The following is a 72,089-nucleotide window of genomic DNA, read 5'->3' on the forward strand; positions in this document are numbered from 1 at the left end:
TAGGGCTGGAGGAACTGTGTGCAGAAAGTCATTGAAAGATAATCTCTATAGGATGCTGACAATTACTGCCAAGGATCATCTCTGAAGGTTAGACTGTCTCTCCCAGTACTTCCAGTAGAAAACACTTAAGTGACACGTATTTATCCATGATATCTGCCTTCTTTTATTATGGCATGTCATAATACTTACAGAAGCACAGGTAGGACAAATGCATGTGTAGAGTTTATCCATAATCAGAAATTAAAGAAACTGTCTTAACCCCTTTAGAGTCATTGCTGCTGGTCAACTAGAACAGTCAGACTTCCCCTAGTAGTGCTACGAAGGAGTTAAATCACAAGAGCATCAGATGAACGGAATTCAAATGTGGCTCAAAGCAATGGATTTTAGGAACAGACATCCCTATCTTGGCAACAGTTGCTTGAAGCCCAAGTACTCCCAGAATCAGGCCGTGGATGCCTTGGAGAGATGGATGCTCAGAAGGCAGCCCAAATCTCCTGTAGGATAAACTCAGAATCACAGCTCCTGGCCCCCTTCAAGAACATTCCCTTAAAGGCATCATGTAAGGAAAGAAATATAATTTACTTTATGTAACATTGAGTGCTGCATGCTGATTGTCATGCCCCAGAGAAAGAAAAGCAGAAACCTCTGGAGAATCAAGCAGGAGGAGAAAATGGGCCTTTCTTAAGCTAATCAGAATCTGACAATGGCTATGGGGATGTTTTAAGAATAGCTGGTGATTGGCATTAGTTTTTTGTTATTTGTGGGCTCCTGGGGTGTGGTGAACTGTCTTTATATTTGAAATAGGATTTAAGTATATGTCCTTAAGGGAATATGGGGTCCTATACTACCTCCCCAGTGAATAGAAGGCTCTGGAAAGTCCTGCAGGTAAATTGCTCTATTGTCTTAACCTTTTCTAAATACTGGTGAACTAGGGCTCCTTAGCTCCTAGCCTCTCTATGAATGAGTAAGTTGATTAATGTTTGCACAGGACTACGAAATGCCTGTTCTGAATGGATTGTGCACGTACGGGGGGCTACGGAGTGTTGACTCAGGACATGATACGTACTTCCTTGTTTAAATAATTAGCAGAAGAAATTACATTTTAAAAACAATTTGAAAAGATATAAACGAGAAGGAATGTGGACAATGAGCGAGCGCCTCAGATCTTTCTTTCTTTTGCTGTGCCTTCTTTCTGTATTTCTGTAACGCAGCAGGCATCGAGGGCCTTGGTTGGGTGATGTGAAACAGCCAATACTGTGAGGTCCTTCCATAGGCATTCTGCAGTTCTCTCCCCCTTTCCTGTCTTTCAGGACATGACAATATGCCCTCCAGAGCCACAGAGGACAGACATTCTTCTCTGGGTCCTCGAGCCCGCTTCTCTGCCCACAGGACAGTCCTGCGGGGTCGGCAGAGAATCAGTTACTGTGCAGGAGCTGGCGGCCGATGCAGATGCCTGCGCACACAGGGTTCTAAGTGGTGCTGAAAGCTGCTTTATGAGCCTTGCAGAATCCATGTGCAGGTCTGCAGCTGCGCCTCTGCAGAATACTGGTGGGTTCAGGCTTCGCCGGCCCCTACCTTCCTCAGGCCTTCTGTGTGGGAGCTATAGGAGGCTTTTGTGCTCTTACTTTTCATTGCAAATGGGGCAGCAGCCAAAAGGCATATAGTGGGGGTGACTGGAGGGGGGCTCTGATAGAGGCACTGAATAAAAAGATAGCAGTGGGCTGAGGGAGAGGCAAAAGGCAGGGAATGCCTCCCTCTGTGGCATGGTGAAAGGGTACTTAGCCTACACCAGGAAATGTGATTGGCATTCAAGGACTGGTCCTGACTGGCTGAGTTCCCTTTCCTACTGTGTAAAATGGTGGCCTGGTAGGTGCCTATAAGGTGAGGTGATCTTAAGGCAGATGATGCCTATCAAGTCATCTGTCGTCAAGCTCCACAGGCCTCTCCCTTTGCAAGCCCTCTCTCCTCCCATTTGGCTGAGCTGAATATCTTCCCTCTAGGCTGAAAGAGTAAAACTGTTTGCTCAGACGTTTTATTTCTCTTTACTAATCTTTCAGATTGGGTTTATCTTAGACTATCATTTTTCAGGGCAGGATTCATGTTATGCTCTGCATGTCCTGCCTTTCCGCTAAAGGAGGCTCTGTGGGGTTAAGCTAGACTCCTAATACCAAATTTATCCCCATTTTTACAATGGGATCCTTTCTATTTCTGAACACAAGTGTAAGGCATGTTCATTGTGGATAATCTGGGAAGAGTTACAGTGAAGGGGTAAAATAGCCAGCAGTTGAAGTCTCAGCAAAGAAAGAGAGAGAGAGAGAGAGAGAGAATGAATAAGGGTGTTTTATTATATTTTATTATATGTTATATTTAATGTAATATTTAGGGTTCTTGGTGTTGAAAGATAGTTTTTAGTGAATGAAGATGGATGCATTTTGTTTTCTTCATATTCAGCTAAATCTAAATCATAAGATTCTTGGTAAGGAGAGAGATATAGCTATAAAGTTTCTTCCTGGAACTGCTTGATGTCTTGGGAAAAGAAAGATGAGTGGTTACTTGTTTTTTTTCTCATTCTTTTTGTTTGTTTGTTTGTTTATTTTATGTGTGTTCTTCAGGTGTAGCAGTGCTTCATCTTTGCTTCTGTTAATGATAACAATAACAAGTAGTTTGACATATTTACCTCCTTGTCATTGGATCTGCATGCATGTAATTAATGTATGGATATGTTTTATTAAACCATATAATATATAGTCTATAATATATAATGCATGGACACATGCATATGTTATATGTTCACAGATGCATATACATATCAAGCATATTCTTACAAAAGGCTATGGTATGCAATTAAGTTGTCCACATTTTGCAGATGAGGAGCATGAGCCACAGAGAGGCTAAGTTATCCATAACACTCAACCAGTAAGCACTGGCCCCAGGGTTCAATCCCAGGGGTGGTATCACTTGAGCTTCATCTACTCTGCATACTATAGCCACAGTGCTGGAAAGTTTCACCTGTGCAAGATGATCAAGTTCTAGAGATCTGTTATAGGAACCTATATATATGCCTGTATTTAAAAATATCTTGTTGGAAACTTAAGGAATTATCATGCTGAGCATAATTATGACAATAAAACAAAATTTCAAAAAATAATACTTAAAATACGTGTGTCATAATCCTGTATAGTTCTATAATATTTTACATAGTTTAGGAATAGAAAATACTGTATTTTGGTATATGCAAGCAATTATGTCTAATTATATATAAACGGGTATAAACAGATATGTATATATGTGGAGACAGAGCACACATAGGTATATATGGTGAAAAGGAAAAATATAAAAATTAAAAAGCCTCTCTAGGTCTACCTTGTTTTATATCATTTGAAGTTTTAACATCAGTCAGGCAATTCTCATGGGCACAGTGGACATGAAATCAGTTTAGTCATGATCCTGTCTTTGTACAACATGGCTGTGACATTTCTCAAAGTAATAAGAAAGAGAGTTCACATCCAAAAGGTTGATACATAAGATAAGCTGCTTCTCAAAGAGCTATAGCAGGACAAGGGAATTACGAGAGAGCATGTTGTTGACAATAGAAGATTTCTTTGTATATTTATTTTAGTTGACTTTCCTTGGTCAATATCTCTTGGTTTTGCTGCAGGGAAATCTACATTATTATTATTTATAACCCATATCTAGTTTGATATTTGCCCTTTGCCTGTATCTTGCACAAAGGTACTGTGATTGCCTATTTTGCCATCAAAGGAGTACACTCAGTTTTGGAGATGTCAAAAATGATACTTGAAAATGGCACATGAGAACAAGCACACACATGCACACTACACAACACACACACACACGCACACATGCGTCTGCGCACGCACACACACATATACACACTTTACACACACACACACTCACACTCTTTCTCTCTCTCACACACAGCGTTTCAGGAAATGGGCCTGAGTAGATTTCAGACTTGAAATTGCTTCGTCATCCAGTTTCTCGCTGGCCAAAAAATGAAAATAACAAAACAATCGAAAAAGAGCAGAGCTGATCTCAGTCTTTGTAATGGCACTGACAGCAAGCAGATACCAATGTGCCAGTGGTTCCGAAGAATTCCTGTGGAAGAGCTGTCCGAGATCTTCCCAACTTGTTTATTTTGTGCATTTGATGTAGAATCTGTGGTTTCTGGCTCTCTTCACCACCTAAAGCAGAAAACCAGACTGGATTCTTAGGTTGTTTTAACCGGAACTTGCTCTTCAAATGCCAACTATTTCTACAAATTAAAGGACTTGCCCATGGAATTTTTTTTTCTTCCAAGTGAACACTTCACTGTTATTCAGACCCTACCACAAGTTCAGCAGAAAAATGCAAACTGCCTCTTTAGATGTGGTCACAGTCCACAGTTCAAAGGAACCAACTCAAAACCCTTCAGACTCTCAAAACTCAGCCCTGAAATACGAGCTCACACTTCAAAGGTGATATTAATATGATAATGATTTTAACATCCTTTTTAGGCCCTATTGTTTTAATCACCCCGTTAGTAGAATTCTGGCAGGGCAAATGGAGAGGGATTGTTCTTCTGGGAGATTGCTTTTATTTAGCTTTCTTTCTCAGTGGCAGCAATGAGATTGGATTAAAATATGCTAAAATGAATCAAATCTATTTGAGTACTGAATATTGTTTTTTCAATGTTATAATCAACTTAAAATGAGTGCTTATGTTTTTGGCCTCTACACATGTATAATTAAGTGAAAGACATATGACTATTGTTATTATTAAGATTAATAAAAATGAAGCCTATATGAGAAGCTTTCTAGTAACTGCATGAAATGCATAGCTTTTTTATCTCTTATATTACCTTTACCTCCCTTTCAGGTAGGTATTGCTCTTTATTAGTAGTGTTATACAGATAGGGAGGCACGTGCTTCCAGAAATTTAATAATGTGGTCAAAGTAATAATCAGGCCTCCTTAACTACAGTACTACTGACCTTTTAAAGTCTTTAATTTGGGGTGTTGTGCTGTGCATAGTAGAACATTAGCAGCCTCCTAGATCACTGTCCACCAAGTGCTATTATGCACCAGGTCATCTTTATAAAAAATGTCTTGGATGTGGCCCAGCCCTGGGATTACAAGTTTGCACCACCACGCCCGATATAATGATGTTGGTGGCTTGCAGGTAAAACTACCCCCACTGAGAGCCACTGTACACACAGGTTCTTTCATGAAGCCTAAGAATGTCCTAATTCCCTTCCTCTTAACTCAGGTGTGGTGTCACCTTTCCCTGTTTAACCTATATGTAGCAATAACTAATCTCTCTTGTACTTGTCTTGCTTCTGAGATTTACCCCTCACAAAACAAATCACCAGTGTCTCCTGGTTCATCTCGATGCTTAGTTAAGTGCATTAAAAAAAACACCTTCCTATTTGCTTTGTGGGCATATTCAATTAAAAATAGTGTAGAGGTCTGCATATGTTAAAGCCATGGGTTTGCAGAGCTACACATGAAGTCACACAGTAAGCATTTTTTTAAATTACTTCTCTCCCTCTCTCTCTTCTCTCTCTCTCTCTCTCTCTCTCTCTCTCTCTCTCTCTCTCTCTCTCTTCTCTGATGTTTGTTAGATGATCAGAGTCAGACTTCTAATCACTCTTTCCTCTGCATTGCCCTATGGCCTTGAGCAGTCACTGAATCATTTCTACTTACTTTTTGAGAAAAAGTGAGAGCTACCCTTCTACATGTGCCTCAGACCTTGACCTTTGACTTTGAAGCATGGTGGTGATGATGCTTAGGGCAAAATACTTTGAAAGACATCCAAGCCATCAAAATGTAAATAACATGTTGTTTTGGGGAGAGGAAGCATGGTTCATCGAAATTAATTCTGAGATGAAATAGTGCTTTTTTTTAATGTCAACCCTCAGCTTTAAAAATACTCTAAGAAGAAAGGCTGAAGGTGCCAACAAAAGGCCTTTCCAAGCTGGTTCCAGGGTATTTTCTGATTTCTTAGTGGTAGACACTTTCTCAGGACTGGAGTAGCTGAGGATTGGTCAATTAAAGATCACTGTAGAAAAACTGGATGGAAGCACACATCGGTAGTGTCTTGATTTTGGTGATTTCCATTAATTTCAGAAGCTGAGGGCTGAGGAAAACTCATTCTCCTGATTGGAAGGTCTGCATTGGAAGGAGGTCTGACTTTTGAGATGCACTGACTGGGCAGAGAGCACAGTCCACAGTTTGCCACTGGCTTGAGTAGTTCCAGAGCCAGTTGTCAACCTGTAGTTGTAAGGTAACCTAGCAGAATGCTTAGGTACTCAGTAATCCCATTGCCTCAAGCCTGGAAAAAAGCTATCAAATTGTTTTTGTCAATTAGTACATAAAATTAGCTGAGAATGAAGCAAATCTTCATATATCTAGGGTTATAGACAACTCAGTGTTTCTTCTTAATTGCTCTTGATTTATTGAGTGACAGGTGTACATGGCTACATAATTTGTAAATGACATGGAGTTTTGTCTGGTGAATATATAACATTTTTATTGCTTAATAAATATTTCATGAGCTGAAAACCCTGACTCTTATGGATATGAGAAATAAAGGGGCATTATATTTACAAAGAATGCCATATAATTTTCATATATATTTATTTTATTGTTTTAAACACAGCATAAGAGCCAAGAAATGAATAAATCACTCCACTAAATTAAAAATAACAAAATAAAATACTGCTTGATTTTTATAGAGTGTCAAATTAGGAATTTCTTTACATAATAATTGATTTCACCACTTCTGAAATGGGTCTTAAAATAGATGTGCCATAAAGCAAAAAAATGTTTTTTGTAAGAATTATTTTAAGAAACAAGCAAAAAGATAAAGTTTTTTTTCTTAATGATCATCAGTGTATCTAATGGTTATAGAAAAGGAAGAAAGAGACCGGAGAAGGAAAGACATAGCTTCTCCCTTTTGGCTCATAGTATCCCAATAACCACATCCCTGAATTTCTCCAAGTCTGGGAGCAACTGGGCTGCAAAATATGAGACATGCTCTAAGGGGAGACACCTCTGCCATCCCTTATATTTTTTATCAGAAAAGTAAGTGGATGGTTCTGTTGATAAAAGTACATCAACTCTAACAGTGAGTATTTTCTGGTGTATTCAAAGAGATATAGGTATTACCCACTCTGTTGAAAGCTTCTACCACACGTAATCTGTATCTGTTCCTGCAGGATTCATACAGAGTGTTTTGGGGGATTCTGCGGTGAAATACATACCACCTTGTTAGTTCTGTGAACACAGGACTTTCTTTATGGTATTTCATAACATTTCTGAATTGCATCTATATTTTAGGTAATATTTTTAAATCAGTGGTTGGATTGGAAATATACATTAGTACATCTTCATCTACTACACAGCAAAATTTAGTTCCTACCTGGAAGTGGGAAACATTTCGTTTTCTTCTTAGGATAAACATTTGCCACTGGGTTATACTCTGTATCTTTAAGAGCATTGAGGTTTAGTACAGAAGAAAATAGAAAACAGATACTTTCTAGATATCAATATGATAACCTTAGATTATTCATTTTTGAGCATGGATAGCTTTCAGATGGTTAGTCAATGAGTTTTTTTATTTTTCTAATATTTTCAGATTTGTCTGCATTGTATATGTGCTCTGTTATACCTTGCTTTTGTAGTTCTATGAGGCTAACGCTACTTCGTGTCCATAATGTTCAAACTCTTTCCCTTATCTGGCTGAATGAATAGGGTTGATTTAAGGTTCTACATACTTTTCATATGGCCCATCTTTAAGTACAGTTGGAAGCCTGTTGGTTTGATAAGACAGAAAAAGTGTTGAGCTGAAGTCAGTGCCAGTAGGACTTTAAATATGTCATGTACTTTCTGTAGATAAGAACCAGGGGATATTGTTAGGTATTTATAGTCTACTGGGGAACCAATGAATAACGTTTTATTGCTTCTGAACTCTATTTCATTGTCATCTTAAGCATTTCTTCTGGTTATTTAGCACTGTTAATGGCTCGAAGTTACCTGAGTAATTTTCCCCTTCTCTTGAAATAATTTTATAAATTTATATGTTGCTCTTGTTACTATCTATTTTTTAAATTCATCTGTAGTATTATTATTATTTTACTGAATATTGAATCCAAGGATATTATTATGGCACTAAAGATTGAATCCAAGGACAAGTCATTCTACCTCCAAACTATATCCCCAGCCCTTTTAATTTTTTCTTTTGAAACAGGGTTTCACAAAGTTGTTGAGGGTCTTGCTAAGTAGTTGAGACTGGTCTAGAACCTGGGATCCTCCTGTCTCAGCCTCCTAAGTCCTGGGATTACAGATACATACTATCGATTCTGGCTTAAAAACCAAGTTGTAGCTTTAAAATTTCTAGTCACCTTTTATCCTGTGGATCCTATAATGATAGGATCTGCTTTTTATATTCAGGTCCCTAGTTTGCACATTTATTAAAAATGTTATTACTCAATAATATTTTGCATATGTTAAGCAAATAAATTTAAAAATTCTTCCTTCAATAATATTAGACATATCAAGTCATGTAACTTTAAGCTGACAGTGAATGAACATAATTAGCTTTTTACTTAAGCTAAAATTTAGTTTCAACAATAATGTTTTTATTTATTTATTTATTTATTTATTTTTAATTTATTGGTGGTACTGGGGTGGAACTCAGGGGCTTTTCTACCTACAGGCTATACTCCGAGACCTATTTTATGTTTTATTTGGAAACAGGGCCTCACTAAGTAGCTGAGTCTGGCTTCGAATCTGTATGATTCTCCTGTCTCAGCCCCTGAATTGTTGGGATTACAAGCGTGTGCCACCACGCCCAGCATAATGATGTTTTTAAACCAAATCAGATCATGTTCTTCTGGATATTTTCATGAGTTAACTCTGAACTTAAGCTTCTCAGTCTAATCTCTACAGAAAACTCAAAAGGGAGTTGGTAAACTAGGCAATCCAGCAGCCACGTGACAAAACAAAGACGAGTCTCTGTCTCGACATGATGGAGGTGCACAGTTTTCTGTGGTTGAGAACACCATGCTATACAAAGGATCCCTCTGTGCCCTCCTGTTCTTGGAGGCACATAGATTGAGCATCCTGGTCCAAACATAGTCCCACTTCTTATTACTCACCAACATAGCCACCTTCTGTTGGATTTCCCAGCTTTTCTGTAATTAAAAAATAATTTATCAAGTTGGGCCTGGTGGCGCACACTTGTAATCCCTCATTTGGTAGACTGATACAGGAGGAGCACAGCTTGATGACAGTTTTAGCTACTTAGTAAGGCCCTTTGCAAATCAGTGCAACCCTGTTTCAAAATAAATAATAAAAAAACAGGGCTGGGGGTATAATTCAGAGGTAGAATGCCCCTAGGTTCTATCCCTAGTACCACAAAAAAATAATAATTATTATTCATTATTTTTTGCTAATATAAGTGAGCCCTTAAAATCAGGCACTGGGGACTACTAACTCAACCAGATTAGGCCCAAGAAAAGTGTCTGCAGAAGGGAAAAGTGATGGAATGGACCAGCTGACTCAGAGTGGGTACACTCTGGAATAAGAGAAGAAATTCAACAGATACCCTCTGCTTGTCAAGATATAGGGCTTTGACCTTCAGAAACGTCTATACCAGAGGGCAGCTTTTGAGCGGGAGTTTGGCATTGTGGGTCCCAGTGGTGGAGGTGTTGGGATGAAGAGCAAGGTGCCAGGGTCATGCTCAGGGCCTATTTGAATTTCACATTTAAACTAAGCGAAGGGAGAGAAGGACAAATAGAGTTCTTCATTCCCAAAGCTGGGGAAGTCTGGGGCTCTGTGTTCTGTGAGGGATGTGTGTGCATGTGCTCTTGGACTCTGGTTTTATGCCAGTGAGCAGTTTCATTTAACAGCTGTCCCCAGATGTCTGTGTGTCCTATACCCTTGGGTGTGCAGTACTCAGCTCAAACGTCTCAACTGAGTCCTGAATGAGTCCTGTTTAGGACTATTCTCACTCAGCCCTTTACTGTACACCAGAAGTTCCCCTTACTCAGGTTCTCAGCAAGCTTTCCAGAACTTTCTCCTGCACTCCTGGAAAGAACTAAATTTTCTTAATAGTTCTATACTCATCCATAGTAATTAGGTAATAGGAGATGCATGCTGTACATTAGAAAGAGCATGGGTTTGGGGAGTCACATAACCCTGGAATCAAGCTGATGCCTGCAAATGATAACAAGTTATGAAAACAGTTTTACTCGTTTTTATTTAAAAATCTCAAAAATGGGTTAGTAATAACCTGCATGAATGTTGTAAGGGTTAGTGATAAGATTTCAAAAGTAAAATTGCCTGACAAGGTAGCTGGCATGGAGAGGGTGCTCAGGTAGTTGACATGCACACATTTCAAATACATTTTTGTGTGCTTGTTTATTTATAGTTTATGTATATGCACATAGCCATAATAAATCGTGGATTCCTTTCAAAGATATGGAAGAAAGAACCTTTTGAAGTATGTATGAAAAGAGCTTAGGAATTAATGTCCTGCTTTTATCCAAGGTATAAGTGCCTAGCATGTTCAAAGGGCATCAATAGGATTAATATTAAAAATTTTCTTTGAAGTCCTAATACAGAAGGCCTGGAAGTAAAATCCATAGCTCTTTCTATAGGGAATAAGTTCTCAAAAACAAGAAACAGGCCTGGTGGGGAAACTAGGCCATATCTGGTTTCTGTGTTTCCTTGTCTTCACCTGTGTATTTATGTATTTTCTTGGTTCCATGAAGATTCGGGATGGTTCAGTTGACTGACAAGAGGTGATCCAGTTCTTTGGCTTGTTACTTGGAGTCTAAAGCCCTACATGTCCCTGGGTACAGGTCTGCAGGTCAGTGAGATTCTGTGGTTAGTGTTGGACTCGTTTTCATTTATATTCAGAAAGACTTGTGGCTGCATCTTTCAGGAAATTACACTTCTTTTTTTTTTCTTGACTGTCCAGGAAGAGCCTTTTAAAATACTGGTGCCAAAAAAACAAACAGCATCTCCCAGCCCAAGGTAAGGCGGCCGTGTCTCACCCAGGAGCCAGGAAGCAGGCACCTCCGAACCATGGCTCCTGTTTGTTTTCACTTACTATCAGCTCTTCCAGATCTGGAGAGGACATACAAACTATCCTCACGGACTTAGGTGGGGAAGTGAAACACCCACCAGCCCTCAGCTTCACAAGAAACTTGAAATGACTCAAGTGTGTCTATAAATATGAGCACTGCGGGATTTGTACTTTTTATGTAGCTTTTGTTTTTTTATTTTGTTTGTTTGTTTTAGAAGCTGTGGCACATTTGTTCACTATTCCTCATGTTATGACTTTTAGATTAGACTCCTGAAACAAACCCCAGATTAGATAATAATACAAGACAGACTGGCTTTGAATGAGCTTTTTTTTTTTTCAGTGTGAAAAAATGAATTAATGTGAAAATTTATTTCCTGGATTTGTCCATTATACAAATCAAAGAATTCTGGGTTTAGAAAATCTAATGTAACTAAACTCTCATCTTTCCGGAGACATTTTTAAACATTTTCACTGTTTAAACTTCTGCCTATCATCATGGCACCTGGGAAAATGCAGATGTTTTATAGGCAAGCAGTTCCCTTGCAGCAGCACAAATTAGAACAGGCTAGCTGTGACTTGTTATGTGGTGTGTTAACTTCCAGTTGGTTTTAAGCACAAATTAAATGATAACGAGGACATGCAGTTGGGAAATAGCATGTGGCTTTATGAATTTTATTTTCAGAAAGCAGGCAAACATGTAGAAATGCTAGAGTGTCATAATAGTGAAATTCAAGGTGTAATCAGGGTGTTTGAATGGCAGAAACTATTTCTTCTTCCTTTTTTTTTTTTTTTTTGCTATGCCTTTATTACATTTTTTGTATTGATACAAAGAAGTAACAAGCAAAACCAGAATTTGCTATCCAAGTTTTGATCAGATTGAATGTGACATAAAGGACTGCTCTAAAGGAATGACTATTAGAACTCAAAATCATTCTTTCAGGCAAAATTTAATATGGAAAAGGTCAATTAAATTATTATTAGGAAAATTGCTGATCAAAGAGCTGGAAAATGAGAGATTAATAAGAGAAAAATACAGATAAATATTAAGAATTTAGGAATGAAGTACATTTACCTATGTGTGTATGTATAGACACATATATGCCGTTCAGTCTATCTTCTCTTATGAACTGAGAGAAACAGGTGACCAAGTGAGATGAGCGAGTTTATGGAGGCCAAGTTTGACATGACTGCAGCCATCTTAGTCTTTCCATCATTCTACCTGCCAAGTGACCCTGGCACACATCCTAAACCCCACAGAAAAGTCACTGATAGTGCAGCATTTTGTAATGGCCAGTGATCCCAAACTGTTTCTTAACTGACATTCGAACATATTCATAGTTAGTGAGAAAGGCCAAGTACAATCTGGTTAGCCATGTCTCACTTTCTTCAGTTTGCAATATAAATCTCCTTGTCCTTCCTTGAGCTGCAGGGATCTACTTTATCTGCTGCCACCTGAGAAACACTTATATTCATAAGTCCTTTATAAATTGCACTTGTACACTTTCAGATCGGTCTCTCTTTAGTCTCATGACATCTTCCATCTGTGGTGGCCAGTTCGCATACATTGGGGATGGGTTTTATTGAAATGCACCCATTTAGAAATATTGGATTTCATTATGAAACAGGATATAGCTAGGTACCATTGTAAGTGTGTTCTCTTTATTTGTTCTACTAGAGTTTTCAGACTACCATTCCCAGCTAAACAGTAAGTGTGCCAGCTTCTTTTCTTAAACCACACTATTTTCTTAGTTAAGAGCTTGAGATTGGAAGTAACAAAATGCAGTTAATTTAAAGATATTTAGTGGGTTTAAATGACTTGGGAGAAGTCCAGTCTGTTCATAGAGACAGCAGGCTTCTTTTCATTGATTTTTTTTTCTACTTCTGCAGAAATCGAAAGACACTGGTGAATTATGCAGTAATGTGTGGCTTAAAATTATATGCCAATAGACGTTACAGCTGAGTGGGGCTGCAGAAATGATATATTCTGGTGGCAGTTTTTATACCAGCAAAATTGACTTATTTATAGCCATAAACATAATTGTCTGCAGTTGGGAACTCAACTGAGTCGATCTTGTCAGCTGTGAACTCTCTTTAGTAGTTTGTCTGCTCGTCACTGTTTTATTTCAGTTTGTTCACTCAAAACTGTTAAACTAGTCACTTCATATAGATGCCGCCTAAGTGTAATGATGAATATAATGATTATCTTTTATTGAGTACTTACTCCATTCAGGCCATTTACTAAGTAAAAGGTTTGCATAAGTGGCCTCATTTAATCTTTATAACCACACTGTAGGAAAAATTTGCATTAGAGAAGTCAAATGATTTGCTAAATATTTGCCCAGAGTGCATTAATGGCAGAAGTGTTTGGACCTCTGAGCCGGTTTGACTACATTTCATTCTTCCTGGAATTAAGCAAATTTCTTAACTGAGTAAGGCACTATACTGGAATTCTAAACTTTCTTAGATTTTGAGTAGTTTTTCTTTTTTCTTGCATGAGGAATAGTAGATAGTAGATGCAGATTCAGGAAACGAGATTCTCTCTGTTATTCTCATAAATACTTCCTATCCAATTGATTTATCGCTAGGATGTGACTTCTGATGGTCACATTGAGATCTTCTGAGAGGTTCTGCAGGTCATATAGGTACTTCTCATTTGACCCGATAGTATAGACAGTATACTGAGCCATCGATCCCTGAGAATCACAGGAAACTCAAGCTGAAGGAGACTGGAGACAAACCCGGAGAGCCAAAGTGACCACAGGTTCTCAGGTCGTATAGGTACTTGTCATTTGTCTTGATAATATAGATAGTATACTGAGACATCGATCCCTGAGAATCACAGGAAACTTTAGCTGAAGTAGACTATAGACAAACCCGGAAAGCCAAAGTGACCACACATCTAGTTAGTGACAGAATAAGGCAGAGATTCGTGGCTCTGGAATCTATTTTATATCTGTTTGCTGTTCATGTTAAATGATAGGTTTAATCATAAACATAGATTCTGTGTAGCTATTCATGAGGACAAAATAAGAGAAATGGCTTTTTTATATTAAATGTACATTTTGTGACGAATGCAAACAGTTTTTGGTCTTGTGAAATGCTGTTAACTTATTATACTCAAAGGATTTTTCCGAGGTCAGAAATGGCCATGTGTTGACCGCTACTTCACTATACAGTTCTTGGGAATAGTCTTAATAAGGACCCGGGAGTAGGTGGCTACCAAAACTACGTGCTGCTGTTCTCGGCTCTTAAAGTGACTGAAAGACTGGTATTGTCATTGCTCTTTCTGAGGAGAGGAAACTGCCTCAGTGAAGTTAAATGGGTTCTGAGTGTCACATAGCCACTTATTAGAATACTAAGGAATTCAGTGCTGGTTTTCTAACTGTAAAGCTTATGCATTTCCCTCCAAACCTATTAGTTGCAAACAAAACAAGTTGCAGGAGTTGGGGGTTGTTAGATAGGAGAGACTGGAAACCAGGAGGTATGGGGTAGGTATATTTCAGCTAATTTACATGGTAGTTGTAAACTCTGGAATTGGGAAATACATAGGAGAGATGCTTAACAGGGCAAATTGACCTCTTAGAGGATTCTTTGGGTGATAAGTTAAGAAGTAAGAGAAAGTAGGAGTCAGTGATGGTGTGTTTCTTTATTTCCTTATTTTTTTTTAACTATGGGTAGCCCGGTAGATGCCAATGCCATTGGTTAAAATGGAGAAGCTAGAAGAAGAGCCTCAGAGACTCGGTTTGAAGTTCCAGATGGATGAATTACTGTCAATATCCTTAGGGTTAGAAATGGAGGGCTGTGTTGCTGGTCAAATGTTATAATTGGATTCAGCTTTATAAGGTTAAATTTGTAGCATTTATTGAAGAAAAAGTGCCTAGGGAATAAAACCATGAGAAGTGTGATACGTTTAATGATTGGAAAGCAGATGAGTATGATTAGAAAGTTAACAGGGATACTAATAGGGAGGGTTCAGGGAAAGGGGGAAAAGTGGTCGGGAGTGCCAGTCCTTGGAGAGAGGCCAAGGTAGAGGAAAACTGAAAGAGGCCATGAGATTTTGTATTGTGAAAATATATTGTAGAGCATTTGGTGAGTTGTTTCAAGGATTTGTCAGAATTATATAAACTGGATTATACAGGGCCAGAGAATAAGAACTAGAGGCATGATAAATTTACATGAAAGCAAAGTGAAAGTGGAGTGGGATCTTGGTGAACTTTCAGTGCTGGAAAAGGTTTTTGAGATAGCAAAGGCCTAATCATCTTTATCATCTGAGAAGAGCTGCTCGGAGGTCAAGTTTTTAAGTGCATCATGCTGTGTGGAATGTCTTATCCACTTTTAAGGGCTTAGTAGATGCTTGTTGAATGACTAATTTAGCTTTTTATCAAGCTAGAAAGATAGATAGGACTCTCAGTTTATATTTAGAAAATGTTGAGTCATAGAATCTAAGAACCTGATGAAAGTTATGTTCTAGCGTAGGCAAGGAAGTAGGAGAGGGGTTGGATGAGGGACACAAGTTTAAGCTGCAAAAAGGAGAAGGCCTTGCTAATGACAGGCAGGGACAAAGGCACAGGAAACCAGCAGTGATGTGGGGACAGGAGTTGAAGTGTGGAAAAGGTGTAGGGCAGGATTAAAAAAGGCATGAGGAGAAAGAGCCCTACAGGCACAATATGGGCCTGAGCAGTCCACACACACACCCATCAGGACCAGAATGGTCTAGCCCTGGGCTGAGACCATTGCTGAGCCTTACTTGTCAGCATTTCCTACAAGCCCCCTTTGAACTTTAAAGGACACAGCATGATTCTGATAGAGAGTTCTGGAACAAAGCCAGACTTCCAGGACTAAAATTATGCTCAACCTCACCAATTCCCTGAGGAGACTACAGGCTCCTGAATAAGGCAACAGTGGGCTGTCCTGACAGCTGGTGAATGGCAGGCTGTGGATTAGTGCCTGGGTGAAAAACTCTCAGGACCTCTCTGATCCATAGAAAAGTATACCACAGCTCCGGAGTTAGAAAGCTGGGGGGAAGTTTACACTCCACCTCTGCTACCTGTAGTCTAGACAAACTTGAAAAAATCCCTTGAACTCCCCAACCTCAGCTTTTTTTTTTTTTTTTTTTTTTTACTGATGACACTTGGCCCATAGAGGTATTCTGATATAGCAAATGAGATATATCAGAGAATATTGCAAATTTTAAATTCTATGCAAAAATTAGCTTTTTAGTAGTTATCATTATTATCGATAAAGCCAGAGAGATATGGGAGGCTAAGAAAGAGTACTAGCAAAAAGATTGCCCTGTGTCTGGAATAAAGTACTCAAAAATGGGAGATTGCCCTCTGAGCTCACAGTGGGATATTATGAATACTGACCAAACAGTTGTTCCTGGAGGCCATATGTAGTAGAATTCCTTCTCTATAATGAACAATGCTGTGAACAATGCTGCTCCATTTGTGTGGAGAAAAGACCCTTGTCGTAAGAGATAATTGCCTTTGTAACCCTATCTGAAAATAAAATTTGCCATTTAATACTTATAACAAAGAGTAGTAAAGTGTCTGTTCAAATATATTATGGTAATAAACACACTTGCATGTATATTTATATACACGTACTCTGGAAATGCATGTGTAAGTATACATGTATTTTACACAGAAAGACATAAATAATTCTTTTCTTAGCTCTCTCCTGACAAGCTGAATTTTCAAGGAGTGATATATTTATTCCAGAGTCTCACAGTAAGCATCTCACTCACATAGCCATAAAATAATCCTTCTCTTGTGACTGGAGCTAGCATTGCAGATGATCTCCCTGTGTGTGTCTGGCTCTTCTCTCTGCCCAGCCTCTGCTCTGGAAAGTGAAATGTTTTTTTTTTTGTTTTTGTTTTTTTTTTTTTTTCCAATTTCATTAAAGCACCCTGTAGCTTGAAGAACAGATTGGAGAATTGGGACTGATTGGATTCTCTTTCTTTGTCTTTGTCAAGGTTTGTTCAAAGCCAGCTTAAGAGTTTTAGAGCGAGAGAAGCTTCATGGAGCTCTACACTCAGTATGGAGAAGGGTGATTTTGCAAAAATTCAAATTATTATGAAGAGGGAGCAGTTTTTCTTGAGCATCTGTCCCCCCACACCAGTGACTCTTGCCCTCTGAAAGGAATGGCTCTGGCATCTTTATAGGAAACAAGTGTCTCAGAATGTCACCAGTAGATGCTGTGTCCTCTCATGCATATGAATTTGGTGTGGGAACCCTTCACTTTTGTTTAAAATGAAACTAACAACCATTTGGAAGGTGTGTGGCACAGAAATCTGCCATAACCTCAGATAAGTGATCATCTCTGTTTTAAGGTTATGTTATTGGGATGACGGTGGTGTCTAGGGTTAATTCTATTTTTTTTTTAATGACTTGTTGGGAAGTGTGAACATTGCAGATAATACTGACCTTAAATGCTACTTTCTCTCCAAATCTTTCAGATATCTGTGATCAAATGTTACTTTGTTTTGTGCTTGGACAAAATTTTGCTCATGCCTCTATTTATGACATTTATGATCTTTCAGCTTCTTCTATCCATTGATTCATCATCCTTGTCTTCTTCATTGCCTAAGTCATATCAAGATAGGACTTGGGTAAAGCTGAGCATGTTGGCGCACGCTTGTAATCCTAGCCTTCAGGAGGCTGAGACAGAAGGATCATGGTTCGTGGACAACCTCAGCTACTTAGTGAGGCCCTTTGAAGATTCAGAGAGACCCTGTTTCAAAATAAAGAATAAAAAATAGGGCTGGGGATGTAGCTCAGAGGTAGAATGTCCTTGGGTTCCACCCCCTAGTACTGGGAAAAAAAATAGAACTTGAACGGATTTATTTCTCAATTTCCTGAAGGTATTTAGCATGAGCACTCACTGTACTTGGTATGAATACTCATTCCACTTAGTATGAGTTCACCTAGTAACTGATGCAATTGTTCCACTGAAGTAAATGACAGAGAACAGTAGATATGAGCCCCTTTCTATTAGGAGAAGGAAAGTTAAGGCTCTGGACATAGATTTTTAAGGGAAAATAAATTTTATAAAAAATATGTATCAACAATACTTTTTAGCATAATGAGACTGATTAAATAACTGATACCCCCCGAAACCATCATCCAAAGAATGACCCTGTCTTATTGCTCACTGCTCAGTGAAGTTTTCTGAGGACAAGATAAGGACCTGGTAAGCAACTTCTGATAGAAGGTGATGCAATTTCCTCTTTAGTCTTTTCTGTTTTATTAATGCAGGTAATTAAGACCTGGCTCAAGAATAGGGAAGGGGTCAGATATTAAAATTATATATATATATATATATATTGCTGAATTAAAAAATATTTTTGTGTGTTACTAAGGATGGAACCCAGGGACATTGTACTTCTGAGCTACACCACAAGCCCTATTTTATTTTATTGTTTTAGTCTCTTTATTTTTTGAAACAAGGTCTCACTGAGTTGCAAAGGGCCTTGCTAAGTAGCCGAGGCTGTCCACAAACCGCAATCCTCCCCCCGTCTCAGCCTCCCGAATGCTGGGATTACAAGCATGCACCACCATGCCCGACAAAACATAGTTTTTATTGTTTCCTGATGGGGTCATTTCAACTGTATTAAAATGTGCAGCTGTCTGCCAAGCATGGTGGCACGCTTTTCCTTTCTCCACTTGGGAGGCTGAGATTGGAGGATTACAGAGGTGGGCAAACAGACTCAGCAACCTAGCAAGACCCTCTTTCAAAAAAAAAAAAAACTCAGTAAAATCTGGCAAGGAATGTAACTCAGAGGTATAACGTCCCTAAATTCAATCCCAGTAACACACACACACACACACACACACACACACACACACACACAAAAAAAAAAAAAAAAAAAGTTTGCTTTTCATAGAAGCCCATGTCTGTTACCTTCTTCATTATTTTGAAGCCATCCTACATAAACTAATTCTATCCTGTCTTAATAGATTTTAAAAACATTTTTGTGGAGTGTTTTGTTATTTTGGGTAGTGGGATGTGTTGGAAAATTGCCACATTTTAAAATTGGAAAGGACCATAGATATAGTAAGCCCATCTCCATTCTTATAGATAAATGGCACGGTGCCCAGAGAAGTTAAGTAACAAGTCTGCCTTAGTGGAACATTCAATAGTAAAATTATGATTTCCTAATTTTTTTTCAGATCTTCTTTTATTTATGCCACATTTTTCATTTCCATATATTTATGTGTTGCTCATAATCCTCTCTAATGTGCAAATATTATTTACTAAAAGAGACTAAAATTTTCAAGGACTCTTGAAATTTCTCAAGAACACAGCTCCCACGTCTCTTGACCTATCACCATGTAGCGCCAGTCTCGAACATTATTATTCACAGCAGGCCACACTTTAAGGATAAATGATTGCCACAGGCCATATTTGTTTTCGCAAATTGGTGTGGGTGAAGAAATTGTGAGATGGTTGGAAAACTCCATCAAGAAAGAAAGAAAGAAAAAAAAAATAGGAGTAAGATAAATAAGCCTAGGGATTGTTTTTAAAAATGAGAAGAGATTTTTTCTCATTCTTACTGTTTTTGAAATTGGACTAACGGTAGTGGCAATAAAAGGATGCAGATAAACTAAATTGTTCTAAATAGCAGAAGCTCAGAGCAGTGCTAAAGAAATACCTTCAAAAAGGGCTGAGTAAAAGAGGAGAGAATAATCTTTCTCAATGTGTGTGTGTGCAGAGGACTGGAATAGGAAGATTTGGAAGGAAACCCAGAAGACGATAGTGTCCCTTCCAGGCTCATCTGGCTGTTATTGCCCTCAGCACTGAAGTGACAATTTGGCATAGAGTTCAGAACCATCACAGGTCATAGAGAAGACCCTACTAATAATTCATAGCCCTTTTGGGGGGCTTAACTAAGATGAACTTGATAAATAATTCAGGCAGTCTCACATGTGTGGGCATGGAGACCAGTCTGTTTATCATCTTTTCTGTTAATATTATCCCAGATCTTTCCTTTTGATTCAGCTAAAACTACCCCCCCACAAACACAAACACACATTCTTTGGCCCCAAAAAGATCTTTTAGGGAGCCTAGATTTCCATTTTCCCTCAGCTACTTTTAAATTTGGATAACAAATATTGTTGGAAATTGAGAGCCTAATTTTTTTTTTATCAGTAATGGTAACTCTTTCCACTGGATACTGTTTATCAGTTTTGCTTTTGTTTTCTTATTAAATCACAGATTTTTCAGGCTTAAGAACCATAAAATGCATTTGAAAATTTCTTCAGCATATTGTTTATCTAATACCACACATAATACCTAATATCAGACATAATTGGGAGCTACTGTAAGAAATCTTAAGTAATCACTAACAAAAAACTTACTGAATTAGACATTGATTGCCAGTTATGTGGATGTAGAGCCCAGAGTTCGGCTTGCATATGGAACCATTGGTTGATTTCGCATTTAATTTTCTCCTAAATGATTCTACTCTGATTTCCAATTTTCATTTTTACATTGGAATTAAATATATATATATATATATATATATATATATATATACATATACATATTCTACATTGTCCTCCCTCTAATCCCCATTTTGCCAGGAACTTTCCCTGACATGCCATTAATGGACTTTTCTGTAAACTATTCAACTAAAGTTTCATCCACAAGTAACTCTTTTGTGTACACATATTTCCACGATTTTTATCCACACTGTTTAATACAGTAAGAACATGCACAGAACTGCTAACAGAATGCCCCGGCAGCCACTAAAACCCACTGGGTTGCAGTCAGCATATTTCACTTAAGACATCAGAGCATAGTGTTCTCTGGTATAATGATTACGTAGAATATGAGCAGAAAACTTTTTGCTATGTTTGTCTTAGCTACTAGTTATAATCTGTAGTATATATAGAAAGGTTACTTAAACCTCACTTTCTACTTTGCTAAATGGCAGTATAGTCATACTAATTTCCGAGGGTTGCCAAGAGAATGAAATGAGGGAGCAGATCTCAGGCCCGTAGTGTGATGCACCTCACAGTCTCCTCTGACTCTTGGTACATATGAGCTATTATTATTCTTACGTTCATGCTTGGTAGTCTGTGGCATCATCTCAAACTTTTTTCATTACACACACACACACACACACACACACACACACACCCCTATATATTTTTTTCATATATGTTCAGATACTGTGGAAGATCATGAACAGTACCATAAGTCTAAGGGTTTTGCTCCTTTCCCCAACAACCCATTTTCTTGCTTTGGGGACCCATATCTCCCTCATTGCAAATGCATGATCTCTCATATTTTCCACAACCACGTTCTCCCCAACGCAGGCATCAGAGGTTGCCTCTTTAGAGATTGAGCAAGTGTCAGCTTGGGAGTCAGGCTGCCTCCTGCCAGGCATGTTTTCCTCCTGACTTAGATTCTTAGATTTGGGAGCTCTTTATGCTGAGGGCACAATAAAGGATTGAAGCACATTGATGACTTTTAGTTTTTGAGAAAGCAATTAGACATGGGCGATGTTAGTTATTGTAATGACCACTTAGCAGCAGTTTTCATTTTTATTAATGGATTTGCAGTAAGATATGAAGCTATTCTTTATTGGTCAGAAAAGTAAGAGTCAGGTAGACTCAGGGAACTGCTAAGGTTTGTAGGTAGGGGGAACCACAGCAACTAGGAAAGGAAGGTTTTTGGTTCCAAGAATGAAAAATGCTCTTAGGGAGGTCTGGAAGCTGAAATTAATAGGTTCAAAGTAGATATCTAGAAAAAAAGAAGCTCGCTCTCAGTTTACAAATGAATTTGCCTTGCAGTCCTTCTATAAGAGCTGGGTGTAAGGGGGGCTGTTTCTTACGCACTTCCTTTTATGGTGCAGCATGGCATGCCTTTCTTATGTGTTAAGCGTTTTATGTAGTTTTCACTGTATTATGAAGCCAGGTGTATCTCTGTATTTATTAGCTCATACTTACATAACAAAGTACCACAGATTGGGTGACTTGGATGACAGACATGTACTTTCTCACAGTGCTGGAGGTTAAAAGTCCGGAATAAAGGTTTCAACAAGGTTGATTTCTTTTGAGGACTCTTTTTGCATCCTTAATGGATATCTTCTCTTTTTGCATCCTTAATGGTCTTTCTCTTCGTGAATGTATGTTCTGTTTTTTTATAAGGACACTGGTACTAGTGGATCAGGACCAACTCAAATTACTTCATTTTAACTTAATTACCTATAGGAAGACTCTGCCCCAAATATAATTTCATTCTGAGTAATAGAGGTTAGACTTCAACAAAATTGGGGTAAGACATGCTTCAGTCCACAACAGGCCACATTCTGTCACATACTGGTTATTTGGTAAGTGATTACTGAATGAATGGATGGACAGATGGATTTTTACCTAATTTTGATGAGTCCTGGAGTTAGCAATTCTATCAATACTTATGAGTTAAATAATGTTAATGTTTCTTAAAATTTCTTATAACTTTGTACAACTTCTTTTTAACTATGGACAACGATTCTCTGTATGTAGGCAGGCCCCTTTAACATGTGAAGAGCCAGCACCATCAGGAAGCCTGCCTGAAACATTTGCAGGGCCTTGAGCAAGTACATTAGAAAGGTCCACTGTAGGCCTAATTATTTAAGAGTTATACATTTTATTAACAAATTATTTTAGGAGTAAGTACAGTTCATCTACTGTGACTCATCTTCCTCTTAGAATATTTTGGAAGGACAAAAGTGGCCAAGCTGAGAGAATAGTCCCAAGCCTCTTTCTTTCCCATTGGGAGTTCTTTCTGAACCCCAGTGGGCTCTGGAAACTCACCTTGGGTCTATGTTTAAGCAAACCTGGAAGTTTCATAGTCTCAGAAGGACAGACCTAGTAGAGAGGCCTACCCAGACCCTGGAGATTCTTTGGGGCATGAAACTTTGGCATCTGGGCACCTAGATGTAGCCTGGAAGAGGCAGCACAGGCTTTGGGTGTCCTGTCCCCTACACCCTGTATATTCCTTGCCCTTACAGATAGGAATGTCAATTATAAATCTAAAGTTGGCCCTTTGGTCATTTCTAGCTTCCTTAGCATGTCTCACTAGTGTTGAGACTGCTTCCATCCTCAGAATTCCCTGAGAGACAAGCAGAATGGTCAAGAGAGTTGAAGAGGCTGAACATTCTGAGGAAACACCAGGGAGCAGCCCTGAGCCACAGGAAAGAATTAACACAGGTGGTCATTTCACACTTGGAGTCCCCACCAAGACCAACTAACTGCTTATAAAAGGACTCGGTTCCATGAGCAGGAGGGAAGATTTCAGGTAGAAGCAGAGCATGAGTGGGCTCCTGCACCCTTCAAAATGGACCCCCCCCACCCTGCAGTGAGCTGGGGCACAGCCCTGTACCCTCTAGTCAGGTGAGGCAGCTCAGCCTCTCAGGAAGGATGCAGTGCCAGAAGCTTTGCATTTGACCCTGGACTATGCAAAGTCTTGATCATTAAGGTCAATAAAAGCTCTTTCTTCAAGTGATCTTTGTTTTCTTTTTTTAACTCTTAATTTTTTTAAAAATCAGAGTATGAATAGAGCTTCTAAGGAAGAAAAAAGGGCAGTATTTTTATTCACCACATAGAATAATTTATAAATAGGGACCAATTTGCTCTGAAGGCACAGTGGGTGGCCTTTGCCTTCCTCAGTAGAGGGGACTTTATGCTGAGCAGGTTGGCAGGCTTCAATGATCATGACAGAAGGGGGAAGACTCTTCTAATTAATTACCTGGCTGTTTTTACCCAGTATGGCTAAAGTCTGTCATCAAAGTCCATTTTTTACTCAAAGCTATATTTCTTATATTCATTAATTATTTATACTTCATTTATTTTCCAAGAGAATTTTTTGGGGAAAAAATGTTTGGAGCATTTGGGAGATTCGGAAACAGGAAACCGAAGAGAGAATTGTGATAGAAGTTTGGAGTTGTTTTTCTTCTCCAAGATATTTGTCGCAGTCAAATTTCCTGATCTACTTCATCATTCCTTCCTTTCTGCATTTTGCTGCATAGTTTCAGGTAGTATTCTGAAATTTATCTTCTCTCGCCATCTCTCCCTTCCTCCAGTGCCTTCTCCCGCAGGCTTCTCATTGGCCCCAGAATCAAGTCCAAATGGCTTCCCAAAGTCATAAGGCTTTGTGTGTCCAAGGCCCTGAGAGCTCTTGGTCCACTTTTTGCACCTTCTCTTCAGTTCCACTATCCTCCTTCTTTCACTTCTTGAATACATCCAAGTTCCTCCTCCCTGGTACCTCCTATCTAGGCTTAGACCATGACACCCACCTCTCTCCTCCCATACATGGCTCTTTCTGATCATCTCTTCTAGCAAGTCTTCCAGCACTGGGGATTCCATTCACCAACATGCCATCCATGACTGCCATGGATGAACCTAGTCCCAAATTTCATTCCATGTATTTTTTTCCAACAGTTTACTTTCCCCATGGCATGACTCACAATTGTATCATTTTGAGATTCCGATTGGTAATTTTTATTTCATTTCACTTCTTGATTATAGGGAATTTATCACTCATTGGTAAAGAGGTGAATAAGAAATAGTTGCTTAGATAAAGGTCTGATACAATTTACTGAATTTGGAATATCTGCCAGAAACATTTGACTTTCTAGATAGGGCAGCATTCTAATCTAAATTAGTTGGTTTGGCCTGGGGTGGTGGCACAAGCTTGTAATCCCTGTACTTGGGAGGCAGAGACAGGAGGATCATGCAGGTTTGAAGCCAGCCACGCTGGCTTAAGAGACCCTGTTTCCAAATAAAAAAGTATAAAATAGGTCTGTGAGTGTAGCCCGTGGGAGTGTAGCCCAGCGGTAGAAGGGCTTCCAGGAACCCCAGCAACACCAAAAAATAATAATAAATAAATAAATAAATAAATAAATTAGTTGGTTTGTAATTGCAAAATTTTGAAAGTCAGGTAACTGGCAAGGAAAGGGTTTTGAGGAGATGGAGTTTCATTAGAAAACGAGGATGCTTGAAGTCCTTGCCTACTCACAGGTCTTTCTCCTTAATTTAAGTTTTGTCTCAGAGAGCAGAGCTATCAATGAATGCTATATTTTTTGAGATGAACCTTTATAAACCACTTACGGTATCACCCAGGACCAGGGCCTGCATTTCATCCAAGCTTGGAAATATAGCTTCACAAGGAATGAGTCACCCAGTCTCATTTGATACATGTGATGATCCCACCACTGTCTGTATTTAGATGTACTTCATCCTGCACTTCTTACCAGTCTTTGAGGCTTGAGTTTTATTCTTATTTACCAATGAAAATTGCAATCCTGTTTTGCCTGAACATTTCTTTTTTGAGGGTCCGGGGATGAAACCCAGGGGCATTTGACCTCCGAGCTACATCCTCTGCCCTATTTTTTATTCTTTATACTGAAACTGGGTCTCACTGAGTTGCAGAGGGCCTCACTAAGTATCTGAGGCTGTCCACGAACCACGATCCTCCGGCCTCAGCCTCCCGAATGCTGGAATTACAAGCATGAGCCACCATGCCCGGCTTATGTACTTTAAAAATGGTAAAATAAGTCAAAACTATTTTCTTGTGAGTGTGTGTGTGTGTGTGTGTGTGTGTGTGTGTGTGTTTGTATGTATGTGTTATTGGGACCACCTTTTAGTGGTGTTGCTTCCCTCTGGTGGCAGTTATATGCACCTGGGTGACATGCCTGAGTCATAATACACACACACACACACACACACACACACACATATACATACATACATATATTTCCATGGGGGGGATGGGCGCCAAGTTCTTTCTGTTCCTTTCTTTTTTTTTCTTTCTTCCTTCCTTCCTTCCTTTCTTTCTTTTTTAAGGAGCTTTCTCTCTATCTTTAGCAAAGAAATATGTGATTTAAATTGTTTGGCAGCATATACGTAAGAGTGCAGAAGCTAATACTTTAGGGCAAAGTTTGAAATCTGCACTATCCACAAATCAAAGCAGTCTTTTGATTGTCTATAAACCTATAAAAGGATCTTGTATATTTAAATTCCTCTGTGGTGTGGTAACATCTCTCAAAAATTATTCAAATGAGAAAAGGCAACAGTATATTTATTTAAAGGTGACTTTTAATATTTTTTCTTTATGTTCATTAATATCTATCATTTTTAATATTTGTTGCATATATGTATATATGTATATATATGTATATTTAAAATTGTTCTTCTTTTCATTTTATAACTATCCAGGTTATAAAATACATGCAACTTATCTGGGATTTTATTTTAAGATTCGGAAATGATTTGGTCTTAACCCATATCTTATCATGTTCTGGGGAGAAAATGTCCTTGAGAGAAAGGAAGGTTCAGGGATAAGAAATAATAATCTTTCTTCTGGTTCTTTCCCCTCTCATTTCCCAAATCCAGAAATAGCCCCCTGAACATAGGCTGACACCTCAGTGTGACAGGTGTTCTGAAGATGAGAAGGCACATTGTAAAAACCTATTTATGCAAGGAGGAAATTTTATACCATTTACATTCAGAGCCATCCCTCTGATACTGAAATAGGCTTAAGCAATGAATTTTTCATTTTTTAGACTCAAAACCAGATAACTCACCTAGAAATATACACTATGTAATTTTATTTTGTGTGCCTAATCAATATTGCCCACTGGAATATGCATTCTCCTTGTGAAGGGGACATACGGTTTTCTGTTTCGTTAGTACATCACATATGTGGTGCAGTATTTTGGTGGGGAAGTAGGCCATGTTTATATTTTTGGATTCAGTTTATTTTCTTCATGACTTTTTTATAGCTCTCAAAGATTCTGGCCTATTTTATATTGATTCTAACTACACAGAATGGTAAAATGGTATGCAATTAAAGCTCAGTTGAATTGCCACAGTGAATTTATGTAAATATTTAGAAGCTATTGATAGTATGTGAACAGAAATTCACATATTTCAGGGTAGACCACAAAGACATACCTGATTTTTTGTTCTGAACCATTGGAGAGCTGAAATGTTAGATACCCATGTGCCTTTCTAATAATGGTGCAGACTGACTCTACTTCAGCACTAGGTTAATAAGATCATAGAATATGATGTTGTTTTGTAAAGCAAGTATAGTGCTATGGTACCCGCACTTATTTCCTTGTTACATGTTCTGTGCCTTTTACTAAGGTCATCTCGTCTCTTCATGTTTAGGGCCCATTCATCTCTCTATCTAGCTCTCAATCTGTCCGCCATAGGTTCGGATAGTGTAAAACCCTTGAAAGCTGTTCTGAAATATTATCTCAGGAATTTCTTAGGGGACCTCAGATTGGAGGTGTTGAAGAGTCTTTACCGACTGCCTCCTCAAAGCAATCATCTGAAGGTCATCCTTTGATTCACTTGTTTATTCTACAAACAGTTCGTGAATGCCTGTCACGTGCCACTGTGGGCTCTGGGGAAATAACCCGAAGAAATAGCTGACCAGCCTGTGCTGTGAATAGTTGCAGGAAGGCAGGATGGCATAGGAGGAAGTCTCTGCAGCCCATGTCTGCGTTTAGGTCCTTCCCGTGTCACGAACTCATTGATTGATCTAGTAAATATTCCTATATGTTTTCAGTTTTGATGGATGGGAAGAGGCATGTTTGTATCACAGAGGAAAGAGCTATCAATGAATGAAAAAGAAAGTAAAATTGGATGGATTTTATAGAAGCAACCATGTCAAAGTAGGGACGATGCTCCCTGGTGCAGGAGGTTTTGTTGTTGTTGTTACTGGCAATTAATAATACAAATGAAGAGTATACTGCACGCAGTTGGCAGCATTATAAGTGATTCACAGTCCCCCAACAACCATGAGAGATTGACACTATTATTTTCTTCATTTTACATGACTTAACTGGCGTACAGAGAGGTGAAGTCATATGTCCAAGTTAATGGAACTGCTAAGTGGAAATGCCTTTCAGGTCATCTATCTCAAGAGCCCCATGTGCTGTTCACCACACATTTTCTAGCTCTCTCAAAAACCAGTTCACTTTGTACATAATCAGTACTCTTAGCCATATTACATGCTCGGTCTCTAACATCCCAAACAGTTTTGCAAACATGGCTGATCACTCACTATCTCGTTGAGATGAAGGAAATGAGGTTTAGATAGGTCTAATCAGGTCCCATCATCCTGCTGTTAATGAGTAGGTAAGCTGAGACTAAAACTAAATTCTCATTGACTCCAAACCCTCTGCTTTTCTCATGATGCCAAGCTAATTCCTTCATGATTTTATGATGCAAAAGACAGAAGAATAAGTTGTCCTGATGCCCTGAAAGCAGATCTATATAGGGAGAGTCTGGGTAGATGAACCAAGAGGCTGAACCTCATGTCCACCTGGTGATGATTGATAAAATGCACATGCCAGCCCCCTTAGCTGACCTGTTAGACCAAGACTCACAGGAACGGGGCCCAGGAACCTCTATTTTATATCCCCTTCCACTAGTCTTTTTGATTACCCTCAGGGTTGGGTAGCTACTGTACCAAATGTTGGAAAGACAAGAATTATTTTCTCTTAGAATTCAAGTTAGTTACTTTCTATGGAAGATGCTTGATAACTGTTTTAGTATATGAGTTACTGTTATGAATGAACTGAACTACCCCCCTTTGAAATGGATAGGGAAACATATAAATAAGAGCTTAATGAGTACCATCTTTATGATCCATGTCTTTTTGTATTCTTTTAGTACTTTCTCAATTCATTTTTTTCTTTCTGGGATTCTGCTTGACTAGTTTTTGTTCATGTCTAAGAACCAGTCACCCAGCCAGCTATGATCAGGAACTGTTTTATGGGAGATAAAGACACCTGGCCATTTTACCTTCTGCATTAATCCTATACATGAGGAGTGGTCAATTTTAGAAGGGGCCACTGCCTTGCAGTCCCAGATTTTAAAGGAACCAGGGGACAATCCGTGGGAGCTCCTTGGTGGACTGACAGAAGAATGTGGCAGTAGTGAATATATCCTCGGTTTATGCATTTGAGTTTTATAACTGGTTGTTTGGTCTAAACATATCTCTATTACTTGAAGTGGTTGGAAACCATGTGAGAATAACTCTTTAAATCTGTTAGATTGTTTTGTGCTTTCCCAGATAGCTTTTTTAGGGGAAAAGGGGCTTAATTTTAATGTTTTTAATTCTAGACTGACTGGAGCCAGGAAATTGTCAACTGTATAAATAAAGTATTTTCTTTCTTTTCTTCTCTCCTCCTCTCCTTCTTTCCCACTACCTACCCTCTCTCTCCTCTCTTCTCTCTCCTTTCTCTGACCTCTCCTTCTTCTCTTTCCTTTCTCTGTCTTAGCAATCAAAAACATCCATCTAATGAGAAACTCCAAGAGTCTCAGTCCAGTGAACGAGATGGAAAAATAGTTTCAAGTCAGGGGGTGGCTATTGTTATAGCTCCCCAAATTCCTCTGCTAATCCCCACTTCTTGGCCAGCTAACTATAGAACTCTCCAATTGTTGGAGGAACAGTATTTATAACCTACCCTCAGGAATGTGGAAATGTGTACAAGATCTATAAATTGCTTTTGTTGTTTCCAGAGTGTAACAAAGACATTTGTAGTGTTGTTAGATGTATGGATTCTCTGTACTTGCAAGGGCCTGATGGTAAGCACAAATTGCTTAATTCCAAAAACTTTTTAAGTCAGACCTAACTCTGGGAAACTTTTCTAGGAGAATCCCTTTTCAGTTTAACTTTCTCATTTGTATCATTTCATGCACCCTGCTGTCTTCACAATATAGCCAATGCTGAAACCATTAAGGTTTTATTAGGTTTTCCCCTGTGTTGTTCTGTTATGCAATTGGCAGTCCTTATTGACAGTTCTTATTTTCTGTACTATGATTTTTACTGTCCGACTTTATTAAGCAATCCTGGAATACAAGCTTCTGGAATTAATTTTAAAAAATCCTTCTTAGGCAGCACTAGGAAAGAAACACTTTGTGGAAAGCTTTTACATAATGTATGTGTTCTGAGTCTGGGCTCCTATGAAAAGAGTTAAAGTAAAATATTTTGGAATAACTGCTGCTGTTGTTGTCATTTTTAAGTGATTGGCAGGGGCAGGTTTGCATTGTCGCCAAAGAGCATTTGTTATGTGTTGACTTACACTTGAGATCGAAATGAAGATTTCTGCGTTTACCTGGCTCCTTCCATTTAACGATTCTTCATAATCTCTGGTTTTCTGGAAGGTAAACATGTCCAATACAGTATTTAAACAAGTAGAAAAATTTTTAAAAGAAACTGAGTAAATTCTCAGTATTTCCAATTCATCTTATAAAGCAATTTTTACCCTCAATATTTAGAATCTTAGAAGTGAAGTGTCTAATGATTTTGAAATGTGTTTGTTCCTTATCTGCTAGAGACGCAGCACCTTGAGGAGAAAAGTGCTGAGCAAAGATGTAGTTGGTTAAGTTTTGTTCCTTCTCTGAGCTGAGTTTCTTCTCTGGATTCTAATTGTGAGCAGCTTAGAGCCATATACAAAACTCCTTAACAGTTTCTTTACTTGAACTGTCTATCTTCAGATCTTCATAGAGATAGTCCTTCCCCTGGGACCTTTCTTTCCCCTGATAGTCCATGTGGCAGTTTAGTGTTCTTCTCACAGAACCCTGACTCCCACTTACTCCTTTTTTCTCCTGTCACTAAACTTTAAGTCCTGTGAGGCCATAGCTAATATTGTCTTGGCTCTGTGCAAGCTGAACCCCCATTCTAATGCCCAATAAGTATTTATTGAATGAATGAGTAAAAAACATACTACATTTTTTTTCTTTTTTGGCATCCACTACAATGAACATTTTATGGTTATGTTTATTAACAGATATCTTTAATCGGTCCTAGAAACTTAACAATAATAATGCCCACTTTCTAAGGTGCTTCTAAGATGATGTAGATCAGCAGTTCTCAATCAGGGTTCATTTTGTCACCGCAGAGTATATGGCAATACCTAAAGACATTTTGGGATGATGTTCTTAAAATGTCAGGAGTGTCAAGACTGAAAAACTTTGGGGTAGGTGAAGTTGTGCAGAACTTGGCAGATCACCAAAGAAATTATTTTGTTCTGTGTATAGGAGTTCACCTCTCTGGACATCAGTAATAATAACAATTGCATAAAAAATAATAGTTTCCCAGTTGTTTTTATGTTCTTGCCACCTTAAGGCCCTGTATAAGCTTTCCACAACTTTATTTAATCCTCTAAATATTGCTGTGAGTTAGGATCTATTATTTTTTTATTTCTCAGATGAGGAGTCCAAGACTTAACAGCATCAATTCTTTTTACCTAGGAACTTAGAAGCCCTGGTATAGCTGCTGCCTCAGAAATTCCATTGAAGGAGTGCTCTTATCACACATTGAAGAGCGCAATGGAATGCTGTACTGGGGAACATACTAGGTTGTATTCTTCTAGTCTTGCTTTTCCACTTCTTCTAAAGAGTAAGTGTTTTTAATTACTTAACCAAAATGAGCTGCTCTGATCACAAATAAATCTTTAAGATCCTGCTAGCCATTCAGGCTTGTCAGTGAATGTATATCCCTGCTTGTCAGTTACTTGAGGCCAAGTAACATGCGTAGTCATTGCAATGTTTCGCCCACAATTTGCATATACAATGAAATTGTAAACCGGCCTGTTGACGCACTCTTGTAATCCCAGCATACTGGAAGCTGAGACAGGAGGATCATGGTTTGTGGACAGCCTCAGCGACTTAGTGAGTCCCTCCGCCAATTTGGTGAGACCCCGTTTAAAAAAAAAAATAGAAAATAGGTCAGGGGGTGTAGCTCGGAGGTTGAATGCCCCTGGGTTCCATCCCCAGACCTGCAAAAAAAAAAAAAAAAAGATGAAATTGTAATTTATATAGAAGATGAAATTGGAGACTATCTCCTGGAGATGACAAAAGTGCTTCATGTGTCTTCTGCCTTTCCTTAGCTCAGAAGAGTCATGTGACCTCCTCTTGCATAAATTAAAACACCAATGACTAAAGACGGCATCACTGTGTTTAGGACACTGTTCGTTCAAATTTAATATGCGTACCCCAGGCCCCTGCTAGAGATCAGACTCTAGCCTCAGGTTCTTTGTTTCTGTCAGTTTCCCAGGTCAGGTTCATAATGCTGGACCGCACACCACACTTGAGTAGCAAGACATTAGGAGCCATTAAGATGCTTTGAAACCTAAGCTGAGGCTGGCATCAAGGAGACAGCACTGAACTCACTCTTCTATGCCATCCTTAGTTATATAAATTATTCTTGAAGCATATAAAGAGATTTTTTTAATGTTTTCTTTTGGTGGCAAAACATGCTTGTAAGGTTTTTTAAATGCTTATTTTTAACATAGCATCATGTCTCTCAGATTTACCCTGAAGAGTTTTCCCCCTCCTTCTTTTTTTTTTAAGGGTTCTAAGCAATAAAAAATGAGTTTTATTATTTCTGGTCATCAAAGGTGTTTTTAGATGGCTTATAGTCTTTTAAATTTTAGAACAAATTTATAGTATCCTTGACACTTAACATTTACTGTATTTGTCTTTTTAAATTATATTTCTAAAGATAGCTTAGGGAACGGTTTCAAACAGACCCTCTGTGCTTTTAGATGTGAGTTGTTTCCATTTCTGAGTTTTGGTGAGTATGAATGGGCTCTCAGCTTGCCATGTCCTGTCATGTTAGCTTATTTTGGAGGGAAATCAAATCCGGCACCTTTCAATTAGCTTCTTTACCTCTCGAATCTGAAAACAAATGGAACACATTCTGGAGCAAAGAGGCCTGATTGCTACCCTCGGATTGCCTTTACTTCCGTCAATTTCAGAATTTGCTAAAAGTCCTATCAAAGCAAGAAAGCACTTATAGACAGGGAGATGGTAGTGTTGAAAAAATAATTGATTTTCAATCATGAGACTTGTAACTCTTAAAGGAATCAAAATGGTGTGTCTCATCTGTACCTGGAGGTCTCAAAGGAGGGGGCTGTGAAACTGTGTCATGGACTTGCGTTTGGTCAGTCTCCTTGGCAACTCATGCGTAAGCTATTTTGAAGGAAGACAAAAGAGGAGGGCAAGAGGAAGTGGGAAGCAGGGAGAAATCTTTTCTCTGCCTTTCCCTGTGCTTCTGTACATTATGTTTATAGAGTTTAATCAGTGTCCTATGAAGAGGATGCATGATTTTTTAATTACGTAAAATGTGGTTGTGACAGACACTGAGAGCAACAAAAAAGGAAGATAAATAACAATTCAAATTTGTTATGCATATGCATAAAAAAGAAGAAATAAATAAATGTATTAGTATCTCTGGGTGATAATGTAATGAATAATCTTTATTATCTTTCCTTTATATTGTATTCCCAAAAATTCCCCACTAAGTAGACATAGCTTTTATTATTAGAATTTTAAAACAGATGTTAAGAAGAGATGGAAGATTTTACAGCTATAGCTGTTTTATAGCATATATGAAAGATATAAAATAAAGGTATTCGGAAAACAATGTATTTAAAAGAATTTTTAAAAATATGGATGCAGTCTTCAAATGACTTTGTTCTCATTTTGCGTTTTTAGGATTTTTAATTCTGTATAGCTTCACATTTCCCCTTTACTTTTGCTAATTGCTGTCTCCTTCTTCATCTTGAAACAAGGCTGACCAGTAAGATTTGTAGGCAGTTATATTTAGCGATTCTGTGGAATCAGCTGTGTGCTTGTTGCACTTGACTATTTGGATATGCAATTAGGTACTTAAGAGAAGGTGCCCTTTGGGATGTACAATTCACAATATGTTTAATGATACTGAGGGATTAGCATTATGGTTTCCCTTTGAAGAGAATTTAATCATGTGTTTCTTGAATACCTTTTCAACTAAATTAACGGTGACTTAAAATATCACTCAACACCAACCTATCTCCCAACACTCAGTCTCAAGAACATTATTTGTGAAAAGCTTAGAGTCATGTTGGTACTTCTTTGATTCTTACCTTTAATTCACTGCTTTCTCTTTTTTCTACAACAGATTGCAGATTGTGCTTAATCAAGAGATCCATAGGTGGATGCACGCTGGCCTGACCTACCACCGGAAGACAGGAGCTCTGCCTACGTGGTTTGGCTTGTATTGTGTTGCCACTACTCCTCACTTGGCATCACTTGTTGCCTGCATGGAAAATTCTCCCTACTGAATTTTTTTGCACATGGAAGACAACAGCAAAGAGGGCAACACAGGCTGATAAGACCGGAGGCAACAGGAAGATTATTTCTCCCCGTATGCCCTCAGAACGTTTTGGCTAGCTTGAGTTCTGGACTTTGACAGAACCCTATTCAGTCATTTTTTAATCTGCTATTCATTTTAGTAGTATTATTATTACTATTATTATTATTATTAATTTCTTTTTATTTTTGCCCACTGTGTTATATATTTTTTTCTGTCCTTCAGAAATGGGCCTGCAGACCACAAAGTGGCCCAGCCTTGGGGCTTTTTTCCTGAAGTCTTGGCTTATCATTTCCCTGGGGCTCTACTCACAAGTATCAAAACTCTTGGCCTGCCCTAGCGTGTGCCGCTGTGACAGGAACTTTGTCTACTGTAACGAGCGAAGCTTGACCTCAGTGCCTCTTGGGATCCCGGAGGGCGTAACCGTTCTCTACCTCCACAACAACCAAATTAATAATGCTGGATTTCCTGCAGAGCTGCACAATGTACAATCCGTGCACACGGTCTACCTTTATGGCAACCAACTGGATGAATTCCCCATGAACCTGCCCAAGAACGTGCGTGTTCTCCATTTGCAGGAAAACAACATTCAGACCATTTCACGGGCCGCCCTTGCCCAGCTCCTGAAGCTGGAAGAGCTTCACCTGGATGACAACTCTATATCCACGGTCGGGGTGGAAGACGGGGCTTTCCGGGAGGCTATTAGCCTCAAATTGTTGTTTCTGTCCAAGAACCACCTGAGCAGTGTGCCCGTTGGGCTCCCTGTGGACTTGCAAGAGCTGAGGGTGGACGAAAATCGGATTGCCGTCATATCAGACATGGCGTTTCAGAACCTCACCAGCCTGGAGCGGCTGATCGTGGATGGGAATCTTTTGACCAATAAGGGCATTGTTGAGGGCACCTTCAGCCATCTCACCAAGCTCAAGGAATTCTCCATAGTCCGGAATTCGCTCTCCTACCCCCCACCTGATCTCCCAGGTACGCATCTGATCAGGCTGTATTTGCAGGACAACCAGATAAACCACATCCCTTTGACAGCCTTCTCGAACCTCCGGAAGCTGGAACGACTGGATATATCCAACAACCAACTGCGAATGTTGACTCAAGGGGTCTTTGACAATCTCTCCAACCTGAAGCAGCTCACTGCTCGGAATAACCCTTGGTTTTGTGACTGCAGTATTAAATGGGTCACGGAATGGCTCAAATATATCCCTTCATCTCTCAATGTGCGGGGTTTTATGTGCCAAGGTCCTGAACAAGTCCGGGGGATGGCTGTCAGGGAATTGAATATGAATCTCTTGTCATGTCCCACCACAACCCCCGGCCTGCCTCTCTTCACTCCAGCCCCAAGTACAGCTTCTCCAACAACCCAGCCTCCTACCCTCTCTGTTCCAACCCCTAGCAGAAGTTATACTGCTCCAGCTCCTACTCCATCCAAACTGCCCACGATTCCTGACTGGGATGGCAGAGAAAGAGCCACTCCACCGATATCTGAACGGATCCAGCTCTCCATCCACTTTGTGAATGATACATCCATTCAAGTCAGCTGGCTGTCTCTCTTTACTGTGATGGCCTACAAACTCACATGGGTAAAGATGGGCCACAGTCTGGTAGGGGGCATCGTTCAGGAACGCATCGTCAGTGGTGAGAAGCAACACTTAAGCCTGGTTAATCTGGAGCCCAGATCCACCTACCGGATTTGCTTAGTGCCACTAGATGCTTTTAACTACCGCGCCGTAGAAGACACTGTCTGCTCCGAGGCCACCACCCATGCCTCCTATTTGAACAATGGCAGCAACACCGCTTCGAGCCATGAGCAGACAACTTCCCACAGTATGGGCTCCCCTTTTCTGCTGGCGGGTTTGATCGGGGGTGCGGTGATATTTGTGCTTGTGGTCTTGCTCAGCGTCTTTTGCTGGCATATGCACAAAAAGGGGCGCTACACCTCCCAGAAGTGGAAGTACAACCGGGGTCGACGGAAAGACGACTATTGCGAGGCTGGTACCAAGAAGGACAACTCCATCCTGGAGATGACAGAAACCAGTTTTCAGATCGTCTCCTTAAATAATGATCAGCTCCTTAAAGGAGATTTCAGACTGCAGCCCATTTACACCCCAAATGGGGGCATCAATTACACAGACTGCCACATCCCCAACAACATGCGATACTGCAACAGCAGCGTGCCAGACCTGGAACACTGCCATACGTAACAGCCAGAGGTCCAGCGTCAGAGAGGCAGGCAACCAAACTCTTGGGAACACACACACACACACGTGTGCACATAGACACACAGATTACATTTGATAAATGTTACACAGATGCATTTGTGCATTTGAATACTCTGTAATTTATACTGTGTACTATATAATGGGATTTAAAAAAAGTGCTATCTTTTCTATTTCAAGTTAATTACAAACAGTTTTGTAACTCTTTGCTTTTTAAATCTTAAAAAATACAACAAAAAAAAACTAGTTGTTGAAGTACTGTACAGGGTTGTACAATGAGAACCCGACGCCAAGGCAAAAGGACGAGTGATTCTTCCTTATGATGCACATTAACCACCTTGCTGTTGAAGCTGTCAGAATAAATTCCATTCCTAGAGTTGATGGCCAGATGAGAGGGCAGGTTCACATGGACTCATCAGGCTAAGAGATATAATATGGGTAAAGCAAGGAATGGCCCAGGTGTTTTCATGCTATTCTATACCTCCTAGTCTGGAAGAAAAGTAAAAAGAAATTCCATAATACAATGATGGAGGTACTTATCCCGACTTGACCCCGTGTGGGAAATATAGAAAGCGTCCCAAGGAAGCCAGTTCCTGTGAGATAAGTTGACCCAAAATGACAGCATGAAGAAAATCCAGAGAAGTTTTTAAAAGATCTGAAAACCCAGGGTTTGACTTTCTGAATGGGAACTTAAAAATCACTCTTCATGGTTGCTGACCCTATGTGATAACACAGTTAGAGACTTGAGTCTGATTCTAGTCATGTTCAGGGACCAGTATGGTCAATCCTAGCAAGAAAAAAAAAAAAATCCCTTAAAAAGTGTCACTATTGAAATCATATGTCAGGTTGAATCACATTCAACAGAGATATATTCTAGAATACTTTTTTTAGAAGAGGCTAATAAAATAATGGGAAGAATTATATTGAATGGAATTATTTTTGATAATAAGAATTATTTGGGTAGTTTCGCTGAGGCTATATCAACATGATATTTAGATGAGGGAACAATATTTGAAATGTATTAAAACAACTTGTTATTTAAATTTACAGTGACAAAAGCAACTGATCAGTGGTTCTGTTATACTGTATCAACTGACTTTGTTAGTATCATGTTGAAATAGCTTGAATCAATACCTTTCTCCCCTCTCAAATTCTTGTCTTCCAATCATCTTACATATATTTTTGTAATTAAGTTGTTTTTGCCACCTTTGTATCCCCCCCCCTGCTCAGTATTTCAAAGAAAATTAGGGATGCCAGTCTTGGTTGCACAAAATATCCACATGTACTTGTACATTTTAAAATGCATACTAATTTTCACTGCTAATAATTCTGTAAGGACACATCAAAACTGGCCAAAAGAGTGCGTATTTTTAGAAGCAATACTGGGTTTCCACCTCAGACTGACTTGGATCTCGTTCCACATTTGAAATTTCATTTGTTCTTTTTTGATCGTGGAAGTTTCTTTAATTTGAGAATTGTGGAGGGATAATAATCTTATTAGCAAGACCACTGGTGAAAATGAACACGCCCAGAGAGCAACGGTTTCCCCTAGTCTTGGTGGAGCAGGGCAAAAAGAGGGCAGATAAAAGAGAGAGATATCTATGCTTAGTTCTAGATGTATTTGAAGCAACATCCATCTTCAGAAAACACACATAATTTAATCCTCACTATCCCTTAGATGTAGAAGGGCTATAGATCACATGTATTAACTAACAGATACACCCTTGGGCAATTACTTTCAAAAATAACATGCAGGCATTTCACTCCGTGCCACAGATTTTGTTCATGACTGGCCATTATTTTAGGGATTAATGAAGTATGTATCACAATCATCTTGTGTTTTCTATCTTGCATTTTCTTTCTGTTTAAGCAAAATAAAACTGTGATGTGTCTTTGTAAATGTTTAGGTATAAAACACTATGCAAGTTTTGTTTTTATAGTAAGAGCTTTATTTTCTTTAATAATATACCTTGACTTATATGTTTTAATCTCCCTCATCTCTCAAATAAGCAGGAAATATAACTGAAGCTAGAATGTTGTAGACACAAGAATTGAAACTGTGCAGTCAGTAGAGCTGAACGTAGCTTTGAATTAATTTAAATTAATTCTAAAATGATTTTGGTTTCCACTGTAGTCTATTAATGAGAGGGTCTTGGCTTTTTTTTTAAGCTTTGCCCACACAGTGAAGGGATAAGAAAGTCTGTGAAGGTGGCCTGTGTAGCATCAAGCCAGCCAGAATCAGGAGAATGTTATGGGGTTCTGTGTATTTAACTGGATAATTCCCTTCCACTGTCCTCTTCCCCTTCACTATGTAGATAAAAATGTGTTCAAGTGATGGTACTTTGACTTTTGTTGGTTTTTATTTTTGTTATCCACACAATAGTCATTCTCATTTATTTGTACTGTATTCTTAAGTCCCAGCATGACTTTTGACTATTAAAACTTCTGCTTTGGGCCAAGAAGAACAAGAATAGAGAGGTTTCTATAGAATCTATGAGGTTTGCAGAATTATTTGGGGGTTAAATATTACAATGGATATTCTGTCATGGGAAATGGTTAGGGTTATCTGAAAGAGTTTCCCTGCTAGCAGATGTTCCTGAAGAGACAGAATCTCATTACAGGTTTTGTGATTTTGTGCACTATGTGACCACAATGGGTGCAATGAAAACCAGTCTCCCATTTGTCATAACATAGGGCTCTCACCCATGCCAGGTTGGAAAGCACATCACAGAATCTGTAACATCTAATGTGTCTTTTGAAAATTGCTAAATGACCATTCCTGATGGATTGATTATGCACTGCTTGGCATTTTTAGTCATGGGAGTGTGTTTTGCAGCTACAGTGCTTTGTCCTTGGACAACTGTTGCTGTCATCATTATGTATTTTGAGGTGATTAATCAAGAGTCAATGTTGAATGTGCAGGCCAAAATCTCGAGGGCAAAGTTATGTTCACATGCTAATAAAGAGAGCTCAAGGCTGACTGACCAGTTGGAATGATTACAGATAGTATCCAACCCATGTCAGACTACAGAATGTCATGGTACAGAGGACACCCCAGAAGGAAAAAGTATACACATGGTCACACAGATATGATCAGTCATTTATCTTACCCAGAGTAGATGCTGATACCTACTTGATTAGGGATATGTGTTTGATTTTGGAGAGACCCTGGCTTTCCCTCAAACACTGTCACTGCATGGGACAATCTCAGGCAGAAACCAGAAGGGTGTGCCTTGCCTATCTTCGCTGTGCAACCAGTGGAACACATTCTCCCTTGTGAGAAATAATGACATTTACAATTATTCAGATGTTTTTCAAAACTATATTAGATATTTTTCCCTGAGGTTATAGACAAAAAATGTACTTCCACCATTCTGGTAAGTAAATAAACAAACAAATAAATAAACAAAAACATAGCAGATATTACAGTTCCACTTCCTACTAGTACAGATCATCAGGTTCTTTGCCATTGCACACAGGCAATGGCAAACTTCCCTCTCCACTGGGGAAGACAATATCTTTGTGTTATGAGCAAGACATCATTTCAAATCATAAAGCTACCTGATGGTCTACATAGAGAAGGTGTGTTTCATCCACAAACTTCAGATGCGGTGTCCATTGTGGATTTTGACAGTGAAGTGGTTAATTTCCCTTGAGGTCTTGTTTGTAGCATTTTCCTCTAACCTATAACAAGGAGGCATTGTATTTTACTTTAGAACATGAGAATAACATACTTGCTCATAACTTATCTTCCAAGCTGCTTGGTAAAGGAAAACAGAAGAGTGCCCAATAGGGAAAGGATACATACACAGAATAACTCCCTTTTCTTGGTCCAACCTTGCCTGATGCTCTAAATCACTAATGATAAGAAGGTGTAGCTTACATCCCTCTTCAGTTTGTACAGAAGGGTTGAAAGACAGTTGCTGGCTCTGGGGGATGCTTTCCACTGTGGGGAAAACACTTTGTACACTTATGGTACCATTGTTACAACAAATTAGATTCTTCTGTCATACAAAGTAGATTATTTTGTCATTGTTTGTATTTTTCTAGTTGCAAACTCACCAAAAGAGCACAAAGTAAGACCACTGCAACAGGCATTTTAAACTAGCATAAAACATGCACATGCATGCTCACATACATGCAAAGGCATTTGTAAAGGTATCTATGGGAGGTAAGATTTGTAACCAATAGAGGCACCATATGCATCTCCTATTATGCATCTCCTGTGGACTACTATATACCCAATGAAAGTTAATCCTGATGATTTGTTATTGTTTGAATTCTATGTTGACTTGCTTCTGATTTGTGTTTAAGCGTGTTCTCTCTGACAAGGGGCTGCAGGGGGCTGAATTATTCTCCATCACATATCCTCGGAGACCTACCATGTTACACACTTTGTTATCTACGAACCTCACTCTACACTCTACAGTACCTTGATATATTCAGTAAAGGCTTATTTTAAAAGAAAGACACATTGTGTTCATCTGCTCAGTTTGTTGTGATATAGCCAATACATGTGCTGTTCATGCAAAAAGACAAAAGAGAAGTTCTTCTTGATAAAGCGGGATGACAGGAATGGAACAGGTAATAGGACTTTCACATTTTCTTATCATGAACACAACTTCTGTTTTTAAGACCATTTGAGCTTTTGTGTGAGGAGTTTGTGTGAAATACCCATGTTCTTTCCTGCTTCTCAACTAAAATTTGTTTCTATCAATATATTTTATGTACACACATACACAGAGCATATTGTTTTGTATTTGTGGAAACTATGTGGTCTGGGATATAAATGATTCCCATGTAGTTACACAGAGTAGTCTTTTCTCCTATTTTCTAACATACACTATTGGTTTTAAATGTCAGGTTTTTTTTTTAAGAATTCTCATGGTACTTTTCTCCCTCAGAATTGCTGAGAGATAATCCACCTGTACTTTGAATGGACACCTTTGAAACTACATCTATTCGCATGCTCAAGTACGACTCTGGATATTTTGGATTAGTCTCATAGAACTTTCCAGATTTCCTTATCTAACTTTTCTTGGCCATTTTACCACTAATGTGTTAGGTAAAGATTGACTCGGGCAATAAAAATATGACATTTCAGTTAACTAGTATTACTCATTTGTAGAACCTCTGTTGGAAAAATAAGAGAAAGTAATAACTAAGGATTCATATTACATTGGGGAGAATTTATATAAAAGAATATCCTTGAGACTCTTTTGTCAAGAGTTAAAGACATTGCTCTGCGGATACTAGGCCAATAGCTAAGGAATACTATTCATTCAAAATAATTTATTAAAGTCCCTCTCCTCCTTTGTTGCAGACTCTGTGCTGAATTTGTAGGCTTGTTAAAATAATAAAATGCAGTCTTAGCCAAATTAAGCTAAAGTTCTACTCTATCATGTCCCTAACATAATCTATTTGTTCATCCAATGTATATTCATCTACTGTCTACAGTACTGTTAGATTCTCCTGGGGATTCAGAGAAAAATAAGACTCTACCATTAATCAACATATATATCATTTAACAAATAATTTTTCTAACTCTTACTGGTATTTCAGAGTCTGTATAATCACTTGAAAGTCTCTTATCCAATAATCAGGGTATTCAAGGTATAAAAAAAAAAAAAAGAGATACACCTACCTGTTGGTTGATGATTCATCAAGGTTGATGACTCATCTGTCTTACAAGATGACTTTGTATTTTAATAGGTGAAGCAGAATAATAGTACATTAACAAAATAAGAACTTGTTGGGAATTAAATTTTGAAATTCACAACAAGTAATTGAAAATTTCAGAATCACATTTTGTAATTATATATGCTTAATTTGCTTCCATTAAGCACAATAATATGGCAATCATGGAGTATGTATACACACACACACACACACACACACACACACATTTGCATATAAATCCAGATTCCTCTGATATACATGTTTACATATAGTCTTCAAAATAGCCAGGAAAGCTATATTATTTTAATTTTTTTCCAAGTTTTGAACTCAGCTTCAAGGGAAGTTGTGATTGGTTCACATTTGCAGGTCCTATAGATGGCTAGATGACAGAGTCAGGAATTAAACCTGAGTATTACTCCATGGACTTTTAACCTTTTTTGCCTCTTAATAAATTGACTAGCCTTAAGACTGAATGATCTTCAGGACAAATTCTTACTTATTGTTTAAAGATTGTTGATGATGGAATTGCCACAACTTCTTTCAGAGGATAAAAATATTAATTATCATTTAAAACTGATTGAGAAAACATCTTGCAAAACTAAAAATGTTTTATCTATGGCTTTTTCAGCCCTTCTTCATCCATTCTTATTTTTAATAGAAATTCTGTTTTTGTGATTTTGGTGGCTTTATTTGAAAGTTTCAATTAGAATCAAGAAATGTCTCCCCCTGCAGGAAGAGCCGAAAGAAAGATTGATAACTTGATTTGGGCTACTTTTAGTAATGAATTTGTTTTATACATGAGAGGTTACTATAAGTATTCCTTATCTCCCTCTGAAGACACACATGTCAGAATCGATTAAGGCACTAGCAAACTGGCTTTTATATTTCTACTGTTTTTTCTTTTCTTTGTAAAAATAGATGTTTGCTTCAGGAGATAATTTTTGGAGCTTTGTTTTCATTAGTTATATAGAAAATTAAGGACACAGAGTTTTTAAAATACAATGCTTTTATTAGTCCATTACAGTCTCACACATAATGTAAATCAGGTTGACAATGACATACATGCACACAGCACTTGGTGCCCACTGGCTCCCCCTTTCTCCTCTTCCCAATTCAAAGTACTGAGATTAACGTTGGTATAGTCTCATATGTACACACATTCAATGGTAGTGAATTAATGAACTTCAGTTTTCCTGCTCCTCTTCCTTTAGACCCTTCCCTAGCCTGAATGTGGTTTCTCTTCCATTATCTGGAGTCGCTCTGGTATCCCATTTACTCCTTAGCTTGTGCACATTAGAAAATATAGGATCCTCTACTTTCTGTGACGGGCTCGTCTCACTTAACATAATGTTCTCCAGGTCCTTTCACTTTTTCTTTCTCAAATGACAAAATCTTCTTTCTCCTTTATTGCTGAGTAGAATTCCATAGTGTGTATTTCCCATAGTTTTGTAATCCATTCATCAGTCGATGGACACCTAAACTGGTTCCATAATTTTGCTATTGGAGCAAGGAATTTTTAATGACATATCTCAAACCAGGTATCATTTTAAATGCATACCAAATGATCTAATTTGCCAATTTCCTGGTATAAAATCTAAACGAGATGAAAATTGTATTATATCCTTGAGGGGTTCTTATAATTTCAGTGAATAAGAAATTTTTAAATGAAGTCGATCTCCTTATCAAATATAAAGTGTGCTGGCTCAGAGTCTTAAAATGCCTATTTTGGATTGTATGGGTCGTTGCTGGTTTAGTCTCATTATAGTCATCAAATATTTGCTGAGGATAAGTAAGTTTGGGTTCTGAATAAAATAGTTTTGCAGGGGAAGTTTAAAGTTCACTTCATCAGAATCCACCCTAGAAGCCCAGTGTTTAACACACGGCCCAAGCTTCTACTTTCTTCAAGCACTTATACCTCTATATTTAAATAATCAGTCAAGGATCCCTCTAGTTCCAGCACTTACCTGAGTATCTCAAATACCTTCTCTCAGTTCCCTGATCTTAACTTGGCTATTACCTTTCTATTAGTCTTTTCTCACTTTAGCTTTTTTAGACACTGGGATGAAGGATGATCAATAAAGAATGACCCAGTATTTCACTGACTTGCTTTTTATAAACGTTCCATTACCATTACTTTCAAGATAAAATTTACACACTCATGAGACATAAACGTCTTAAGATGCATTGCTCCCTGATATCCCTTACCTGTGTTGTCTCTATCTCCATTGTATTCTCTAGATTAGACATATGTTTAACATAAACATGCATAAAAAAGATTGTAGGTTTTCTCTCAGAGAACTCAAGTGCTATGCGTTTGCTAAAAGTATTTCATCACAGAACATTCTCTTTTGTCTGGGGACACACTCATCCTTCAAGGCATAAGTCAAATATTACCCTTGGAAAGCTGCTTGAATCACATCTAAAAATTATTTAACCCTACCTCATGTTTTTAATATAACTTTAGAATCTTTTATTTTGGGTACCTACTTACTTTAATTATCCATGAGCCTGTTTCATGCCTACTCTGGACAGCCTTTTGGTGAGAATTTTAGGTCAATTGTTTCACTTTATCCTATCCTGAGCAGAGTCGCCAGCCCAGGCTAGGTGCCTAGTTCTGGGAATTGCCATTATAGTCACCCCATCAGTCTCTAGGCAAGATGTTCTTTTTCTGTGTTTGTTTGTTTTGTTTTGTTTTGTTTGGTTTGGTTTGGTACTACGGATGATTGAACTCAGGGCCATTCAACCACAAAGCATTTTATTTTATTTTATTTTATGATTTGAAACAGTCTCACTAAGTTGCTGAGGATTTTGCATAATTTCTGAGACTGACCTCAAACCTGTGATCCTCCAGTCTCCACCTCCCAAGTACTGGGATTACAGACACGCACCATCAGGCCCACCTATATGACTTTTTAACAATTTCAGAGCTCTAGAACTTTAAATAATGTGGAAATGCTCAAACAACCAATATTTACATTAAAAGAAGAAATGAATCATATATTTTCTTTAAAAAAAATCTCTCAGCTACCCAGTACTACATTTTTATGTAAATTTTGTTTGAGTGATTATGTAGTAACCACAAATTCATCTAATAAGAAAGCTTTAGACAGAATCAGTATTTGAAATACCTAATCTGCATTTTAAATACCACTATTGAAATAACTTGAAGAACTTTTTATATATTAAATACAACTTCAAAACTCTGAGCCAGCTTAAAAAAGAATGTAAAGTAGTATCTTTAAAAAAAATCACCTTGCAGTCAGGTCTGGCAGTGCACGCTTGTAATCCCAGCATTAGGGAGGCTGAAACCAGAGGATCGCAGTTCATGGACAGCCTCAGCTACTTGGTGAGGCCCTCTGCAACTCAGTGAGACCTGGTTTCAAAATAAAGAATTTTTAAAAGAAAGGACAAGGGGGTGTAGCTCGGAGGTCAAATGCCCCTGGGTTCCATCCCCAGGCCCGCAAAAAAAAAAAAAAAAAAAAAAAGAAAAAGAAAAAAAAAAAATTCACCTTGCGATAAAATGTCACCATCATGAAAAGCCCATAAAACATGGGTAGACATTAAGTCAAAAATGGTGGCAGTTTGTTAGTCAAAATGAATTCTTCCATGTAAAAAAGCAGAGGAAGGTTTTCATTTCTTTCTATCAGCAAAATAAAAAAAGACAGCCATTATTCACTGTCATAACCTATATAAAAATACAACACATGTCATTTGGAATTTCACATTTTGTTATCTTGCTCATTGCTCTAGAAATATTATTTTTCAGAAATGACATGTCCCTAAAGTAAGAGGCAGTAGAGGGTGGAGGTTATTAAAAATGAAGACTTGAAATCAAAACTGGTTTTACAAACATGCTCCTGCCACTGACCTGTCGATTAATTTGGCAATATCAAAGGCATTTCCCTTTTTTTTGTAAATGCTGACAGTGATGTCAAATACAAGAAGCTGTCAGAATTAAAAGTAGGTAATCGACACAGTATTTGGTACTGAGCAAGCCCTAAGTAAATGACATTCGGCATCATGTATTTTCCATGTGAACTAAATTCACAAACATAAGATGACATAATGCCACCTTTTTAATGATGAAAATCCATTTCTTGACTGTTAAGTTTAGAATTATACATAGGGATTTGTTATTTATCTGTAATTAGCTTTCCTAATTCCACAAACTATTTCCAAATTCCCCAACCATTGCCCATACAAATCTGCTAAGAAGTTTTCTGTTTCTCTTATTTTGTATAACATTGAACGATAGCAAGTTCTTTGACACATAGTGAATGGGATCATTAAACAGAATTACAGAGCGGGAAGAAAACACAATACTTGGTAGTGTAATAGACTTCCTCTATTCTGCATAGCACATACAGATGTGGTTCTTGTTGAAAATCAATTAGCAGAGGTCTCTAACATTATGCGGAAAAGAGGAAAATCAAAACATTTTAAAAACTCAAGATAAAAATTTATATTTTAAAATTGGTAATTTTATCTTAATTTAGTTTATTTATTAATTTTTATTTTATTTTTTCAGAGCATTGACAATCAAACCTGGGGCCTCTTGCAGAGCTACAGTCTAGTCCTCCAAAGTCTATAATTTCATATGATATTGTATTAGTTTATTCCAACGTATCACTAGTTATGTAAATCCACACTTGTATTGAAAATAGTGGGATGGTAGCCACCAAAAGGAAGAACATTTTCATGGATATGCAATATAGATGCTCTAATCTTACAAATGGGTTATTTTTTGTAACTAATATCAGCACTTATGCCATTCTTTTAAAAATATACATTTTTTTGTTGTATTGCAATCATACAACACAATGAATTTCAAAATGATAGGGACATACCTGCACATAGCACTTGGTGAACTTTCACCCTGGATCCCACACCACTCAATTTTGTAATCTGGTCGTAATTAAGAAAAATATTTTCTCTTCTGTTAGCTTGTGTTGGTTTTTTTTCTTCCTGCACACTTTCTGTTCGGAGAAGTTATAATAGCCGAAGTGGCTCACACATTGTGGTCTATATTAGCATTTCCTCCCTTATCTTTCTGTCTTTCCTTGCTCAATAAATGCAGAAAGACAGATTTTTATGCTGAAGAAAATAATATTTTCTAGTCCTTAACTGTACGGTTTAATTGGTTTCAGCACAATCATTTGACAAGTATAAATGAATACCATATTCTGTGGTCTACAGGCAATCTCCATTCGGTTTGGATTGGTCCCACCCCCCCCCCCCCGCAAACCCCAAAGATTTTACATTTTGGCCTTCGTTGACTGAAATACATTTGCATGCTTAACTGATATTTATGAAAAAAGGAATCAAAAGTGAATTGCTTTATAATGAAAGCCAATAATGTTGGGCAGTGGACAACAGTGTCCATATGACCATAGCCTATTGGATGGGAATGTAAATTATTTAAGCATGACATCTCTCTTTAATTCTAAGATAAAAAATGGCTAGAATTAGATTTAAATCATTGCTCCAACTCATTCTTACCTTGCATCCTGAGCAAGTTTATACTTTAGTCTTTCATCTCCACGTGGGGAACACCTATATCCACCTACACAATAACAATACAGCACAGAGCCTGGAACATACCAAATCCTTGATAAATTACGGCTACCATTCTCCTCCACACTTGTGACTTTCACATGAAGTTTAGCTTTAGTGAATTGGGCTGATATTTGTTTTGTAAAATTTAAGAAGCTTTGTATGGGATTGATTAGGGGAATGTTCAAACACTCAGTCTTATTGACTTTATTTTAAAGAATGACAAGTTTCACACTAGTTATTGCAACTTTAGGAATGTTTGGGAAGCAATAAACATAATCATGAAAATAAATGAGGTACAGAATCACAAAATTGTGAATTTGGGTTGATTTGATATTATTTAATGTTCTTAATCCTGTTTCCGTATATATAAAATATAGTGATACTTCTGAGGATTCAATGAAATTAAATGCCAAGTCTTCCGTGACTGGCCGTCACTGAAACCTATTATGGCTGAAAAGCTACAAAGGAATAGGAAAAGTTGCAAGTGGAAACAAAAGCATTCATATTAATTCAAATAATATTCCCTCAAACCAGGGAAATGAAAACTGTATTACTAAGTAGACACATTTATAAAATATTTCAAGGAAAATTATCATAGATAGAATTCCCTAAATTACATAAAGCAAAATACTTTCTTAAAATATTGAATGTGTCTTCAACTTTTGCAGGCCTTTTATGTACTAGCTATTACAACTATTAAATATTCAATAGAAAAGGAATTATGAGAACATCCAGGAATATATTACATGGTAAGTTTGGCTTATTTTGGGTGAAATAAAATACATTTTAATGCTAACTCTGCCACTTCTTTCTTGGAAATTTGAAAAGATGCACAATTATGTACTTAAAAAATTAGAGGATGCATTTTTAGAATAATTAGGTAATTCTTTTTAGCACTCAATACATCTGTAAAACAACTCCTTAACAGATAACAATGGGATGTTAATTTCAAAATGTTTAGACTTTAAAATAGATATCTAAGAATACCTGCCAATGAACACTATTTTCCTTTGATCACATAATACACCTGAATATAATAATAAAATGTTGTTTTATTAAAGGTGTTTATGTAATTCAGACTTTCCAATAACTTTAATAGTCTAATGATTGATATTTTAAATTAACGGCTTTTAATTGTGTAATTGGAATGTGATCCTTTGGACTCAAATCTAGGTATCATTATCTATTCTTTTCCAAGCTGTTATTCATATTTCTCATTCATTAGCTCTTTGTTATAAAAATTTTAAAAGTGCATTAATTCTGTAAAGGAAATTTAATAAAATGTAACCAAATTAGTGAAATGATTATTTTTTAAAATGTAGATAAATATTATGATACCCATAAAAAGGACTGAAGTAGAATTTTAAAGGAATTTAATTACTGGGGTGTGCTGGCGCATGCTTGTAATTCCAGCGCTTGAGAGGCTGAGACGGGAGGATCGCACAGGTTCGAAACCAGCCTCAGCTACTTAGTGAAGCTCCCAGCAACTTAGTGAGACCCTGTTTCGAAATAAAATATAAAAAAGTCTAGGAGTATGTCCCGGAGGTAGAAAGCCTCTGGGTTCCATCCTGAGTACCAACACCACCAAAAAAAAAAAAAAAGGAATTTAACAAAGTAAATATGATAAACGTATTTAATGATATTGTTATTACAAATATTAAAATTCCACCTAGTATCTCAGAAACATCACTATTACTGTTTAACTACCGGGAAATCAGAGTTGAAGTCAACTGGGAGAAAGAAAACACATTCTTATTAATTTCAACGAGTTCTTCATTGTGAGAGAATATCAAAATTTCAAAAAGACATGATTTTGAAATAATTAACCTTAATAAATGTGGTTGTCATTAACAAAACAATCACTGTGGCCCAATGCAACTCATCATCATAAGGAAAAGAGAAAAGAAGGACATAAATAAAATGTGTATACTGCCAGGCATGGTGGCACACACTTGTAATCCCAGTACTTGGAAAGCTGAAACAGGAGGATCCAGCTTCACAGCCAGCCTCAGCTACTTATGGAGACCCCCTGCAATTTAGTGAGACCCTGTTTCAGAATAGAGAATAAAAATTAGGGCTGATGATGTAGCTCAGAGGTATAATGCCCCTGAGTTCAATCCCCAGTGCTGAAAAAAAATTATATACAAAATTAGTAATAATTTAAGCAATGAAACAAACCAATACAAAACCACTTGGGAAACAAAAAAACATGTTTTATATAACACTTATCCAAGTCTGGGCAAGAAAATTGTGATATGGTTCAATACACATTTTCAGAGAAAAATAAGCTAGATGTTTTGTGGACACATGCATGTTTTTAACTTACTGATCATGTGTGACAGAGTATAAATTTATATAGTCAAGGCTAATGCAGAAATTATAAAAAGTCTCTAGACCAAGTTATCGAGAGAGTTAACAAGTAGTTTATTGCATTATCCCTCCAAGTACAATTAGCTGAACTGCCATTATTAAAAGTTATTCAAGATTCACCATGGCATACAGCATCATGGAAATAGCATTGGTTTTGGAGTTCACTGACCAGCTGTGTTCCTACCCCAATACATTCACCTCTTTAGTGTTTGTTCTCATATATTTAAAGGGAATTATTTTTAAAAAATACCTACTATACTGTTAGTGTGAAAATTCATTTATAATTACCAGCACAGTGCCTAACACAAGACACTCACTTACTTTTACTAACTTTCTTTTCTTTTTCTATCAATCCTGAGAGAACCAAGCACTTTTCTGTGGTCCTGTAATGAGAAGCATCTTAAGGTCTGCTCTTTGGTGAGACACTCAGAAAGATGGTGGTCTTCTCATGTGACTGAAAGTGATGTGACTTTGAGCATGAGTCTATCAGTCCCTCCATACCTTGTATGCTCCTCATCTAGCATTGCATTATAGTAAGATCTAAAACATAAGAGACTCCTTTTGAGCTTCTCTGGATGTCTATGAAAGAGCTGGTATGGCACACACCTTGGAAAGTCCTAGGAAGTTACACGCTTCAGTAAGCTTTTCATGTTGTAAGCTCCTGCTAGTAGTCACTGTAGGATTGAGTATGTACCCATACAATGGTGTCATTTAAAGGGAGTTTGAGTTCTCTGTTGTCCTTAGTCTTGGCTCTACCCCTTTCCATTCTCCTGAAAATAGCCACCATTATTCACATTCCTTTGATTCAGAGTACCATCACCAAAATGTGTGCACTTTGCTTAGATTTTCAAGAGGTGAACTGTTTTCTAGCCAATATGACAGGAGTTGGGACCTATGGCTTATTCAGTTAGAATAAGTACCAGCTAAGAATGGAATAAAAGACAATTGAGTATGAAAAATCATGAAATGGAAGAATTTTGAGTATAGGCCTCTTGAATGGACAGATAACCACGGGACTCCCTCAATTAGAAGAAACACTGAAGACAACAAATTTTGCCAGCATGTTTGGCATTCCTAGAAGAACTCCAGTAATACTGGCAGAATGTTTTTCTGCTGGCCACTCCCTGGTATGCTGCCGAGGCTAATGAGTGCATTTCGTCAAGGTTCTGTCCTCTTCCCCAAAGTGCCTTTACTGGAGGATTGACAAGGGGAGCAGCAAGACACGGGCATCTCACTCCAGCTCAGATTAGCCCCAGGGTTCCATATCATCTTCCTAATGGGCTACAGGCTCAGTGTAAGTTTCTATTGAATTGTCATCATGACTCTATTTCTCCCTCTACCTGTCTCTGCTTCCTTCCTGTGCCTTTCACATATACTTATTATCAAAGCCTTCATTTGCAAGTCTCTTGCACACTAAACTCTGTCTTGGAATCAACTTCACAGGACCCCAACCTGCCACAGTCTACTATACACTTCTGCTCACATTGTTATAAATTTCACCAGAAATAGAACAGTAATTATGTGAAGGCAGAAGACTGACCCTGAAAGATTCCTTAACTTACCTGAACAGAGTGAAGCAAAATTAATTTCATGTTATAAGCTCTGACTGTTCTTCTAATTCTGTGAGTTTGAATGCATGTGAACATATATGAGGCCCAAATTTTGCTTCATGCTTGTAGGCAAACCTTCTTTGATTGATAAATATTTCACCTTTACTTTTTTCTCTTATGATTGGCAAATTTTCAATCCTATTATACTAAAAAGATAAAAATGTACAAATAAGTGAGTAAAACATAAGCAAAAATTAGCTAACACTTTTTCAAGTGAACCTAAGCTTCTCAATTCTACATACATCAAAATTAAAAGTTTAAGTAAATAGAAATCAAAATAATTGATGTATTTGGACAGATGTGTGTTGTAGATAAACACAAAATATAACTTTTTCATTTATCCCAAATGATGGTAGCAATGGATGATCTGTCTCAGTTATCATGGATGACTGCAGAATTTTCTTTTATAATTTTTGCCTGGATTAGAATATGTATTAGCAGAATTTATATGTATAGACTTTTGCTACCATCAAATGCCTCACCTGTTTTAAATAAAAAAAGACTGAAGCCCCTATATGCACTGACCGAGAGCTTATGATAGGAGATGAATGAGTTATGAAACAGAGGGTTTAGGTTTTCAAATGAGGCTGCTTTATATACTGGATCATCAGTAGACTTTCTTCCAGTTACTGTTACCTAACGGGTCAGCAAGTTCAGACTCTCCTGTGAGCTTGTGGTGGGTCATTATTTAGATAAAATAAAGGAAATTTTGAAATGATCAACCTGAACACTTTATTCTTCAAACTATATATTCTATCAGGATGGTAAGGCATGCCAACATCATGACTACATTTATAATATTGAAAGTGCAAGTTTTTAATAGAGATTGCAGTCAAACTTCAAATGTACATAATGAGTATTATAAAATTGGGTTTTTTTAGTTAATATTTTTGCATGTTACTGGGGATTGAACCCAAGGATTTTGGACCTCTAAGCTATAGCTCCAGCTTTCTTTCTTTCTTTCTTTCTTTCTTTCTTTCTTTCTTTCTTTCTTTCTTTCTTTCTTTCTTTTTTTCTTTCTTTTTTATTTTTATACATATTTTTATTGAAAATAAATGGCATACATTTAAACTGTACTTTGTGCCCTCTCCACCCACCCCTGTTTTCCCTTCCCCCCTCCCACCAATGATTGTCCAGGTTAACCATGCTATATTCATACTTTTACACATATTCAGATGTAGATCCTCATTAATCAAATTCAGCCTTCTTCCTCTCCTATCTTTCCATTCAAACATTGCTGAGATTTCCCTTTCAGTATCTGGAGTCCCATGGTATTTCCTATTCTCCCTAGTTTGGGCAAAATAGAGGAAAGATATGTCCCTTCTCTTTCTGTGCTTGGCTGATCTCACCTAACATAATGCTCTCCAGGACTTTCTATCTTCTTGCAAATGACATGATTTTGTTTTTCTTTATAGCGGAATAGAATGCCATTGTGTGTATTTCCCACAATTTTGCAATCCATTCATCTGTTGATGAGGACCTGGGTTGGTTCCATATTTTGGCAATTATGAATTTTTCTGCTATGAACATAGGTATGCATATGTTGCTGTAGTTCTCTGATTTCAACCTCTTTATAAAAATACCCAGGAGTGGTAGAGCTGGATCATATGGTGGATCAATTCCCAGTTTTCTAAGGAATCTCCACACTGATCTCCATAGTGGCTGAACTAGTTTTCACTCCCACCAACAGTGTAAAAGAGTTCCTCTTTCCCCACATCCTCAACAGCATTTGTTGTTATTTGATTTCTTTATGTTTGCCACTCTGACTGGGGTTAGATGGAATCTCATCGTAGTTTTGATTTGCATCTCCTTGATGGCTAATGATGTTGAACATATTTTCATGTATCTATTGGCCATTTGTATCTCTTCTTTTGTAAAGTGTCTATTCAGTTAAATTGCCCATTTCTTGATTGGGTTGTTTGTTTTGCTAGTGAAGAGTCTTTTGAGCTCTTTGTATATTCTGGATATTAGCCCCCTATCAGAGTGGTGGCTGGTGAAAATCTTCTCCCATTCTGTAGGCTTCCTTTTTAGGTTATTGATGGTTTTCTTTCATGAGAAGAAACTTTTAGTTTGACGCCATCCCACTTGTTAATTCTTGCTTTAATTTCCTGAGCATTGGAGGTTTTGTTGAGAAAGTTATTGCCTGTGCCAATATGTTGTAGTGTTGAGCCTATGCTCTCCTCTAATAACTTCACAGACTCTGGTCTAATTTCTAAGTCTTTGATCTATCTCGAGTTGATTCCTGTGCATTGTTAGAGGTAAGGATTTAATTCCATCTTTCTACAAATGGATATCCAGTTCTTCCAGCACCATTTGTTGAAAAGGCTGTCTTTTCTCCAGCATATGAGGTTGGCCCCTTTGTCAAAGATTAGTTGACTATCGGTGTGTGGATTTGTTTCTGTATCTTCTATTCTGTTCCACTGGCCAGTATACCTGTTATTGTGCCAGAACCATGCTATTTTTTTTTTTACTTCTATTGCTCTATAGTATAATTTGAAGTATGGAACTGTGATGCCTCCTGTGTGATTCTTATTACTGAGAATTGCTTTGGCTATTCTGGGTCTTTTCTTCCTCCATATAAAGTTCATGATTGATTTTTCTAGGTCTATGTAGAATGTCACTGGTATTTTAATGGGAATTGCATTGAATCTATAGATCACTTTTGGTAGAATGGTCATTTTCATGATATTTATTCTGCCTATCCATGAGCATGGGATATCTTTCCATCTTCCAAGGTCTTCTTCATTTTCATTCTTTAATGTTTTATAGTTTTTGTTGTAGTGGTCTTTTACATTACATCTTTGGTTAGGTTTATTCCTAGGTATTTTATTGGTTTTGAGGTTATAGTGAATGGAATTGTTTTCTTTATAACTTTCATTGTGGGTTCATTGTTGGCATAAAGAAAAGTCATTGATTTCTTTAATTTGATTTTGTATCCTGCCAACTTTGCTGAATTTGTTAATCAGTTCCAGTCTTGTGATTGAGTTCATTGGGTCTTCCAGATAAAGAATCATGATATCTGCATATAAGGATAGTTTTAATTACTCTCTTTCTATATGAATTCCTTTGATTTCCTTCTCTTGTCTTATTGCTGCAGCAAGAGTCTCAAGGACTATATTGAAAAGGAGTGGTGCTAATGGGCATCCTTGTCTTGTACCTGATTTTAAAGGAAATTCTTGCAGGTTTTCCCCATTCAATATAATGTTGGCTTTGGGTTTACAGTATATTGCCTTAATGATGTTGAAGTACATTCCTTCTATTCCAATTTTCTGCAGTGTTTTTAGCATGAATGGGTGTTGGATTTTGTTGAATGCTTTTTCAACATCTATTGCTATGATGATGTGGTTTTTGGACTTGGGTCTATTTATGTGGTGAATAACATGTATTGATTTGAACCAACCTTGCTTTCCTGGGATGAAGCCACCTTTGTCATGGTGTATTATTCTCTTGGTTGGTATGGTTTAAATGTGTATGGCTAGTATTTTGTTTAGAATTTTTGCATCTATGTTCATTAAAGATATTGGTCTGTAGTTTTCCTTTCTTGAGGTATCTTTATTTGGTTTGGGAATTAATGTAATACTGGCCTCATAGAAGGAATTTGGGAAAGTTTCATCTCTTTCAATTTCCTGGAACAAGTTATAAAGTAATGGCATTAGTTCTTCACTGAAGGTTTTGTCAAATTTAGCTGGAAGCCCACCTGGGTTTTTGTGGTTTTTTTTTTTTAATGGAAGAATTTTTATTTCCATTTCTATTTCTTTATTTGCTATTGGTTGTTTTCAGATTGCTATGTTCTCTTGGTTCAGTTTAGGTAGTTTAATTGTGCTTAGAAATATAAAGTAATATAAATATAAATTAGAAATATAATATAAATTTCTTCCACGTTTTCTAGTCTAGTGGAATATAAATTTTTAAAGTACTTTCTGATAATCCTTGAATTTCTCCGCTATCTGTGGTGATATCTTCTTTTTCATTTCTAATTTTAATAATTTGAGTTGATTCTCTTTTTCTTTTGGTTAGGTTGGCCAGGGGTTTAATCAATACTAATAATCTTTTCAAAGAACCAGCTTTTGTTTTGTTCATTCTTTGAATTCTTTTGTTTTGTTTTCTTTTTCATTTATTTCTGCTCTGATTTTAATAAATTCTGCCTTCTGCTGGCTTTTGGAATAGACTGTTGCATCTTATTTCTTCCCTAATTCCCTGCTCTTACCCATTCATCATTCAATAGTGTATCATTCAATTTCCATGTATTTGAATAGTTTCTTTTGGATTTTCTGTTGTTGATTTCTACTTTAATTCCATTATGGTCTGAAAAGATACAAGGAATTATATTACATCTTTTGAATTTTATGGTGCATTCTTTGTGTCCCAGGATGTGGTCTATTTGAGAGAAGGTTCCATGGGCAGCTGAGAAGAAAGTGTATTCTGTAGGTCCTGGCTGAAATATTCTGTAAATGTTTTTAGGTCCATTTGGTTTATAGTTTTCTTTAGTTCTCAGGAGTCTTTACTCATCTTTTGCCTTGAAGATTGATCCAGTGGTGTGAGAGGTGTATTAAAGTCTCTCAGAATTATTGTATTTGGGTCTATTTGCAGTTTTTCCCCATTCTGATGTCCAGAAGGATTTGTTTTACAAATGTGGTTGCACCCACATTTGGGGCACAAACATTTACATTTATATCTTCTTGGTCTGATGTTCCTTTTAATAAAAGGAAATGCCCTGTTTATTCTCTTCTGATGTGTTTTAAAGTCTGTTTTGTTGGGTATCAGGGTTGCTACCCCTGCTCTTTTTGGGGTCTCCAATACATGATATATATATATATATATATATATATATATATATATATATATATATATATATATATTCCATCCTTTCACTTTCAGTCTCTGAATTTCTTTGGCTGTGAGTTGAGTTTCTTACAGACAGCATATATTTGGAATATGTTTTTAAATCCACAATGCCAGTCTATATCTTTTGATTGGTGAGTTAAGTCATTTTATGTTAAGAGATATTATTGAAATATGACTTTTCTTTTCTTTCATTTTGTGTTCTGTCTTCTGTTTGGTAGTTTGGTCTTTATTCTTTACTTAAATGGCCCACTTATCAACTTCTTCTCTTCTCTGGTTCTGAAGTATGCTTTTTTTTTCTTTTTTGCTTATTTCTTTAAGAATTTTCTCTAGTGTTGGCTTTGAATTCATGAATTTTGTGAGATTTTGTTTATCTTGAAACACTTTTGTTTCTCCATTAATTATGAATAGTAGTTTTATGGGATATAGTAGTTTGGGTTGGAAATTATTTTCTTCCAATGTCTGAATCACGTCATCCCAGTCTCTCCCAGCATTTATGACCTGGGGAGTATAGTCTGGGGTGATTCTTATTGTTTTGCCTCTATATGTCACCTGTCATTTTGTTCTCACTGCTTTTAAGATTCCTTCCTTGGCCTCTATGTTGGCTATTTTAACTATTATGTGGTGTGGGGAGGACCTTCTTTTATCATGTCTTAATGGTTTTTTGTATGTCTCATGGACATGAAGATCCAAGTCCCTTTTCATGTTTGTAAAATTCTCTGAATTTATTTCTCTGAAGAGATTACAGGTGCCTTTGGTCTGTACCTCTATCTCTTATTCAGTGCATTTTATCTGTAAGTTAGGATGCTTCATGTTGTCCCAACTTTGTTGGATGTTTAGGTTTTGTTGCTGTAATGACTTCTGTATACTGTTGCCTGAATTTTCAGTTTTGGATGAACTGTCTTCTAACAGTGATATTCTATTTCCCATTTCATCTAATCTTCCAGAATTTCTTTCTATTGCTGTCTTCATTTCATTTATTGACTCTTTTATTTAATTCCAGACCTTTTTTATTCTTTCTTAGTGTTTCTAATTTTTCTTTCATCTCCTCTAGATTGTTTTAAATCTTTTCATCATATTGTATATCAAGGTTCTGAACTCCCCTTCTTGCATTTCTTGTAAGTCAGTATTCGTGGCTTCTGTCATTTCTCCACTATTCCTGATTCTCATATTTTCAATGTTCTAAGGCCTGTTTTTCTGATGTCTTCCCATTGTTTGTGTGTATTATGCTTAGTCCAGTCTTGGTAGTAGGAATTTATAAGAGTCAACAAGTAGGCAGTACTTTTTCTAGTGGTTAGGGTTCGGTAATGGTGGAGTAGCTAGTGTGATGGGTGCAGGAGTCAGGTAAGGTAGAGGATATAATTAGTTTTTGGAATAATGTAAGTATAATAAGGTTGAATCAGGTTGAGAATGGGAGAAGGTTAGATATTAGGACTCTTGTATTTGTTCAAATATTTAAGTATGGAGATGTGAGAAACTGTTAAACAAAGAGATACAGTTAGGGAACAAAGAGAAAATTCCGAGGGAAGATAGTAGATAGTCTAAATTGTAGACTTTTGTAGAGGAATGGGGGGAAGGAGCAAACACAAATGGATAAAGTAACAAAATAAGGTAGAGACACTATTATATATCAAATATAAACATCAACAAAACAAAAATGGACCACCAAGAGAGAACAAAAAGGGTTAAGAGAATAAACAGGATAATCATAAAATAAAACTAACAAACATGTGATATGAAGTGAAAGATCCAAACAAACAAGAAACCCAAATAAAAGTTAAAAAAAGAAGAAAAAAATATCCTCCCAAAACACCGAAAAAGCAAAAAAAAACCCAAAACTAAAACAAAAATAAAAAATAAGAAAAAACAAATCAGCAAAAAAAGAAAAAAGAAAAAAGCAACAGTCCTACTACTACTTTACTAATATACGGTGTATATGCCAATGTCTTGTATTTGCTTGGAGCCGCCCCTTGTGGCCCTGTGCAGGTTCACGCTTTAAGTACCCTTGCTGTGTTAATGGATTTGAAGGTGCCCCCCTGGGCACACACTGGAGCCCTCAGTTCTTGCCGTGACTGGTGGCACTCACTGTGTGACCGCTGACTCCCGTGGCTCATCTGAGCTCACGCTGTTACCTGGCTGGCAGCTCTTCCATATCACGCTGATTCTCCAGGGGCATGGCAGGTCTGGTCTGGGTCACTGAAGTTTTCCCAACACCTTTGCAGGTGCCTCCTCTGGTGCACAAACGGTACCCCTCAGGTGCTCGGGTGAATGTGAAGCTTAAGATGTTAGAGCTCTATGGCCACTTTCAGACTCTTGGACAGTTCTCGGACTGCCAGGACTGTAGTGCCCAAAAAACCTTTTTGGTCAGGTGGCTTGATACAGCGCCAGTGGCCGCTGTGTCTGAAGCTTCATTGTGCTTCTTTTGTGTGTGTTGCGGTAAATCTCACAGGTCAGAGTTACTGGATTTCTTCTGCCATAGTCCCCGAGTCTGTTTTGGGTCATAAGCTGGGTCAGGCCGCACTCCCTTGTGGCTGGGCCTCAGGCCACCTGGGTGGGACCTCACATATTTGGGCTCAGGCTCAGGCCAGAGGTGGTGGCTGTGAAGGCCACCTTTCTGTATTTTTTAAAAATAGGATCTTGCTAAATCAATATAAACTGGCCTCAAACCTTCAATCCTCCTGTCCCAGACTCCCATGCACTGGGATTGAAGGTATTTTTCACTGAGCCCAGGTTGTTTTTTTAACTATTTAATTCTTAAAAAGCTACTGAAAACATTTTATCCTGAAGCAATGTAGGAGTGACACAATAATTATTTTATTATTTTTAAATGTGTTTTATTGGTGCATTATAGTCTCACATCCTAATAAATATTTTTAAAATTATATACATGCACACAGCATATGGTGGGCTCCTTCTCCCACCTCCCCATTTACCCCTTTCCCTATACAGAGTATTGATATTGACATGGATATATTCATAAATGCACACAATGTATACATAGTTGATGGTAGTATTTTCTTTAATGAACCTCAGTCTTCCTTCTCCTCTTCTCTTAGATCACCTCCTTGGTTTCACTGAGGGTTCTTCTCCATTTTCTAGAGTTCCTCTGGTATATTACTCCCCAGCTTTTACTTATTGGAGAACACACATGAGTCTTTACTTTCTGTGACTGGCTAATCTCACTTAATATAATATTCTCTAGGTCTTTCCATCTCTTTGCAAATGACATGTTTGTTCTTTATTGCTGAATGGAATTCCATTGTGTCTATTTCTTTTTTTAAATTTTTTAAAAATTTTTATTATTGTATTTATATTTTTAATTGGTGCATTGTAGTCATATATCAATCACATTGGAGTACAAGACTTGAGAGGATATACAAGCACATATCATCCAATTAGCCCTCATCCAGCCCCCATCCCATTCCCTCCACCTCCCTCGATCCCATGCTTGTTTGGTGATTAACTTTGATACATTTGTTTATGTGCCTCCTACGTTTTAAAGAGGCTCCATCCTTCCCTATTCCATACCCTCTGATTGGTCACCTTAGTTGCTTCACTATAGGGCCCTTTCTATAGCTCGACCTCTTCCTGTTAGCTCTTTCCTCCTAGTTTTTGCTGATTAGGGGCAGCATCTGATTTTTTTCTGCGATATTTCTCTGTGCATGCCACGTTGCAAGTACCGATTCCACTCTTGACAGCCCCAGTAGTGGCCTGGCTACCTGGTGGACTGATCCAGACCTCGCTGGCTCAAGCAGCAGCCTTGCCTCATGGGAGGCCCCGATTCTGGCCTCGCTGGCCCCGACACCAGCCTAACCCCTCAGCTGGCTCCGATCCTGGCCTCAGAGGCCCCAGTAGTGGCCTTGCTTCACAGCAGGCTCTGATACCTGCCATTGGCCCCAGCACCGCCCTAACCCCTCAGCACGCTCCGATCCTGGCCCCGGAGGCCCCAGCACTGGCCTTGCCTCACGGCAGGCTCTGATGCTGGTCTCGCTGGCCCCAGCACTGGCCTAACCCCTTGGCAGTCTCTGATCCCAGCGTTGGAGGCCTTAGCAGCGGCCTTGCCTCACGGAAGGCTCCGATGCTGGCCGCTGGCCCCGGTACTGGCCTAACCCCTCGGCAGGCTCTTATCCTGGCCTCGGAGGCCCCAGCACCACCCTTGCCTCAAGGCAGGCTCTGATGCCGGCCTCGCTGGCCCCAGCACTGGCCTAACCCCTCAGCAGGCTCCGATCCCAGCCTCGGAGGCCCCAGCACCAGCCTTGCCTCCTGTCAGGCTCCAATGCCGGCTGTTGGCCCCGGCATCAGCCTAACCCCTTGGCAGGCTCCGATCCCAGCCTTGGAGGCCCCAGCACTGGCCTTGCCTCACAGCAGGCTCCAATGCCGGCCTCGCTCGCCCTAGCACCGGCCTAACCCCTTGGCAGGCTCCAATCCCGGCCTCGGAGGCCCCAGTAGTGGCCTTGTCTCACGGCAGGCTCCGATGTCGGCCATCAGAGCCCCATTTCTCCAGGGGTCTGGTGTGCTACGTGTGGTCTGGCCTGGGGCCCAGAGTCCTGTGACCCTGCCCCAGCTGGTGTGCCCTGCATGACCCCCACCTGGGACCCAGGGTACTGGGCCCGGTTTCTCCAGCGGTCTGGCATGCTACGCCCATTGTGTCTATTTCTCATACTTTTGTAATCCATTTATATTTTGATTCAAACCTAGATTGGTTCTGTAATTTGGCTATTATGAATTGTGTTGCTCTGAACATGGGTATGTATATTATTGTAGACAAAGTAGTATTTATTATTATTATTATTATTATTATTATTATTATAGCAATAATTATGATGACTAAGTTATCTCATTGAAGTCTGCCTTTATAGAACCACTTGTTGGCATTACTTGTCTGTTTTTATTTAATAAATACCCTTGTGATATTCCTATGGCTGTGGTCAGGCTAAGTATTTTAGTCTGTGTTGGAGTCTTGGCTTTGCTAAAAAGAAATTTAAGCTCCTTGACAGAGCATAGGAAATTGTTTGAACTATTCCAGCAAACACATCATTAGAAGCTATTTTCTCTTCTCTCACAAAAATAACAAGAGTTGCTTGGTGTAATCAAACAAACATCTTTAAAGTACAGATCTTCCCGTAAGCTCTTCTGCAGTATGACCGAGTTGTCCATGTGAAAATTCTGACCTGATTTTCTACTAGGCAGGTGACCTTGGACAAGTTGCTTAAGCTGTAGTCATAATTTCCTCAAAGATTTGGTATAAGTAATAAATGATTTTAAATGCATACATTCATTCTAGTGTAGCTCTTTATAACATGGGTGGCAATTGTTCTAATGTCTTCAACAAAGTATTCAACCAGTGACTTATTCTGCTAAAACCCACTAAAGTAAAATCTAATAATAGAGAAGATTTTAAAAAATACAGTAGCTTTCGAAATTAAATGAAAAACATGCTATTTAATTATGGGAAGGCAAACTGTGAAAGTCAACCCTTCAGGAAAATCCCTGGATATGGATGATTGGTCTTCATTATTCCCAATTCCATCCATATACTTTTCTTTTGAGAAATAATTATATATACCAGACTCTCTTACATTTGGGTTCTATGTTTGAATTAGGCTTTACCATTTTATATTCATGTAAAGTGCAAAGTTCTCAAGGCAGAGATGAAGTAGGGAGATGTTCCTGTAGATGTTTGGAGTTGGGTACTTTAAGACAGTGAAGGGCAGCCATGATCAGTGTCCCAACATCTGAGGTTCAAAGGCAGCAGCAGGAAAGACTTGATTTTTAGGTAAGATTTATAAGCAATACATCTTTGGATATGAAATTCTAAGAAGTAGCTCGGAATTTCTTTTCCTCCAGAATTTCCCCTGATTTTGAGCACACATAATGATTGTATTAAATCTCTTCTTGGTTGAAATAACTGAAATAGTTTTCATTTTGGATATGCTATTTGGTACTAAAACTTGTTACAGGTTTATGTCCACAAAGAATATATATATATATATATATATATATATATATATATATATATATATATATATATATATATATATACTGGGGATGGAACCCAGGGGTGTTCTACCTTTGAGTGACACACCCAGCCCTCCTATTCTTTTTCTTTATTTTGAAACAGGGTCTCATTGAGTTGCAAAGGGCCTCACTAAGTATCTGAGGCTGGCTTTGAATCTGCTCAATCCTCCTGTCTCAGCATCCCAAATGCTGGGATTATAAACATGCACCACAACACCTGACTACAAGGATACAAATTTTGGCATGAGTTGCCTAATCTACTTGAGTTTGAAAGAGAAGAAAATCATACTAGTACATAATGGATCATGGGTAATTCTTGGTTTGCAGTTTTGTAGTGGAAAAAAATAAGAAAGAGAACTACTGAATTTATTACCTGAAGTTATGTTCAATTAAGTGCCTATTAAAGATTTAGGTATATGGTCTGCTTGCTTCAATAAAAGTTTATGATGGAAATATGAATATAATAATTGTGAGAGTAGACTGTTTTTTACTGAATTGAAGGATATAGAGAAGGCAAACAACAAACTCAAAGTTTTAAATATTTGATTCAAGATTGCTCAGGGGCAAAGAAATAACCATGACTACTTTTTATAGCTTGTAGTTGCAGAGTTGCTATTGTGAAAAGAAGTGTTACAGACTATATAATCCTGTATATTGTAGAGTTATGAGTTATTCACAGATTTACCCTGTCTCTTTAAAAATTAAGAGAATGATTAAGAAAGATGAAAATCCACAGATTATCATAGAGACAATATGGGGATTAAGATTATTGTAACTATACTGAACTAACAAATTCATTGTGATTCATTTGCCAGCAGACCTCCCTCCTCTCTTTAAGAGGCTGACTCTGCCATTCTGAAGAAGTAATTCAGCTGAGGTATCAAGTGTGACCTTTCTTTATCACCTCACTTCTCCCTGCTAAGGGTTAGAATCAGTTCTTGGTGTGCCAGTAGAGAATCAAACACCAAGTATCAACCAAGGAGCAAAGACTACAACACAAAGTGGTAATATTTGTTATATGCCATATTTGGATATGATGTGTTAGCAATGTGAACATGTTCATAGGCAAAGTAATTGGATCATGAGGGCTCCAACTTTAACAATGAAATAATCCACAGATAGATTAATAATTTGAATGGATTTACTGGGCAGCACTATAGGCTGTTAGGATGTGTCAAGAGGAGAGGATGTAGTGGCTTGGCCTTGGAGTTTTTATCTGTCCCTGGTCACTTCCTATCTCTTACACTCTGCTTCTTGGTTGCCTTGAGCTGAGTAGCTGTCTTTCAACAAGCCATACCACCATAATGGTTTTGTCTTAGAGTTGGCCAACTAGACTGAATGAATCTTCCAAAACTATGAGTTAAAGTAAATTTTTCTTCCTCCAAGTCTTTTTCAGGTATTTTGATCCCCTTTTGAGAAAAAGCTGACTAAAATGATAATTTATTTGTTTTTATTAGCATACACTTGTAAGTAATAGATTAGAAAGGAAGTACATCAGATGGGAAACAGTCATAAAAAATTATGCCAAGTTAACCAATATAGGTGCAGGTATCAGGGTCTTCACTCAATGTGTGCCTTCCACAGCATCTTGGTGCATATAACTGTGTTACTTTTTAATTGAGTGACTATAAAATTTTTAGACAATTTAGCTCCTACTAAATGAAGTTGAGATGCAGAAAAAATTGTATCATATCATAGAATCTGAGACTTAGTATGCATATTAGTCATTTGGGCTGCTATAACAAAAACATAATGCTCTGTGTGCTAGTGATTTAAATAATAAACATTTGTTTCTTAGAATTATAGAGGCTAAAACAAATAAACATTTCTTTCTCATAATTATAGAGGCTAGGTGCTAAAAGATGAGGGCATTTTCTGGCTTGTAGACAACTGCCTTTATGGAGAGAGAGAGAGAGAGAGAGAGAGAGAGAGAGAGAGAGAGAGAGAGAGAGAGAGAGAATGTAATAACTTAAGAACTTTTTCTTGTCTCTTTTTTTCTATTTTAAAATATTATTTTATTTTCTATCTTATTTTATTTTTTAAATTTTTTTTATTGAACATAAATGGTATACATTTAAACTATACTTGATGCCCGCTCTCCCCTCCCACCCCTGTTTTCCCTTCCCCCTTCCCAACAATGATTGTCCCAGGTAACCATGCCATATTCATAATTTTACACATATTCGGACGTGGACCCTCGTTAATCAAGTTCAGCCTTCCTCCTCCTCTATCTTTCCATTCTAGCTTTGCTGGTATTTCCCCTCCATTATCTGGAGTACCACTGGTATCCTCTAAGTTCCCTAGTTTGGGCATATTAGAGGAAATATATGTACTTTCTCCTTCTGTGCTTGGCTGGTCTCACTTAACATAATGCTCTCCAGGACTTTCCATCTTCTTGCAAATGGTATGTCTCTTAAGGGCACTAATCCCATCATGAAGGTTTAACTCTCATGACCGAATTAGCCTTTAAAGGCTCAATTTCCAAATACCATTCATTAATATTTCAACAATTGAACTTTGATACAAACATGTAGATCATAATGCAGCAGTAAGAACATCAGATTGACTTATCATAGGATTCACTTTAATATCTAAAATATCTCTGAAGAGAGTATATTGATGAGACCTTTTATTTCTTGAACAGAGATGGAGGTATGATCATGGTCCTTGAAATGAGATCTTTATATAAGTGGAGATGGTGGAATCATGCACTGACAAAGAACAAATGACCATACTGACTACTAGGTACAGAATGGAAATGGATTCTATAATAAGCATCACAGATAAAGTAATAGGAAAATGGTTTAGCCATTTTTTTTTTTAGTGGTACTGGGGATGGAACGCTTCTACTTCCAAGATATACTCCCAGACCTATTTTATATATATATATTTTTTAAAATTTGGAAGCAGGGTCTCTTAAGTCAACGAGGCTGGCTTCAAACCTGTGTGATCCTCCTGTCTCCACCTCCCAAGTGCAGGGATTACAAGATTGTGCCACCATGCCAGGTGTTAGCCATTTTTAAGAGTGCATTATTGCTTATCACAATTTTTAAAATAAAATAGATATTCAGCTAATTTAAGTTATACATGAATTATACAATTGAAATAAAGACTCAAGTTTGGCCAATTGATGCCTGGCTAGTTATGATAAGGGGGTATGACAGCCTTTGTCCAATTTCCAGACCTAAGGAGAGGAGTAGATGCTACTATAAAATCCCTATTTGACCTGCTTCTTCAATTTATAAGGGAGTTAGTTGCAAATACAACTTGTAGAATTGGCAATAAGATTTATTGATAATGCCATTTCTTTATTTATTAAAGGGGATATCATCATGAATATAGTTTCTACCAAGAATATTCTCTCCAAATCCCATATATTAAAAGCTTGGTCCTCAGATTTGCATTATTGGGAAGTGGTAGAAACTTTAACAGAACCAACATACTCTCTGGAGGAAGCACAGGACCACATATATGCACACCTCAAATACCTCATGTATATTTAGTATATTATGAATGCCATGTGTATTATTAGAGATATTTTTGTCACTGTGACCAAAATACGTATGAAAATAACTTTAGAGGAGGAAAAGTTTATCTAGGTTCATGTTTTCAGAGGTTCAGTCCAGTTCGGTGAGCTCAAGGCAGAAACACTGAGACAGCAGGCAATGGAAGATGAAAGCAGCTCTTATCTCATGGTGACTGGAAGCAGAGAGGGTGGAGGGATCCAGAGTCAGATACAGTATTCAGGTCCGCATTGCCCTCCAGTAACCCATGTCCTCCAGTTATATCCCACCTCCTCTGCATCTTGATGCATGGAGACCATGTATTCAAATGAATGAGCTTTTAGGGGAACATTCCAGACAAAATCATAGCATTAGGCATCTCCTTGTCAGGAGGTTCATTAATCAAATCACATACTTATTTTATCTATATTTAATATGTACTAACGGTAACTAGCTTACTTAAAAACATCTTATAAATTTTGTTTTGTCTTCTACCACAGAATTAAATGTTACCTAGCGATATAATCAAATGATCTAATCAGTTCCAAAATGTCTCACCTCTGAACATTGTTGCAGTGAAGATCAAACCTTCAACACATGTGACTTTGGGGGTAATTCAATATTTTAGATCCAAATTAGATAGATCTGTGATCTTGTGATATCTGTGCTCCTGTGATCAGATGGAGAATAAAGAATTAAGAACTACTCTTTTCTTGCTTGTTTTGTTGCATATACTGACCTTCCTTGTCACCTCTATTTTTATACAATTTAAAAAATTGTGACAAGCTTGTAATTTGGTCAAGTTATGGGTCATCAAGAAGGAATGCTATCTAGAGTTAAAGAATTAAGATAACCCAGATATGAATATAGTGATTAACAAGATTTGGGGAGAATGTATGCTCATTTCTATTTACAAAAGTGAGTGGCTATAGGTTAGGCAGTTATGTGGTGCCATTTCTATTTCTTTTTTAAGTGGACATTATGGGTCTTGTTTATCCTATTTGCATACTGTCCTAGATGTAGTGAATTAGTAAACTACATCCATAAAAGTTTAAAGAGGCTGTAAGCCTACACATGTACTTCCTAAGCCCCCTTGTTTCTAGGGGACTGGAAAAGAATGGGTTCCACCATTAAGTATACTTATACATTCTTAAAGATAATAAGTGACAGATTTATCATTTTGTTGCTGCTTAGATTAGCAAATTCAACTGAGATGCAAGTATCAGGAAGGCTGGGAATGGTGGTCATATAATGCTTCTGTGTTTTCCTGATTTCCAGGAAGCAAATCTCTCAGGTGTGCTTCTGAACCCACGACTTCATTGGCAGCCCTTTTTGTTTGCTCCTTCAATTCTTCATATAATTGTGTAACTCTCTAACTTTCCTTTCTGCCTAAATCCCTAAGGTATATTTTATTTCCTGAAAAAGATGCAGTGAGATGTTCTGTCTACCACCCTAATTGCCAGCAGAAAAGAAAGAAGGATGCCACCTCTAACGGGGGCATTTCTCTATATAATGTGTTGAATGTCTATACCCCCTTACACTATAAGACCTATAAATGTAGAGATTTATTTAGATTGAAACTTAACACACTGCTTGGCACAAAAGAGGACCTAAATAAAATGTTTTTGAATGAAAGATTGTAAACCAAGGGTAAACAGACACAGAAATTGACTTTCCATTTCATGACTTTACTTCTTCATTTGAATTCATAACATCTATTTATTTTGTTTACAGGTAATGTACCATAATTACTGTCAAAAGATATTCCTTCTGAGTATGATGGCTCACAGTTATAATCCCAGTATTTAGGAGGCTGAGACAAGAAGATCTCAGGTTCCTGGCCGGCCTTAGCAATTTAATGAGATCCTTGGCAATTTAGTAAGATCTTGTTTCAAAATATAAATAAAATAGGGCTGGGGGTGTAGCTCAGAGGTAGAATGCTCCTTGGTTCAATCCCCAGTGACCACACACACACACACACACACACACACACACACACAGACACAGACACATACACACACAGAAATTTCTTATTTCTGGGACAATTTTGATATCACTTCTCTCAATATTCCTATTATTTCAATGCAATTTAAAATTGCCTTGAAGTCTGAGTGCAAAGTCAGAAATATAAATGTATACAGTTTAGACATGATTTGAGATTCTGGGGAGTTACAAATTATTAATTTTTGATTTTACGGTTTCTTCCAGAAAGCTGTGGTGTATTTATACTGGATAACAATTTACTTGAGTAGAAATCACTTGACCCAAATTTTGATGATTTAATAGCTCATTGAAAGAACTCGCCTGAAGCAAATAATAAAATCTGTTGCAGATGCTATAACTCCTATTTGCATCTATTGGTCTTTTTGTTTATGAGCTTTAATAATTTGAAAATCAAGAGGATAATCAGGAACCAAGATAGATATGAGTATCTTCAGGCAGAACTTAATTCAAAATTGTACAAAATGTTTTGTCAGATGAATTCCTTAACCACATTTGTTATCAATGGCACATAATATATTGGATTAAATTTTGAATAATGTACAAAGATAATACCAGAGTGATACCAACAAGCAAAAATTTATGAGTCAAAACCAGAAAGCTGTTTTATCATGTAAGTTTTAGGCAAAAGACAGTGGAATTAATTGCTCTATTATGAAACTTGTTATATTGTTCACATCTTTTCTCATTATAAAATGTAATGACGTTTGTATTATTAATACTTTGTGTCAACTTGTAATTCTTCATTTATTTTTATTTGAGTGTGTCAACCTCACAGAAGAGGCATTTTTGGATAAAACAATGTCACTTTCATATTTCAATGTATATCTTATACACTCAGAATTACTTGCCATAATCTGCGGAGATATGTAGAAATCTTGTTTTAGGTTATTAAAAATTTGGTTTCTTTACTATTATTTATCTATTATTTAATTTATGAAGTATTTTTATCACACAGAAAAGTAAAGTGTCTTTTAGCTAATTTACATGCTCACTGACTAGCTAATTTAGTTATTCCTAAACTTTCTTCAGTTTTATTCATTTAAAAATTTGCAAAGCTGGGAAAGGTGGCATATGCTTATAAGCCAAGCACTTGGGAGGTTGAGATAGGAGGACCCCAGGTTCAAGACCAGCCTCAGCAACAAAGCAAGACTCTCAGAGACCATTAAGACCCTTTTTCAAAATTAAAAGTAAAATAGTTCTGGAAGTGTAGAAGGGCCATGAGATCAATCCCCAATAACACACACAGAAAAAATATTACAAATATAGTAATATATATTCTGAGTGATTGTTTTCTGAAATTATGTATAATAATATATTAATATTATATATCATATACCATTATTTATATTTAATATTAATATATAGGATATAATATATTATATATTGTATGTAATATATATTTCCAGAGAGCAATCACTCCTGAAACTCATAATCCACTCATTCTCCTAATTTTGCTCCTTCAGTTATTTTTATAATTATCAAGTATCTAATTTCCCATTTGGCCTAAATACCTAAGGTGGATTAGTTTTTATTATTGAATTGTAATTATGCATTATAGTGAGGTTCAAGGTGATATAAACTTACCTGAAAGAAAGCAAAGGTATGTTTTCCTCTGAATCCACTTCTTTCCCTTCCCCTCACTTATTAGTGAAATTAGAAATGATGCTTTTATATTTGGACATAGAATTATTTGAACTGTTTTCTTCATCAATTCTCATTGTTTCCTCCACACCTCCCTCCCCCAATCCTCAATCCTCTTCCACTATTCTCCTCTCTCCCTTTATTTATCTAAAGCCCCTCATGTTTTTTTTGTTTGTTTGTTTGTTTATCTCTAGAATCCACACATGAGACAATATGTGATCCTTGACATTCTGTGACTGCTTGAGCTCAGCATCATATTCTCTAGCTTCATATATTTTTCATGCAAATGACAACAATTTTGTTCTTCTTTAAATGGCTGAGTGAAATTTATTAAGTGTATATACCACCTTTTCTTTATCCATTCATTGGTTGAAAAACACTTCCATGAAACACTTCCATGAAAATGCTTCCATAATTTGGTAATTATGAATTGTGGTGCTATAAACATGGATCTGCATGTGCCATTATAGTATTGTGACTTTAACAGGGGATGGCATAGTGGGGTCATATGGTGGTTTCATTTGGTTACATTTCCAGTCTTTTGAGTAGATCTTTATACTGATCTCCATGATGGTTGTACTAATTTGCAATATTACCAAGACTGTACAAGAGTTGATATTTTCTCATATCCTTCCTAGCACTTATTATTGTTTGTATTCTTGATAATTGCCATTCTAACTGGAGTAAGTGAAATATCAGTATAGTTTTGATTTGCATTTCTCTAAATGCTAATGATCTAGATATTTTTTCAATATATTTATTGGCCATTTTACTTTTTCTTTTGAGTTTTTATTCAGTTCAATTTTCTGTTTCTGACAGGTTTCTTTTTAGTGTTAAGTTTTGAGTTCTTTATATATTATAACTATTAGTCCTCTATCAGAGTAGTAGCTTAAAAAAGATTTTCTACAATTTGGTAGGCTATTTCTTCAGACTCTATTGTATTCTTTTAAATGAAGAATCATTTTAATTTCATGTCATTTCATTTATTGATTCTCAGTTTCATTACATGAACCTTGGGAGTCTTATTTAAGAAATATTTACCAGTGTCTGTATGTTAGGGTGTTGGTCCTAAGCCCTTTTCTGGTAAATTAAAAGTTTCTAGTCTCAGGCCGGGCGTGGTGGCACACGCTTGTAATTCCCGCGCTTGGGAGGCAGAGGGAGGAGGATCATGCAGGTTCGAAGCCAGCCATACGCGCTGGCTTAGGAGACCCTGTTTCCAAATAAAAATGTAAAAATAGGTCTGGGAGTGTAGCCCGGAGGTAGAAGGGCTTCCAGGAACCCCAGTACCAAAAAAAAAAAAAAAAAAAAAGTTTTTAGTCCAATTTCTAGATCTTTGACCCATCTTGAGTCGACTTCTATGCAGAGTGTGAGTAGGTGTCTTATTTTAATATTTAATATATGGATATTTAGTTTCTTCCAGCACCATTTTTTTGAAAAAGATGTCTTTTCTCCAGTATTTGTTTCTGATTACTTTATAAACAATCAACTGGCTATAAGTGTGAGGATAAATTTTTGTATTATCTATTCCATTGGTATATGTCTGTTTTTGTGCCAATATCATCCTGTTTTTGTTACTTTAACTATGTAGTTGATCTGTTTTCAAGTATTATGCTGCATACACCATGATTTTTAATGCTCAGAATTTCTTTGGCTATTCTTTGTTGTTGTTGTTGTTGTTTTGTTTTGTTTTTTCTTGTGTATAAAATTTAAGACTTTTTTTCTAGCTTTGTGTAGAATGACACTAGTATTTTGGTAGGGATTGCTACTCCTTCCCTGGGTTGGAACGCAAAATCTCAGACCCAGGGAAATTATTAAAGCTGTGCAAGTCCCTGGGGGTGCAGTGCTGGGATTTCTTCTTTAGGGGACACAATTTCACTTACAGTTATTGTGCGTGCTGATCAGGAGCTCTCCTGTGATTGGTGAACTTGTCACCGCTGCTGGCAATATGGCACCACTGCTCTGCCTTTGGTTATGAGGCTGGTGTATTTCTTTTCTGGTTTTGAGCTCTGTTCTGAGTGTTTGGAAGGCGTGATGAGCTTGGCCACTGGGAGTTTTAGACATTCTTTGCACTGAAAGAACTCCTGAATTACACCCAAATGATCCGCAGCTACTCACTTCAGCTTCCTGTTTACCTTTCCTTTCTGGAGCCTGGTGCTGTGAGGCAAGGTGACACTAGCATGGCTCTGCTGCCACAAGGTGGGCTGGTTTCTTTTCTGGTCTCTCCTGTTTTTCTAGTCTTCTTTTCCTCTGTTCCTTGTGTTTAAATTTTTTTATTTCTCTGCTGATAGTGTTTTCTGGCTATGAAAAGTGCTGATTTTGTGGCAATAGAGATCAAGTTTAGCAGGACCCATAAACACTGCTTTTCTTGGTCTCCATCTTCCCAGAAGTCCCTCCTGATTTTTC

General features: G+C 37.6%; 1 protein-coding gene across 1 annotated transcript; it reads left to right on the forward strand.

Moving 5' to 3' along the window:
- Positions 1-34,465: 34,465 nt before the first annotated feature.
- FLRT2 (fibronectin leucine rich transmembrane protein 2) lies at positions 34,466-36,448 on the forward strand (the record flags this gene model as incomplete). Its single annotated transcript, XM_080708123.1, has 1 exon — positions 34,466-36,448. One exon carries the CDS (start codon positions 34,466-34,468, stop codon positions 36,446-36,448), a length of 1,983 nt encoding a protein of 660 aa, XP_080564249.1.
- Positions 36,449-72,089: the final 35,641 nt, after the last annotated feature.

Source organism: Muscardinus avellanarius, assembly GCF_963383645.1.
Source record: "Muscardinus avellanarius genome assembly, chromosome: 12".
Taxonomy (NCBI): domain Eukaryota; kingdom Metazoa; phylum Chordata; class Mammalia; order Rodentia; family Gliridae; genus Muscardinus; species Muscardinus avellanarius.